The sequence below is a fragment of the Magnolia sinica genome, chromosome 3 (genome assembly GCF_029962835.1).
Source record: "Magnolia sinica isolate HGM2019 chromosome 3, MsV1, whole genome shotgun sequence".
NCBI classification, from domain to species: domain Eukaryota; kingdom Viridiplantae; phylum Streptophyta; class Magnoliopsida; order Magnoliales; family Magnoliaceae; genus Magnolia; species Magnolia sinica.
In genome coordinates this window covers 110,666,257-110,738,345 of record NC_080575.1, presented here as the reverse complement: position 1 = coordinate 110,738,345, position 72,089 = coordinate 110,666,257, and the positions used below count along the sequence as shown (strand labels likewise).

Genomic DNA, 72,089 nt, shown 5'->3' with positions numbered 1-72,089 from the left:
AAAATTAAAACTTAAACCAGACCCTACCCGTCCGTCCCTTTCTTACCATTTTCCTTCCTTACCTAACTTATTGTGCTTGAACTCCTCTCTCTCTCTCTCTCTCTCTCTCTCTCTCTCTCTCTCTCTCTCTCTCTCTTGTCCAGCTTAACTCAGTGTCTACTCGACTTCTCTCTCTCTCTCTCTTGTCCGAGCTTAACTCAGTGTCCGCTCGACTTATCTCAGTCATACAACCTACACTCGCCTGAGGTCCTCTCTCTCTCTCTCTCTCTCTCTCTCTCTCTCTCTCTCTATACCAACAACAAGGTACCACTATGGCTCTATCTAATATTACACACACACACACACACACACACACACACACACACACACACACACACACACACATTATTAATTGAATATTTGATTTGGGGGTTGGGTGGGTTGGGTTGGGTCGGGTCGGGTCGGGTTGGGAGCAGACTCGACTCGACTCAATGTAAGCTCGCCTTGAGGTCGACTCAAAAGGTTTGGCAAACAAGCCAAGCTCCAATGGTAAGCTCGAGGCCGAGGTTGAGATTGAGCTCGAGCTCTAACACGATGAGAGCACGGACAAGCCATGCCAAGCTTAACCCACTTCGACTCGGCTCGGCTCAGCTCAATGTACAACCCTAAATCTAATGAAGAAGGAAGAGGATAGGAGTAATTTAATCACATTCATACGAGGAGTTTCAACACGAGGTCTTGGGTTCGAGACCCATATATAGGTGGTGAAATCCCACTAAAGCATACGTGGGTGTGTGTGTAAAAAATAAAATAAAAATAAAAAATAAAAAAATAAAAAAAATAAAAATAAAATTAGAGTTTTGTTGATTTTATTTTTTATTAATAATGTCAAGTTGTGCCAAGTCGAGTTTTGTTGAAACTCCTCAGATGATTGTGATGAAATTACTCCTATCATCTTCCTTCTTCATTAGATTAGCATTTTGGGCACCGACACATGTATATAATAGAGTTGCATGAGCCATGTATATAATATGGGCTAGGGTTAGGGTTATTAATGAGGAACGACACATGTATATATATAATAGAGTTGCAAGACCCATGTATATATATAATATGGGCTAGGGTTATTAATGAGGATGCCTTACTAACAATCTTCGAATCTTGCATGAGCTATTGCTTATAACCCAATGCTTATCCATGGAATGCAGTTATCCCATTGTTGTATTTAAATAATTTTGTAAACAAGTTAAACAAAATCATGAATTTGTAAAAATATTTAATATTTAAAATATAAACTTTTGAAAAACAGTTTTCAATCTGCATCGAATAAAGCACTCGATGTTAATTCAAGGTATAAGCTTCACTAATTTGTGATTATCAAGGGACCTTTCTTTAACATATGTATGAACTTGGCTTTGGATTGGCTGCTTTCAATTGTCCTTTTAACTTGGTTGAATTGATTTGCATGACTTTTACAATATACGCTAAAGTATAGTAACCATATCTTAGCTTTGTACATGATGAAAAGTACTATGGGCATCTTGGTTTTCTACAATACCTTTGTAGTGAAAAGTATACTTAAATAATTCTATCTTGTATTCCTTAAAAAGGTCATGAAATCCATTTTCTAATTCATGGACATAAAATGACCATTTTGATTGTTGACTTTCTTCATATCTTACATGAATCCATGAAAATTTGAATTGCAAGCCAGGCACATAATTTTCACTTTTGTTGATGCTCAAATCGATCTGGTCGATTATGTCTCACCTCTTACTAGCCATTGCAGGTAGTACCTGCAATTTAATGGAGAACAAGAGAATAAACTGAGATGTCAGTTAAGGCCGAGAACCTCTAATGGTTAAATCAGGCATATGGACTCACAGTAGGCATAGTGGAATTGAAATCGGATTGCCTATTGAGTTACTTAGTATGCTCTTATCGTATTGAGTAAACTCAATTGGGTCCACCTTGAATGTATGTGGTCCATCCACACTGTCCATCCATTTTTCCATCTAATTTAAGGGGTATAGGCCAAAATTGATGCATATCTGAAGATCACGTGAATCATACCACAGAAACAGAGGGGATAATGATTTCTACCGTTGAAACCTTGCTAGGCCCCACAGTGATGTTTATTTGTCATCTAACTTGTTCATAAAATCATACAGACATGGATGAAGGGAAAACATAAGTATAAGCTTGACCCAAAACTTTTGTGGTCCCTAAGAAATTTTCAATGATAAAATTTTAATTCAACTATTTCCTATGGTGTGGTCCATTTGAACATTGCATATGCTTCATTTTTGGGCCCAATCCCTAAAAGCATCTGGTAAAATGGATGGACGGAGCGGATAAAATATATAAATCATGGTAGACCTCATAGAGTTTACATAGTACGCTAAGCGCAGTGAGTTACTCACTACGCAATCTGCTTCCAATAGAATTGGGATAATTGTTTATACCTTTTACCGATGGTATGGGGTATATTTATAGGCTTTATAGGCAGTCTACGTATATGAGTTGATTTGTGGGATATGCTAAAGGGGCCTATATTGGATTTAGAATCTAATTTCAAGAATATATCCGACTTTACCTTGATCAGCATGATTTTCGGTAGAGATCTCAGGAGGTAATCTCATCCGTATACAGTGAGAATTCTTCTTTCTATTCCGAGGTTGAGGTCAGGTTGGGGGTCAAAGTGACAACTGAGGTCAATGTAAAAAGTAGCCGACACCAAAGATCAGGGTGATTTTCTGGCTCTCAAGCAATATATAAAGTCACCGAGTCTTGCTGCTCGGCCCATCTATCTCATACATTTGTTTAACTCCACTTTACCTAGTACAACTTTCATGTGAATTCCATGTTTATCTTTCATGCCAGCAAAATTGTAAAAATCAAAAGAAACACACACCAAAGGCATTGCAATCACTTACACATCAACAAAAGTCATGATCAATTGTCATTATTAGTAGATGGAGACGTGAATTCAAGTTTGGATTGGTGGAGCCAGAATATGGATATATAAAACCAAACATCACATCTACGTAAGGGAAATATGGAAAAAAGAATTCAAGTTAACCTGATTGTTTTAGCATGCATGATTTCCATGAAAATGGTAAAACATTAACAATAAAGAAAACAAAAGAAAAAAAAAAAAAAAAAAAAAAGCGTTGTCTATAATAATCATGAAAATCTAAATTTAACAAGCTTTAAAAAAAAAAATTTATTGTTTTTCCTAAGAAAAATAGTTAATGGAAATTGATTTCCACATTGTGAATGCCCTCCTGTGCGTATAGATGACAGCAGTGAAATGATGCCCATACTTTCTTGGCTTTTTTCGTCTATCAGTTTTGGCTTTGGTTTGATTGAACGTGAGGTTGACTCAGAAGTAAAAATATATTTGACTTATAATCACCACTAGCTATATAATAATGCTTCAAAATTTATGGTTGGCTAGGACGCATAAAATTACCTAGAGAGCGAAAAATTCTCAACTTAAGTGACTCACATGTCGATCTGCACCGTAAATTTTGGGTAAGGTCATTGGTTATGGAAAAAGAAGGGGTTGGGCACCATTTTTCTACCCGTGCAACACACGGTTTATATTTTACGAAATTATACCATCTTTTGAAGGATTCAGAGTAACTTCCAATATAATAGAGTTGAATCATACTATGCTAAGTCATAAGCCCAGGATAGACAAAGTAAAGTAAAAAAAGGAAGCAGTAGCAGCATATACACAGTATTAAGTCATACTACATGGGTTTTTTAAGACTCAAGCAGGTGAAATGAGGAAAATAAAGAAGTAGTAGTAAAGTAAAGAGAGTGCATAGTATTAAGCCATACTATGCAGGTATTTTAGGACTTAGGTAAGTGAAATATTAAATAAAATGAAAGTATAAAATAATAATAATAAATTAATTAATTACAAAAAAAAAAAAAAAAGATGTGAGTAGGTGGAGATGTTGTTGGTTTGAAGGGCACGTGTAGAGTGAAATATGATTTGATTTTAAGATGTGATAGGGAAAATATGAAATAAGACACCCTTCTGACTTCCCAACCAACATAATGGTAACGTTCTCGACTAACCGATTGGACGTAAAAAATTGTTTCCCAGGTGACAAAGGATTGCATGCATTTGATTATCTTATAGCTCTGCGAAAAGAGAAAAGCTGTCATTCCCGAATACTTCTCGGGAGAATATTTAGGCAGGGCTTCGATGGCTTCCCGCTCTTTTTCATCTCTTTCTAACATTTTCTCATCAGGCATCACCTTTTGCTCTCCTCTACTTCGAATAGCTGTTTAAATATGCTGACGCATCCCATGCATCGCAACTGTAAGAGTTTGTTGGTGCATCACCAGGCTAGCTTAGCATCGTCTGATCGGTCATTGTCATGATTAGACATGATATTATTCATAAGATTAGAGAAGCTTGAATGAATAGAAAGCATAAATATTAATTTGATTTAAAACTTCTTCTAAATTTTCAATGGTAGGCATTCCATCCTTATTAAGGTGGGCCCCACATCATCTGATTAGTCATTGTCATGATTATTGTCATGGTGAGACATGGTACCATTCATAAGGTTAGATAGACTTCCATAAAAAGAAAGCATAAATATTAATTTGATTTAAAACTTCCTCTAGGTTTTCAATGGTAGGCATTCCACCCCTATCATTTTATACGGTGTGGTCCACTTCAATCTTTGATCTGCCTCATTTTTGAGCTCGTGACTTAAAATGATGGGTCAAAATGGATGGACAATGTAAGAAAAAACACATAAATCAAGGTGAGCCCCACGTAGCCTCTACCAAGACCGTCCATCTCTCCGTATGTCCTGGTGGGGATGGTACCCAATCCGCGCCCGCATTTGTTTGGAAATTGCATGACAAGCTGTCAAGTATGCAAGCTAAGCTCATGACAAGCTGTATCGAATCGGCAGCGGATTAGCTGCTACTCGGGTAACACCCGGCAACACCTTAATAGGTGTTATCCTTACCATGTGGGGCCCACCTTAATAAATGTGTTGTATATCCACTCCGCCAGCCGTTTCTTCGGATCATTTTTGACGTTATTCCAAAAATTAAGGGGATTCGAATCTCATGCGGACCACTCCATATCAAAAAGTGGTAAATGATCATTGAAAATTGTTCGTAAGCCATGAAAGTTTTGGATCAAGATGATATTTGTATTTTTTTTTCTTCCTCCAGATACGTTTGACATTATCAACGGGTTGGATGGCAAATAAACATTACAGATCTGCTTACAGTTGGACCTGGGTAGTTTTTAACAGTAGGCGTTCAATCATCATTGTTTCTTGTGGTGTGGTCCACCTGATATTTGGATCTTATTAATTTTTGGGAACACATGCTAAAATGGGCTTGAAAAACGGATGGACGGCATGGAATATAACACATCATCAAGGTGGACCCCACGGTAAGGGTATCACCCACGGGTAACACCTAATCCGCTCCCCAGCTCTTCCCCGAATCGTATGATCCTCGACCGAGTACCATTGGGGGACCGACCGCTCCTTCGAATCTCGGAGATTCTTCCGTCACGATCCATACATGGTATGCTTCAATAGGAGTTCATGGGTCAGGGATTCTGGATCACTTAACAACGTGCCCCACTTGTACAAACTGAAAACCCGAGTATACTATGGATTTTGTGGGTCGAGGATTATATAATCCCAATGCGGGACTTTGGCCTTTCGATATGGCCATCATTCAATGATCTGAACCGTTTATTTAAAGGGCCTCACCTTCGATGGGAAATTACTAGAAAATAACACTCTTAGATTTGAAGATTTCGGCCATTTGATCATTTGACCATCTTCCATTGCATATAGACGGTCTCATTAATCTTTGGGGTTTGAAAATATTTCAATCTGACCATTATATGAACGGTTTCATTCATTGAAAAAGATCCTAATCAAGCGCTAAAGCCCCGATGCATCCAGTGCCCTGCGTTGAAATCGTACCATAGCATACCTCGTCCCAGAATTCCTACGCACGTTAGAAATTTCCAAAGCTACTCGCAATGCGGAGATTAGATTCCCTCTCCCGCGCGCAGCCTTTGACCAATGTATGTTCTTCATCGGGCAGGCTTCATCGTTGCATGTCTCCGGCCTAAAGAACAGCCGGTTAGGTTCATCAGGTGGGACCGTTTTACACCAAAGGATCGGATCATCCTGATTTTTTAATCCAAGCACAGGCAGAGAGGAGCACTGAGGGGCCGTTAGATTTTACAATTCCAAAGGTAAATAGTTATAAATGGGTATGTAATCTTGTAATTGTGTGGTAACTTTACTTCAGTGCATTTTTTGTTTCACACAAAAATTCACGGCAGCTCTACGTGCCGTGCAAGTAACTCATTCTCATATGTGAGTGAACTCTGTTGGGGCCCACCGTGAATGCATGTGGTGTATCCACGCCGTCCATTTGTTTTTTCAGATTATTTTAGTTGTTGAACCCAAAATTGATGAATATTCAAAGCTCAAGTGGACCACACCGTAAGAAAAAGTAAAAATATTGATTTTTACTCCGGTTCTGGCCGGATCGAAATGGTCCGGATCTATTCGGATCGGGTTTTTGGATCGAAACGGTCCGGATTAACCACTATCCGATCTCGATCCGAAAACTAGTCGGATCTAAATGATCTTACCCGATCCTACTAAATAGTTATAAATGGGTATGTAATCTTGTAATTGTGTGGTAACTTTACTTCAGTGCATTTTTTGTTTCACACAAAAATTCACGGTAAAAATGTACTTTGCATTGTAATAAGTTTACGGCGTGGAAATGTAATAATTATAATTCATTTTACCTACTTTTCAAGCATTATTTTTCTTTAAATAAACACTTAAGAAAGAAAGAGGACAACTCATTTACTATGCATTTCATAAAAAATTAAAAAACAGTTATGTTATGGGAAAATCCAAACCGAACCCGACAAAGGTCAGCATAAGGAACCCGACAAGTAGGGCCTCAGAATGGTAGCAGTGCGTCTGAACCGACTCGCCTCCAAGTTCTTTTCTAGGGCTTTCACGTCAACTCGTAACACGGAAGAAGCCGTTACACACCCGACCAGATCACCTCCGACCCAATCCTCCTTACCTAGTATGTCAGGGATCAAATCACTGAGTAAGATCCGAACCACGAGGTTGGCTCGGATGAGAGCTTGGTCAGCCATAGCATTAAGGGGCCAAATCCAATAATGCACGACAAGAGTAACGCCCGACACAAGATCATAGGGTAACCGGCCGTGCTCATCCCGCTTAATGGCTGAGATCGTGCCGAGAATGACGGGCACGGTTATCCCCATTGACAGGTATAAATAAAGGATAAATCCATTTGAGGAGGTACGCAAGATCTGGCACCCTATTCCTACTCTACACAACTTAGACCCAGTTTCCTAGCCTAACTTTAGCATCGGAGGGTCCCCTGCCCTAGCTAAGGTCTCTTTTGTCTTCCTTTTGTGTAGGACTCAGGGTTCGCTCCAAGTACTAGGTGCTCAGTGGAAGGTGGTCTAGATTTCAACATCAACATTTTGGCGCCATCTGTGCGAATTCTGACAAAAAGATTTGGTAGCTTTACCAAAAATGGTCAGAGGAAGAAAGAAAGTACTCCCAATAGCGACCATGGAACCTGAGCCGAACGGGCAACCACGCTCGTCTTCATTACTTCATACCGAGTCGAATCTGACGGGGCCGTCTCAACGGACCTAAAGCCGAGGAGGTAAGTATAGGGTCTTACAGAACCAGGTACAAATGTTAATGGACGAGATCAACCGGATGAAACAACAACAAGGGCAGCAACCGCCTCTCAACCCAGAAGAGGTCGCCCCAGCAGTAAAGGAAGAGTCATCGCTCGTGAGCTCCCTAGTCGGAGCATCCTAAAACTTGTCCGCTCGAGCCCCAGATCCTACATGAAATGCAACGACTCGAGCACCGTCCTATGTATCTGCAACTTCAGCGTTAGACCCAACTAACCTTCGCCACGAGTTGGAGAAGAGGAGAATGGGCAAAACGCCTGAGGTTGAGGCTCCTAGAGAAAATGTTGTGAAAAACCAAAATCCATGGGAAGCTCAGCTTGACGAGCTTCGAAACCAAATCAAGACTCTGCAGCAGAATCAGCAAACCCGTGCTCCAACTGTTGTAAAAGCGATGATGGAAGAAACTAAACCTCCCTTCACCGGTGATATTATGAGCGCGACAATGCCTCCTAGGTTTAGGATGCCCCCAATCGTTCAGTATTCGGGGTCCGGGGACCCAATAGAGCACGTGGAATCTTACCGCTCGTGGATGCAGATTTAGTCATCATCGGAGGTGATGATGTGCAGAGCTTTCTCGATAACCCTGACTAAGGCCGCCAAGAATTGGTTTCGACAACTAAAACCAATGTCGATCAGCGCCTTCACCGAGCTCAATAGATCGTTTCTTACGCAATTCATCGTCGGAAAGAAGAGTCGGAAGCCATCAACCCACTTGCTTACCCTCAAGCAAAAGAGCGGAGAGTTGTTGAAAGACTACATCTCTCACTTCAATGAGGAGACCTTGCAGGTAGATGACTACTCCGACAATATGGCACTATCTGCAATGATCAGCAGGCTCAAGGAAGGGAGATTCCTATTCTCGATAAGGAAGAACCCACTGTCTACTCTTGGCGAACTCATCAATCGCGCACATAAATATACAAATGCGAAAGAATTCTTCAGCTCGGGCAAGAGTTACCAAACCTCGGAGCACTCGTCTAAAGAGAAGAGGCATAAGGATGAAGTGTCACAATAAGCAAACAAAAGGAGGTCGGACGATAATGCCTCATGAGAAAAGAGGCTGAGTAAGAGACCCGAGAGCAAGTTCAGCTCATACACTCCTCTCAACACATCTCCGAAGCAAATGCTACTGGATATCCAAGACCAGAGGCTACTGCATTAGCCAAGTTGCATGAAGACAGAGGCCGGCCAGCAGGATAAACGCAAGTATTGTCGCTTCCATCATGACCATGGTCACAATGCCAACGATTGCGTCGACTTAAAAGAAGAAATCGAGACCCTCATTCGCAAGAGTCATCTGCGCCAATATGTGAAGGAAGAGAAACAAGTCCGAAAGGATGACCAGCCACGCAAAGCTACAGATGAGGCTATGGAGATCCGAACAATCTATGGTAGTCCATCTAGTGGTGGTGATTTGAATCGAGCTTGTAAAGCCCATTCCCGAAGTACCGACCCCGAGTACTACATCTACTCAGCCGACAAGCCGAGGAAAGAACTCCGAGTAAGCCCACGCAGCCTTACATTTACAGAGGACGACGCAGCCTTACATTTACAGAGAACGACACACGGGGAATTCAACATCCCCATGACGATGCCTTGGTGGTCGTAATGACAATAGCCGACACCGGAAGCTCGGCTGATATATTGTATTCAGAGGCGTTCGATAAGATGGGGATAGATAGGTCACGCCTCCGACCTATGAAAACTCCACTATACGGATTCATGGGTGATAAAGTGATCTCCGAAGGTACTATTTCTCTCCCAGTCATAGCAGGAGAAGGGCAATTAGCTAGCGGACTTCCTGATGGTAAATGTACCATCAACTCACAATGTCATCATAGGGCGACCATCCCTTAATGCCATGAGGGTGGTCGTGTCCACGTACCACTTGATGATGCAGTTCCCTGCTATGTTTGAGGAGATCAACGAGAGGCACAAAGGTGCGATTCAATAGCAGTAAGAAATGGCTCTGCGAAGCAGGCCCTCACAATAAGCATACTCGACCCCAGAGGAGACACTTCTGCGGAAGGCTCCCTCACTGATGATCTTGTGACTGTCCTGCTCAAGGACTTCGATCTGAGTAAAACAGTTCAGCTCGGATCGTCAAAGAATTCCGAGCATCAAGCCAGATGTTGACTTTCCTGCGACAGCACAGAGATGTCTTCACATGGTCCCATCAAGACATGCCGGGTATCTCTCCAAAGGTTATGGTCCATAAGCTAAATGTAGACCCAAAGCACAAGCCAGTGAAGTAGAAGAGGAGAGCTTTCGAGCCTAAGAGGTACACGGCAATAGCCGACGAGGTTTCAAAACTCCTCAGCACGGGCTTCATCAAAGAAGTCCATTACCCGGACTGGATCGCGAACGTGGTCCTTGTAAAGAAGGCCAACGAAAAATGGCGGGTTTGCGTGGATTACTCAGATCTAAACAAGGCATGCCCCAAAGACAACTTCCCCCAACCTCAGATCGACCAGTTGGTCGACAGCAGCGCCGGACACGAGCTACTCACTTTCCTAGATAGTGATGTACCCTCCAGGCAGGCAGAAGACGACCTTTGTCACCGACAAGGGACTCTATTGTTATCAGGTCATGGCCTTTGGCTTGAAGAACGTTGGTGCAACATACCAGAGGCTGGTCAACCAAATGTTTTCCCAACAGATTGGTCGGACCATGGAGGTCTACATTGACGACATGCTCGTAAAAAGCGTCAAAGCATCCGACCACATCACTGTAACAACTCGTAATTTAAAATGCATACATATATTTCACGTAAAGAATGATAATAATAATAACAATAATAATATGCAGCAGCTAAAAACACTAAACCATAAATTCAAACCACCTAACGACATAAATCTGACAAACCCTTCATGATAAACATACTTGAACTAGCCCTGCTAGAGATCTAATGGTGTAGATCTCTTAGATCATCAAGTGGGCCCCACTTTTTAATCATGCATGTGCACAAAACCATGTACAGTCATTGTGCTTGGGAACGAGTTTTGGGTTAAACAGGGTTTGACCAGATAAAACCCAAGAAAAGCTCGTTTTTTCCCACTTTTTCCCACCGCACTCGGAATTCAAAAGAATTCGTCCGTCAACCTTAAAATGGATCGCCATTAGGGACCATCAGAGTTGTTCTCAATAGATCCAAACAATTCATTGTGCTTAGCAAGGACTTTCGACCATAACCTTGATCGAATGAAGGACTATAAAGGTCGTATGTGTTTCGACAAGAAAACAAATGCATTTGATTTGGGGAATTTATTCAATGATAACAAAGAAAGAATGAGAGAACAATGATCACATTTATTCTGAGTTCATTTACATCCTCGGATTCCCTTGATTCTGAAAACAAAGTACAATCAATCAAAGTAACGAATGCAATAAAAGACAATCTAATGGCAATTTCGATAGCATTTCGACGCTTTTTTGATCACATCTTTAGGGGAGATGGGTTATGTGGGCTTGAAACCCTTAATCTGACCATTGAGATCATTCCGATCATCTTTCCATTCATTCTTCCTTGATCTGACCATTGAGATTAATTTCGATCATCATTCAATTCATTCTTCCTTAATCTAACTATTGAGATCAATTTCGATAATCATTCGGTTCATTCTTCCTTAATCTGACTGTTAAGATCAATTCCGATCATCATTCGGTTCATTCTTCCTTGATCTAACCGTTGAGATCAATTCCGATCATCATTCGGTTCATTCTTCGAGTCGCATAGACAGATTCTTCTCTTTTCTGGAATTCTCTTCAGTACCCCACATTTCCTTGAAATGTGGAGCGTGCAACCCTTGAAATATGAGGCGCACTTCCTTGAAATGTGACGCAGAGACAACCTTCTGGACATGTTCCCATGAGAAATGGCGCATGAGGTTGTCTTCGGGACAAAGTCCCATGAGGAATGGCGCATGAGGTTTCCTTTGCATCAATGATTATGCAATTTTTGCAAACATGGTTGTGCAATATTTGCAAACATGGTTATGCACAAGAAATGACATAAAGGCCATCTGTTTGGACAAAACTCCACATGGAGTGCCGTTGGAGGGTTGACATTAAGACATGCTCCACATGAAATGGTGTTGGAGGCCTTGTATTTGGACAACCATCCATGCAAAGTGGTGTTGAAAGCTTTACTTCAAGGAGTTTGCGTGGTGTCGTACAAACATCTCCCCCCTTTCTCCCCATTGCGCGCAACTGCGCAAATGGGCTTTCTCAAAACTCCACAAAAGGTGGCGCAGACAACATCCCTTGGAATGTGGTGAGAATTCTCCCCAAACTGATTGCGCGGGCTGGCACAAGGGACTCCACAAAAAGTGGCGCATTTGGACTCTTCCGCGCAATGGACTTCCTGTTGCGCGGGCTGGCGCAACGACATCTTCCCCTCCTCTTACCTTGCTTCTCTCTCACTTTCTGGCCCACCAACTGATCAACCCCTCAAATAAAGCATGGGGAGAGGTATTTATAGGCCTCACTCTCTTACATAGTGATGATCACCACCACCTTTCCCTTCACATAATGTCCATCATCCTCTCTTAAGCAACGGTGTCCACCAAGCTCTCCTTTAAATGGTGGTGTATAACCACTTCTTCGTTAAAATGACACCTGTGCACTCTTTTTACCAAAACACCCTTTTTATTGCCTTTTACTGAAATACCTAAACTACCCCCGAACATTGATTTTTACCAAAATATCTAAACTACCCCTGAACACTAATTTTTACCAAAATACCTAAATTAACCCCGGAGACTGATTTTTACCAAAATACCCAAAATACCGATTTTTACCAAAATACAGAGTGCACAACCCTGGAAAAGATCCGCTCCATGGAATTCTCTGACCAATGCAATGGAATATTTTTTTGGGCCTCAACAGCGATCCTTCTTTGATTGATTCATGAAATCAAATGGAGGATCGATCTTCTTATGACCAAAGAACTGAATGAACTGCAACTGAATAGTGACTAGATGATCATGCTTGCAAGGAAGACTAGATGATCGCACTCAAACGGAAGAGTGAATGATTGCGTTTGAACGAAAGACTTGAATGATCACGTTCAAACAGAAGACTTGAATGCTCATGTTCGAATGGAAGGTTTGAATAATTGTGCTCGAACAGAAGATTTGAATGCCCCTGCCAACAGCGTCGAGCAAATGCTTCATTGGAGGGGATAAAATTCTCTTTCATCCAAACTTGCCACTGTAATAGTTGTGGCGACTTTGTCTCTAAGTATCTTGGTTAAAGAACTATCTTTCAATGTTGTTGCTGCTGCAATAGTCACTTTGATCAACTCCTTTGATTCTTTCTTTGAATTCCGTGTCTAGGGAGTTGTTCCTTAATGCTGCTCCTGCCGCAATAACTTTTTTGATTATTTCCTTTATTTATGATCTGCATAACCCAAGCTTTTGAATAATAGTCTTTCCTGCCAAATTAATCGGAATTAGTATCTCAATACATTATAATTTTTCAATTTAGCTTTATGAAGCATTGATAATTTTGAAATAGATTGAAAGTTTCTTCTCTTTTTAGGCTGATTGTCATATTCATAATATGATAATAATTTAATCATTTCATCTTTGTGCTTGTCATTGTGCTTTGCATTGTATTCTTTGTATTCTTTATATTGCGCTCTTGGGAATGTCATCTTCAACTCCAAAGGTTTAATCGCTGAGTCTTTTCTAGCTTGTGCTCCTTGACATTTCTTCATAGACTTTTCCTTGGATCTATGCTGATTCTGAAAAATAAACAAGACTTTTTTCAATTTCTCTTTAATAATTTTATAAAGGTCATAGAAGTTACTGATGATGATTCTGTTTGTTCTTTGTCTCCGTCAGATATGGTACTTGGAGTCTTGTGATATCATTATTAGGATAGCGAGGAGTTACGACATCGGCATATGAATTTCTCCACCGTGCATAAGAGATTATCAGAAAGACCAAGGCATAGACTACTTTGAAGACATAGATCATGCCCCCTTTCCAGGACAACTTTGCATAATGATTTCTTCAGAAGATAATATTTCTGAAGTGACGCCTGCAAATACCCTTGAAGGATGGATAATCTTTGCTTCTCCTTTTAAAGAATCTCAATCCTTGTTAGAAGAATACATATATTGCAATTGAAGTCTTGAAGATTTGAACTTTCGAATGGAGAACTGCCAATATTTTAAAGGCATTCACTGTAATTTGAACCTGGTTCAAGAGAAACATATTTCGCATATTGTTTACTCAATGTTTAAAATTTTCATCAGGCAATTGCATATTTGAGCACATCTAAAGTGAAATATGTATCTGCAGTATTTTGAATGATACACTTATTTTATGCTTTTTGAGTAGTAGTGCTAGCGTACTTTTGACTGACCATACTTTGACTGGACAAGACTGAACTTGACTCAACCAAACTTGACTGAACTGGACGACTAGACTTGACTGAACTGGACGACCAGATTTGACTGAACTGGACTTGACACTGGGCTCAAAGAGCAAGATAGTTTATCGCTAATTTTGGGCATGGGCTCAAGGAGCAATTCTAGTTTACCGCCAATTTCGGGCTGGCCAATTTTAGACTTTTTAAATCGTTGAAACTTTGTAGGTCTTATGCGTAGTTGGACATATAGGCTTTGGCTAGGCTATCATAAGATTTGTGTGGTTGGCCATATAGGCTTATTCCACTGCTTATTTCACTGCCATTAATGGTGAATCAATAATCGATACATCGCCACTACTGATATGTTCTGACAATGCTTATAGTTAGGATAGTGTATCGGCTTGACAATGATAATAATTTCAATAAGGTGAGATAATTAAGATAATTTTGTATCAGTGATTGATGACGACAGTGATAGTTACTAATTTTGGGGATAATCATTGACGCTTTTCATTTAGTGATTTTCATTTAGCGCTTTTCATTTGGAGATTGTCATTGGTGCTTCGCATTTGGTGATGACTTGATATGCTTAAAAGCCTGCATTTATTCATATACACAAAAGAAATACATTCTATGGTGAGAAATACATTTCACAACATTTCACAGTTTCTTACTCATCTGTCTTACCCCCTTTTGATTTTGGAAGTATCATACCGATACCTTTCGAAATCAAAATTGTGGCCATCTCCTGAACTGGCAGGTATTGCAATGCATATCTGCAACGAATATGCTTTACATTGTGGCTTTATATCTTTTGCCTCACTTGCTTCTTTTCATTCGAGTATTTAGGCTATGACAGCTTGATCTTGTTAATTACTGACAGTTCACCATATGAAGCATGTTATCGTCTTTTAACACGGATGCCCCCAAAATTTTCTTTATCGAGTTTCTGTCATTTTTTCTCCATTTTCCCTTTGTCATGCTCTTTCATCACAATTTCTCCCTTATTGATAATCTTTTGTAGCTTTTTCCTGAGGGGATTACAATTTTCCATATGATGTCCAAAATTACGGTGATAATGGTAATAATCCATTCCTCTTGTATTTTCAATTTCTTCGATGTGTCTTAGCCAAGATAATTCAATACTCTTCATAGCCAACAATTAATTCAGCATAGGAAGTATATCTTTTCTTACAAACGAATACTTCATATGATCTTTATTTTACTTGGACTTTGTATATGTTATTATAACCGCATGACCATTTCTATCTTCTTCATCGCTGTCTTTTTCCACATCCTGATAATCTTCTTTAGTTTCTTCTTTCCAAGTGATGTGGGCTGATTTTGACTGAAAAGTAGACACTCTTCCCATCATCTTTTCAAGAGCATAAGCCTTCGTAGCAAAATTACAAATGGTTCTCCAATCTTTACTAATTAGGTAGCATACCAATTCTGGTCTCATGCCTTCTAAACATAGTTCTACTTGTTCTGACTCCCACAGAGGATGTTGACATGATGCTGCCAAGTCCTTCCATCGACTGATAAATTCCTCAACTGATTCATTTTCTTCTTGGCGAATAAAGGCCAATTCGGTCAAACTAACTTCTCGGTTCGAAGAGAAAAAATTTGACATAAAAGCATCCTGCATCTGTTCCCAGGTATGAATAAATCCTAGGAGTAAACCTGAATACCATCTGAAAGCTCTTCCTATCAGAGAAGATCTGAATAATCGTAGACAAGATTGAGGAATTCTAGAGAAATTTCCCATCTTTGTTATGAAATGCATCATATGCTCTTCTGGTGATCTATTCCCATTAAATTTATGAAAGTCTGGGTGTTTGAAATCGGCAGGAAATGGCATATCTTCTATTTCAGGAGCATACAGTGTCTGATATCGAAACCTTTTATTCGACTTCATTCATTCTCTAGATGAATAGATTCGATAACCATCTGCCGGATTTCTTCCTGCGTGATATTCTAAGTAATATTAGGCATCGGCTCTTGAAATCTAACTACTTGTGGTTGTGGCCTTTCTACTTATGGTTCAATGTTGTTTACAGTAGTCGCTGTCGGAAAATTAGGGATTTCTTCAGCCATATGCTCATCTAGCAAAAATTGATCAGGCTGATTAATATCTGTCGACGAACTTTATGTTTCTTTATACTTCGATTGTCTTAATATTAAAGGAGGAGGTGAGCGCCGCGCTGCTAACGCTGTTGAAGAAGATGAACTATTATTGGATTTGAAATCAGCGTACTGTTGCTTCGAAGGACTAGCTAACTCAAATCGTGGCATTCTTAATGCATGAGTTTGCTTGAATTCTTTTGCAGGAGGTGCTGTGAGTGAACATTCACTGGTCACGATCGCCTTCCCTTTATTTTTCTTAACTCGCAATGATTCTGTGGAAGATGTCTTTACGGTTATAGTTAACGGTATCGGAAGACCTTTTGGAGTGACAGGCCTTTCTGTTTGTCTCAAATGAGATGATTGTATAACTGAAGCAGGACTGTGTCTTATGACACTTTGCATAATCGACCCAGCACTTGGTGAGATGATGCTTCTTGCGGAAGTAAATCGAACTTTCCAACTTTTGGATGTTACTATCCTCCATCCTCCCTCATCTTCTTGAGCTACTGGTGAAACAAAGATTATTCCGTCCATTACACGAAATCCACTACTCTTGATCACAGCATACTTTGCTTTCTCTGATGCTTTTTACTTACCTGAAGACAAAATATAAAATCATCATTAGCATGTAAGTGATAAAATATTCTATCTCAGAGATGAAGGGGAGGATGTTCCCACTGAGAGTTGCCATTTTGGTGTCTATACAGACGCCAAAAAGTAATAACTATTCTCTGAATATTTTCTAAGTTACCATTAAATAATAAGATTCCCCAGTAGAGTCGTCATTTTGTTTCGACAAGAAAACAAATGCGTTTGATTTGGAGGATTTATTCACTAATAACAAAGAAAGAATGAGAGAACAATGATCACATTTATTCTGAGTTCATTTACATCCTCGGATTCCCTTGATTCTAAAAATAAAGTACAATCAATCAAAGTAACGAATGTAATAAAAGACAATCTAATGACAATTTTGGCAGCATTTCGATGCTTTTTTTTTATCACATCTCTAGGGGAGATGGGTTATGTGGGCTTGAAACCCTTAATCTGACTATTGAAATCAGTTCTAATCATCTTTCCATTCAAACTTCCTTAATCTAATCGTTGAGATCAATTCCGATCATCATTCAGTTCATTCTTCCTTGATCTGATCGTTGAGATCAATTCTGATCATCATTCGGTTCATTCTTCCTTGATCTAACCGTTAAGATCAATTCTGATCATCTTTCGGTCCATTGTTCCTTGATCTGACCATTGAGATCAATTCCGATCATCATTCGATTCATTCTTCCAGTCGCAGAAACAGATCCTTCTCTTTTCTGGAATTCTCTTCAGTACCCCACATTTCCTTGAAATATGGAGCATGCGACCCTTGAAATATGGAGCGCACTTGCTTGAAATGTGACGCAGAGACAACCTTTAAGACATGTTCCCATGAGAAATGGCGCATGTGGTTGTCTTCAGGACAAATTCCCATGAGGAATGGCGCATGAGGTTTCCTTTGCATCAATGATTATGCAATTTCTGCAAACATGGTTGCGCAATATTTGCAAACATAGTTATGCAATATTTGCAAACATGACTATGCACAAAAAATGGCGCAACGACCATTTGTTTGGACAAAACTCCACATGGAGTGGCATTGGAAGGCTGACATTAAGACATGCTCCACATGAAATGGCGTTGGAGGCCTTGTATTTGGACAACCATCCATGCAAAGTGGCATTGAAAGATTTACTTCGAGGAGTTTGCGCGGTGTCGCACAAACATCTCCCCCCTTTCTCCTTGTTGCATGCAACCGCACAAAGGGGCTTTCTTCAAAGTGCTTGTGCGCAACCACGTAAAGGGGCTTTCTCAAAACTCCACAAAAAGTGGTGCAGACAACATCCCTTAGAATGTGGTGCAGGAGAATTCTCCCCAAACTAATTGCACGGGCAAATGCAAGGGACTCCACAAAAAGTGGCGCATTTGGACTTATCCATTTCCATTGCGCGGGTCCGCACAATGGACTTCCTGTTGCGCGGGCTAGCGCAACGACTTCTTCCCCTCCTTCTCTTACCTTGCTTCTCTCTCACTTTTTGGCCCACCAACTGATTAACCCCTCAAATGAGGCTTGGGGAGGGGTATTTATAGGCCCCACTCTCTTACATAGTGGTGATCACCACCACCTTTCCTTTCACATAATGTCCATCCTCCTCTCTTAAACAACAGTGTCCACCAAGCTCTCCTTTAAATGGTGGTGTACAACCACTTCTTCATTAAAATGACACCTGTGCACTCTTTTTACTAAAACACCCTTTTTACTGCCTTTTACTGAAAACCTAAACTACTCTTGGACACTGATTTTTACCAAAATACCTAAACTACCCCCAGAGACTGATTTTTACCAAAATACCTAAAATACCCCCGGAGACTGATTTTTACCAAAATACCCAAAATACCCCCAAAGACTAATTTTTACCAAAATACAGAGTACACAACCCTAGAAAATATCCACTCTATGAAATTCTCTGACCAATGCAATGAAATATTCTTTTGTGCCTCAACAGTATGCAAGCTTGAACTGGGGAACTGCGTGCGTGACTCGGCGCGCGACTTGGATGATAAAGCCTTCTCGATCTCGGCATCTAGCTGGCAATCAGGACGACCATATAAGCTTAAGATCATGCTCACTTACATCGTGTAAATTCCAGTCACTGCCCTATTTTCGGTAATGCCACGACGATGGCAAGAGGCGGAAGGAATCTTTCCACTTATAGGAAAGAACCATCTCAACCGATCGTTGGTCTCTGGAAGCTTCTCTCGAGTTGATCTAGGGCATTGAGATTAGGGTTGTCCGAAAAATCTCGTAAGGAAGCTGAGATTTTGACGAGTCACAGTTATAACTCGAACTGACTCCACTTTAGTAAGAAATATAATCAACGGCTCATCAGTCACCATGTAATGGACCCCACAAGCCCCTTGGGTATAATCTAGACCATTTAAATGTCTCTGATCGTGTTATTAGTGGACCATTGCAAAATCGCCATTAACCATGGGTCATCTTCTCCAATCTGACCAACGGATCGACCTTCTATAGACCTGACCCATTCTCACATCTAAGCTGCTCATCGTGTGGCCCACCCCATTTAAAGTCCATCAGGAAAAATTGTATGGGCCCATGCACAAGATCTAATGCATATGGAGACCCGAACGACAAGCCATTCTTGGCTAACTCATGTTATCTCCGCGCTAATCTTCGTGATTAGCTATGGAACAATCTGAAATAGCAAGGCTATAAATAGTCATGTGTTAGGGCAAATCCCAAGGAAGAAAAGAAAGGAAATAGTAAGAGAGAGAGAGTGTGTGTCTGGGCACCGCTGGAGCGAGTTGCAGGCCTGGTAGAAACTCGATTCAGCTCGAGTCGTTCAATTACTGAGAGAAAGCTGAGAGAGAGGAAGGAGATAGTGAGAGAGAAAGAAGAAGGGAGAATGGAAGAAGAAAGGGGAGAGAGAGAGAGAATGGCCAATGGTGCGAGTTGCATGCTCTATTACAACTCGTCTCGACCCTTCTAACAAGCGAGTCAGCATCGACCTGACTCACTCTTTCACAGAGAAAGAGAGAGAGAGAAGGAGAGTGAGGATTAGTGAGCCACCTCGACCGTGACAGCTAGCTCGGACTGAGATTCAACCTAGCTCAGTTGTAAACCTGACGACTCCACAACGACCCAATCTGCCAGAAAAAGAACAAGCCAAGCTCACCGCGGATCACGACCATCTCTTCATGATCAGCCATCTTCGAACAACTCGGATCGGCCATGAATTAGCAGGATCTAATAGAAGCACCCATCTGATTCACATTCAGGTAACAGACCGCTAATCCAACTGAGTTAGTGACTGAGTCATTGTTGAATCCTCAATTTTCTTACCCAGCCAAACTCTATATTGCCATTTTGATGTAGTAATATCCGACTGAATTTGCTCCACCCCACCATCTCGATCGAACCATAATCAAGTATGGATCCCGACATTGCTGCATGTGTATAAAAACAATCACAACTCGATGGCGAGTTGACTCACCCATTTACTTTATAGTTGCTTAACTCGTTAGTGAGATAATGAGACTCATTCTTGTCTGAGTTAGGCCTGCTTCACTCCAAACTTGCTGGAACACGTCCCGATCAACTGGACCGAGTCTGGAAACAAGTTCCTTGACTGGGAAGAACTCAGATCAAGTTACAAATCATCCCACCTCCTTCGACAGCCACGAACAACCGCCATTCAGGTATAGAATCAGCACTTGCTATCTAATTTTCAAACCTCTCTCAACTCGGTGGTGAGTTAACTCATCCAAATTTCCAACTGAGTCAGATCTATAACAATCCTCAAAATAATGGCAGATATCACCTCAGGAGAGCTTGAGAAGCCTCACCAATCCTAGAACCCGACAGCTATTGCAACAATAAGTGGTTTCCCTAAACCCTATATTCAACTAGTTGATTAGTTGAGAATCCCAACCGAGTCAACTCAGTAGTGACTCATTGAAATCTTATAATGTCTCACTCAGGTGCTACTTACAACTATGCACTTCAAAGGACACTTCCCTTCAATCATTTACAAGAACAAGTGAGTGATTCATTAAAGCTATGTGGTTAATGACTCTTGTACAACTTCTAACTAGGAACCTAAACTTCATTTCATTGAATTCTAAAATAGTTGTATAAAGATATTATAATTGTGCAAATAGTAGTTGTGTTCCTTTAATTTTGAATTGACATGAATAATCATGTGGGAATGCCTTAAAATTACGTTACTCTAATCCATCTCATAAGAGTTATAGCACATTCATTATGCCTCATTTGAAATTACTTAAATACATGTATACTTCTACTAGTTGCATTAAATTTAAGAATTCTTGTTTCCATTCCAATGATAAGTTTGCTCCATATCTCCTTATATGGATTAGATTTGTTATAATTTGATACTAATGAAGTTTTAGAATAACACCAATTGTAAGTTAGCTCTTTAGTTTCCCACATGGATGTGATGAACATGAGTTAGTATATTAAATTCCATTACTCAAGCCCTACAGTTGATAACTATGTATTTGGAATTTAGCCTTACATTCTCTATGATATTTTAGTAATGGCTTGATTTTAGGCATAGTCGTACCAGCGATGACAAGTGTCATGATATTTCATTTCATCCTATTTTACAAATTAAGGTTATGTGTGAGATGTTATCTTTCATGAGAAATGTTGAATAAACTTGTTACTAATTTAACATGCTTGCAATGTCATAATTGTGGGCCCTCATTTGGACCCAGAGAAAGTGAATGGACTTATATTGAGCTCATGTGTGGATGTTTAATATCCTATTAAAAGACCGTGAACTTTAACAACGTTTATGAAAACAATCTTGTTAATCATATGGAGTGTACATGAATATCATGGTGCATGACATCCACACATGACATATGAGCTTTTTCGAGTACTCAATGTAAGCCACAATATGTTCGATTTGTTGCAAGTCCTACCACTTCAGTCAAAGTCTCAGAGCATGTGCATTTGTGCCACTTTGGGCACTCTTTCTTTACATAGTCTTTTTCAGGTGGCTAGTTCACCTTAGGCGTACCTTTGTGTACTTTTTTGGGTGGTTAGTTCTCCTTGGGAGATATTTATTTCATGGTCTTTTACCGGTGGCTAGTTCTCCTTAGACATACCTTTATGTACTTTTCTAAGTGGCTAGTTCTCTTTGGGCGACCCTTTATTTTGACAACTAGATGTGCATCCCCAGATCTGTGACTTGAGCATACATTCATACATCCATACATTTACATTTAAGTCCATATTATCCTCAATATGATTGATTATATTTCGTTTGAACTATTTTGGAATGATATGGTATGCATGAATCCTTGCGGGAAATTTCCACTGAGTTTTCACTCACCCAATCGTGCGGTTGCATCAAATAGATACAGGTATGATGGAGGAAAGTAGCGCCTATGATGGGACTCCTGGCGCAGTTGAGGAGGAGTATGGAGAGGAGGAACTGTATGCTGATACGGTTGAGCCGTTGGAGCTCAACTGATAACATAAGATCTATTTACTTTAATGTTTCAGACATTATCTTCATTTTGCTTTAGTTTGAGAATTGTAATTAAAAATCCCCTGCTGTAAGATCTCGCTTTACTTCCTTACTTCTACTCACGTATGATGAAATCTTTTTAATAGTTTACACAGTAGTTATATTTCGATAATATGAAATGTGTTAATAATTAGATGAATGGTAGTTTTATTTTATGATGTAACCATTGGGTTCTCGTACTCGAGCGATCGTCCTCGAGTTATGAGAATCAGGGTGTTACAATCATAGACTTCGGAGAGACCTTCTCAATCCTGCGAGAGTATCGTATGAAGCTGAACCCAGCCAAGTGTGCCTTTGGTGTGGGATCAGGCAAGTTTCTTAGTTTTCAGGTCAGTTAGAGGGGTATTGAGGCAAATCCTGACAAAATTAGAGCTCTGCTTTATATGAGCTCGCCTTGAACGATGAAGGAAATCTAGTGCCTCACTGGGAGAGTCGCCGCACTCGGTCAGTTCATATCCTAAGCCACTGAAAAGTGTCTCCCCTTTTTCCAGCAGCTGAAGGGCCACAAGAAGGTAGAATAGACCTCAGACTGCGAGCAGGCTTTTCAGTAGTTGAAGCAATACTTGGGGTCACCGCCGTTGCTGTCCAAGCCTGAAGAGGGGGAGCCCTTGTTTCTCTACTTGGTGGTTTCCACCTCAACTGTCAGCTTGGCACTCATCCGAGAAGCTGAGGGCAAACGACGCCCTGTTTACTATACTAGCAAGGCTATGGTTCCAGCCGAGACTAGAACTCGAGTATGGAGAAATTGGCCTTGAGTCTAATCATCTCCACTTAGAGGTTGTGCCCATACTTCCAAGTACATTCCATCATTGTCGTCATAGATTCACCTCTCCGACAAGTGCTCCAGAGCCAGAAGTATCCAGACGTCTGACCAAGTGGACTGTAGAACTCAGAGAATTTGATATTCAATATCAGCCGAGGACTGCGATCAAAGGTCAAGCTGTGGCTGACTTCATAGCTGAATTCACTGCTCTGAGTTGCAGGATCAGAGACACCAGTCCAGAGGACTTACCAAGTCTGGAGGTGGCCCTCGTTATTTCCCTAGCACTTCCTCTCCTCAAGAGCATCGAGACAAAGTAAGATGTGGTAGATGGACCATATTCGTGGATGGGTCATCCAATTCGAAACAAGGGGGGGCGAGGATCATCCTGGTCATGCCCGACACAACCACCATTTAGTACGCAATCGGGCTCGGTTTCAAGGCATCCAATAACGAGGCAGAGTATGAATCCTTATTGGCTGGACTCAGATTAGCTGCTAGCCTGGGAGTCCAGCTCCTTGACATGCGGTGCGATTCTCAGCTCGTTGTGAACCAATATTAACAGAATATGAGGCCAAGGAAGCAAGGATGATAGCTTACTTGGCCGAAGCCCGGAAGTTATCAGGGAAATTTAGAGACTGCATTATCAGCCAAATACTGAGGGCTGAAAACTCTTGGGCCAACGCCCTTACAAAGCTGGCCTGAGCAACTTAGGGGAAGATCCCGAGAATTATTCCCGTAGAGTTCCTGGATAGTCTAAGTATTGACTGAGCCTGTAACGGCCCGAGATTTCACAGCAAGAGTTTATACTCGTGCTCGAGAAAACTCGGTGTTAATAATGTACAAACTGGATGCTCTGAAATCACACCCTATTTATTTTTCATTTGGTTTATATCTAGATACATTCATGAAGGTAACATTCACAAGAATAAAACTAATTGTATTGATTATATTTCATCAGAGTAAAAAGAATAATCAACGGCCTTCCCAATGGAAGCTTATTACATTTATCGAGTTCGCGGCGGAAGTATAAAATTAAATCATAAATCTATCTTCTCATTCTTTCGTTTAATCTTCTATAAGGAAGTAGTTCTCTAAGTCTTCAATCTGTACGTCACCTGCATCAATTGTACGGTTGGAAGAGGGTCAATGTCATACTCATAGTGATGGTTATCCTTTAAGATTAATAGTAATTCAAGAGATTTATAAAGCACTGTAAAGGTTTTGATACGTCAAGTACTCCACACTACAAGAAGTATCAATGCGCAATCAATCCATATGAGATACATGCCCAGCAAAGTATATGCGGTGTATCACAGTTAGCAACCGCCATAATGTGGAATATGATTAAAGTTATCCGACTCGCCCCACATCCCATACTGCGAAGATTCGTCAGCATGTCCCACGCTTAATATGGTTTTACGCGGTTATCCTAAGACGGCCACAACACATGAACCAGGAGAATACGCCCCCAGAGATTGGAGTGACTATTTGCGACAACCAACCCCCCCATAACTCAGAATTGATGTACTGTGTATTTAGAACGTCTCACGTACACCAACTAGGACACCATCAACCCGAGAAACATGGACTTACGTGTCACCCCAGGGCTGCTACCGAAAACGCATTACGTCCATGATATTTAATCGATCGCCAAGAGAGGGATTCCAACATAGTACTTGCATCAAGAGAGAATTCCTTTATCCATGGTCAGTTAAGAATATCAAGAAACCTGTCAAGCCCTTAAGGAAAAAGGAGCGAGTGACAATAACTAACTCGAATAAGAGAGGAGTGACTAAGGTCAACTCGAAGATGAGGAGAAAGGTAAAAGCCAACTAAATAAATAGAAGAGTGGCAACGGCCGATTCTTTAATAAGGGTGGCAACGACCAATTCTATAATTAGAAGAGCGACCACCATCGATTCTTAGTAATGGAGAGTGATAGAGCCAAATCAATGGTAAGGCAAGAGCAAGGCTTGTATCCATAGCCTCCCATGAATCCAAGAAAGCCTCTTACAATGGACGTCATGTAAAAATCTCAAAAGGGCCAATATTTGATGATAACAATTTAAAATAAAAACTGGGGGAAAGTGATAGAAATCTGAGATCAGATAAAAGGTATGGAAAGGGCAAGTGCAAAGGCGAGATAAAATGCATCAACTCAATTAAGGCAAAAGACATGTAAAATGAGCGATAAAATAGCATGAACGCAAAAAAGGCAGGATAGGTGTATTGACTTAAATTAACGTAAGCTTAAAGGATAAAACCCTCACCTTAGTTTTATTGATCTTCATAGATGTTCCTTATGGTCAGATCTTAATCTAATTTACCTGTTGTAAGTTAAACTTTAATTAGGTTTAATACATCTAAAGGTTATAGATTTAGATTATACTAAGATGAGTTGTGGGAAAGAGGCTTTAATTTACTATGTTTAGGTCTATCTCACCACTGAGTCGACTCGGTCAGGTGTGATGGCCCCTATTGCATGGGATTTTTAGGAAGGAAAGAGAAAATAAAGAAAAGAAAAATAAGAAAGGAAAGAAGATTGGATCTAAACCGTGGTACTGGTGCTAATTTGAAATTGCACAGCTGAAAGCTTCTTCCTACACCTATCTCTCTTTCTCTTTCTCCTCTTCTCTCTTTTTCTTGTTGAGACTCTGTTGTACGCAACTGAAGGGTTGACAGATAGTAAACTGGAGCGAGGAATGCGAGGCAACCTTCCGGCAGCTCAAAATATACTTAGGATCGCCACCCTTACTCTCCAAACCTGAACCGGGAGAAACACTACTATTGTACTTAGCAGTATCCGATGTAGCAATAAGTTCGGCATTGATTCAGGAGCATGAGGGAAAGCATTTCCCAGTATACTACGTCAGTAAAGCACTCGTTCCAGCAGAAACTATATATCCGACCTTGGAAAAAGTAGCTCTAGCATTGGTTATTTCTTCTCAATGCCTGCGGTCATACTTCCAAGCCCATTCAATCGTTGTTCTGACCGGTGACAAGTACTATAGAAGCCGAAGGCCTCAGGTCGTCTCACCAAATGGGCAATCGAACTAAGCGAGTTTGACATCTAATATAAGCCGAGAGTCACGATCAAAGGCTACCGTAGCCGAGTTCATCGTCGAGGTCACACAACAATCTGAGCAATCCTCGACTGATGGTCGACCTCCTCTCAACCCAACTGAATCGGCGGAGGGGTCGAAAGATCGAAAAAACTTAGTGCAATCTGACTCCCATCCCGACCCTCCCTGTTGGAGGCTTTACGTCGATGGTTCCTCCAACTCTAAGGCAAGCGGGGCAGGGGTCGTCTTAGAAACTCCCGATCACACACACATGCAGTATACCTTAAGATTTAGATTCTAAGCCTCCAATAACACAGTAGAGTACAAGGCCTTGCTTGTCAGATTGCGGTTGATAGCTAACATGGGGGTTAGCCATCTCGACGTTTTCAGTGACTCGCAACTAGTCGTGAACCAAATATTCGATGTTTACTAGACCAAAAAAGAACGGCTGAAGGGATACCTTTGAAAGGCCAAAGAATTAATTGTTGGCTTCCGACACTGCAGTGTCGCCCTGATTCCTCAGGCCGAAAACTCCAAAGCCGATATTCTAGCGAAGCTCACCACAACAGACAAAGATGAGATCCCCAGATCTATCCCTATCGAGTATTTAGCGAAGCCAAGCATCAATGAGACAGACGTCCTGACTATGCTTCCGATTAGCTCGGAACCAACCTGGGTCGACCCAATTATACGTTATCTCGAGACCAGCGAATTGCCCGACGATCGAGTAGAGGCACGATGAATGAAGGTTAAAGCTGCTCGATACACCATGCTTAGTGGCACACTGTATAAGAAAGGTTTTTTTCTTACCTTTCTTAAGATGCCTATGACCCGACGAGGTTGAATACGTTCTGAGGGAGATTCATGAAGGCATCTGTAGAAACTACTCTGGAGGACGATCGTTAGGCCATAAGGTCATCCGACAAGGATACTATTGGTCAACCATCCAACATGATGCACAGAAGCTCGTCCAGAGTTGTGATAAATGCCAAAGGTTCCCGACGGTCCTACAACAACCTCCAAAGGAACTTACCCCCATGGTCGGGCCATAGTCGTTCGTTCAATAGGGAATCGACATCATCAGACCATTCCTCATGGGGAAAGGTCAGACTAAGTTCACCGTTATCGTCGTGGACTATTTCACCAAGTGGGCAGAGGCTGAGCCATTAGTCAAGATAACCGAGTAAAAAATTACAGATTTTGTTTGAAAAATTATTATATGCCGTTTTGGAATCCCCCGAATTATCATCCCCGATAACGGAAAGCAGTTTGATAACAAGTAGTATCAGGAGATGTGCAAGAATCTCAGAATTTGAAATGTAAACTCGTCTCCGCGCGCATTCGCAAGTGAACGGGCAGGTTGAAGCTATCAACAAGATCATCAAGCAGCATCTCCGAACCAAACTCGAGAAGGCCAAGGGAGCGTGGGCCGAGGAACTTCCCAAGGTCCTATGGGCTTATCGGACTACGGCTTGGACGACCACAAGGGAAACTCCATTTTCCTTAACATATGGGTCAGAAGCCGTTACCCCTGTAGAAATCGAGCTACCTACCGCCCGAGTAAGCTCGTTCAATGAACAAGACAATGAGGAGCTTATGGCCTCAACCTCGACTTTCTAGAAGAATGAAGAGAGCAAGCTTGGCTTCGAACCATGGTCCGTCAACAGCAACTGTCCCAGTTCTATAATACTCGGGTTAGGGTCAGAAGGTTCTGAGTGGGAGACCTAGTCCTCTGAGAATTGTTCTAGAACACCAAGGAGGCTGGTACAGGTACATTCAGACCCAATTGGGAAGGACCCTACGTGATTTCAAGCACAGTCCGACCTGACACATATCGATTGGAGGATCTGACTGGCCAATTACTCCCTCATCCCTGGAATGGTGAGCACTTCAAGATCTACTATCCTTGAGTCGGCGAACAGACAATCTTTGTCCGACCAAATTTCGAGTAATACTCAACGGACATGCACGAGCCTACAACCGCTATGTAATCCGACAAATGAAGAGAATGAATACAAAATTTCGATGAAAAGACATTTTCATTAATCAAAATTGTGTGGTTACATCGGTGTTGCATCGGCATATACATCAAGAAGTAAGTAAAAATAATAATACAATATGCTGAAGAAGACGACGCTCGTGATATTTGAGGCATTTGAGGCTCGGGTGCTTGGCATGCTTGAAATGCCTGAAGCTAAAAAAGGGAAGCAGAACAAAGGAAATCCTGCTATGCAAAATTAACTTCAAAGCTTAGCCGCTGCTTCAGGAGCTGCCTCAAGAGCCACATTGGGTGTCTCTTCGTCGCTCGACCCATCGGATCCCGACTCACCCTCGTCGAAGGCTGAAAGGTCGAGCTTGGGAAAGCTCTCCTTCATCACCCTCACGCACTCAGCATAACCTTAGCGATAGAGGGTATCCCTCTCGTCTAAGAACGCTTGGGATGACTGAAATTCCTTCACAGCGTCTCTTCATGTGACGACAAGGGCAGCCTTGGTCTCCGTCCTCAGCCGATTCAGTGTGGCGCACGTCTCGGCAAGCTCGGCGTGGCATTTTTCATATACCACCTTGGCCTCCTACAATCCCGAGGCCAACACAACCTTCATCGCCTCTAGCTCGGCCTCTGTGGACGATGCACGAGTCTTGGCCTCCATCGCCCACCTATAAGTCTGGGCAGGCTCGACACAGGCTCTCAACACGCATGGCGTGAACTGCGAAGAAAGGGAGAAAGTTAGAACGAAAAATACAAAAGCCGAACAGACGAAGAGCGGCGTCAACTAGAAGATCTTACTTCAAGGCGGGTGGTCATCATGTTGGCGAGTGTCTGCTCCGTGGGGGATTCGAACAGGCCAACGAATTCTTCCTCGGCTCCTTGACGATATGCCCATGGGAGAATCCCCTCAACGTTTCTATGGAAACTCCCCCTCTCTTCCTCAGCCTCCTCCCTCCTCAGAGGTTGTACCTCTAAAGGAGGCTCGGCGGTCTCCTAAGGCTCGGAAGGAGTAGCCTCCGCCACTTCCATGCCTTCATCCACGACCTCTATGACGATCGGGCAAGAAGGGGCAGCTTTCCCCTTGCTCTTGGAGGACGTCTTCTGCTTCTTCTTCTTCAAAGCATGACTGTCGTCCCGAGGGGGGGCTCGCACTTTGGAGGGGGTTGAAGAATAGGCCAAGCCTCATACATCTCTGCATCAAAGCGAAGCACAACAGTATGTCAAAAAGTCTATCGCTTGTAAAATCTCAAGTCAGAAGCCTCAATTGAAAGTCTTACCACAAGTCGTACCTGTCAGAGCTATGTCCAAGCTCGACTGAAGGAGACGCTCTGGTTGGAGAAGCATTCTCCAAGATCTCCTCTCCTGACTCAGGGCTCGCAGGTCCCTGATCCGAGTTACTGAGCCACAGTCGAGCAACGGCGAATGCCTGGGGACGACTGAAGAAATGACATGCAAATAGAGTCAAAAGATAAAAAAGAAGACCAATCGAGAAAAAGAAGAGTTAATACCGATCTCACCTGGCTTGGAAAAGGCTTGGGGAACAAGAGGCTGGATCGGTCTTGGGTCGGCCGTCTCCCAGCGTCCGTAAACCCAAAACCATTTGTCTCTCCAGTGTTTGTTGAAAGGAGGATCGATTATCAAAGCCCCGCTACTATTCCGCCATGCATAAAAATAGTACCAGTCGAGTTGAAGGGGATTCGACCTCACTTGATACATGTGGAGGAACTCATTCACTGATAGCTTGGGTTGCTCCATCTCGGCCTACAAGATGGCGTAACCAAATAAGTCCCTCCATCCATTCGAAGTCATTTGCCTTGGGGCCAAATGGAGGCAAGCCAAGAGATGTCGAGCGATCCCCTAGAGCGAGAGTCGCAGGTCGCATTGCAAAGCGACTCGAAAAATCGCAACTGCTTAGGGGGGAGGTTAGTCTGACAGTTCATCCGCCAAAGGAAGTCGCAAGATTACAAATTCGAGGATATGGTACCCGAATCTGATCTAAACAAGTTCTTCCTCGGACAGGGTAGAGGGCACTGGCCCCCTCAGATCCTCCTCACCCTCGGCCTCCTATGCTACATCCTCAGCAGGAGTATCACCTGCCTTGGCCGCCTATTCAGCCACTGTCTCCCGCCTGGGAGACAGGTTCAATGCCCTTGCAGCGGGTGCCGAAGACCTCTCCAACACTCTCCTCGACAACGAATATCGGAATGCGGCATCCGCCATCACCACCAGTGGCGAAGGTGGGTTTGATGTAACCTGAAGGCGACTACTCGCCCCACTTTCGCCACCGAAAACCCCCTCCCGGGAACTCATGGAGCTAGACATGGATTGAAAAAATGAAAGGATGGGAGAGAGCTCACCGAAGTTTATGCCGGTGACCCCTTAAGCAAGCTGCGGCGGAAACTGTTCCACCCAAGAGAACAGAAAAGGGAAGGAGAAAGGGAGATTGGACGCAAATGGAAATGATCTCAGGGTTAGGGCATTCCTTATATAAGAATGTCATGTGCCTCTCGTGTGGCGGGGTAATTAATGGCGAGCCGAACGGACGCCCCTTCTGTAACATCCCGAGATTTCACGGCCAGAGTTCATACTCGTGCCCGAGAAAATCGGGTGTTAATAATGTATAAACTTAGATGATTTTGAAAATCGCAACTTATTTTTTTTCCATTTGGATCGCATCCAGATACATTTAAGAAGGTAACATTCACAAGAATAAAATTAACTGTATTGATCATATTTCATCAAAGTAAAAAAAAATAATCAATGCCTTCTCAAGGAAAGTTTAGTACATTCATCGAGTTCGCAGCGGAAGTACAAGGCTAAAGAAATAAACTATCTTCGCATTCTTTTGTATAATCTTCTATAGGGAAGTAGTTCTCTAAGTCTTCAATCTATACATCACTTGCACTGACTGTACGGTTGGGAGAGGGCCAATGCCCTACTCATAGTGAAGGTTATCCTTTAAGATTAAGAGTAATTCAAGAGATTTATGAAAGCAAAATAAATGTTATGATACGTGAAGTAATCCACACTACAAGAGATATCAATGCGCAAACAATCTATATGAGATGCATGCCTAGCAAAGTATATGCGGTGTATCACATTTAGCGATCGCCACAATATGGAATATGATTAAAACTATCCGACTCAGCCCGCATCCCATACTACGGATATTTGTCGGCGTGTCCCACGCTTAACATGGCTTTACGCAGTTGTCCTAAGACGGCCACAACACATAAACCAGGAGAATACGCCCCTAGAGATTGGAGCGACTATTTGTGACAACCAACCCCCCCATAACTTGAAATTGCTGTACTGCGTATATAGAATGTCTCACGTACACCAACCAGGCCACTATCAACCTGAGAAACATGGAAATTACGTGTCGCCCCAGGGCCGCTACCGAAAATGCATTATGTCCATGATATTTATCGATCACTAGAAGAGGGATTCCAACATAGTACTTGCATCAAGAGAGAATTCCTTTATCCATGGTTAGTTAAGAATATCAAGACACCTGCCAAGCCTTTAAAGAAAAAGGGTGAGTGACAATAATTAACTCGAATAAAAGGCGAGTGATGAAGGTCAACTCGATACGTGAGGAGAGTGGTTAAAGCCAACTTAATAAATAGAAGAGCGGCAACGGCCGATTCTTTAATAAGGGTGGCAACAGCCAACTCCATAATTAGAAGAGCGACTATCGTCAATTCTTGGTAATGGAGAGTAGTAGAGCTAATCAATGGTAAGGTAGAGCAAGGCTTGTATCCATAGCCTCCCATGAATCCAGGAAAGCCTTTTACAATGGATATCATGTAAAAATCCCAAAAGGGCAAATAATTGATGAAAACAATTAAAATGAAAATGGGGAGAAAGTAATAGGAATATGAGAATAGATAAAGGACATGTAAAGATCAAGTGTAAAGGCACGATAAAATGTATCAAGTCAATTAAGACAAAAGCAATGTAAGAGGAGCAATAAAATAGCATGAAGGCATAAAAGGCGAAACAACCATATCATCTTAAATCCATGTAAGCTTAAAGAATGAAACCCTCACCTCAGCGGTGTCGAGAAAATGTGACTCGAACCCAAACTCGTTTGTTAACTCAGTGAGTCGCCGATCAACAAACACACACCCCCACTCTCTCTTTCTTTTTCTTCTTCCTTTCTTTTCTTCTATTCTTTTTCTCTTTCTTTTTCTTTCCTTTCCCTTACTTTCTATTATATCTTTCTCTCTTTTCTTTCTTTCCCTTTTCTTTTCTTTCTTTCTTCTTCTCTTTTCCTTTCTTGCTGTTACCACGTCTAGCAAGGCTAGTCTTCTCTCTCTCTCTCTCTCTCTGTCTGTCTGTCTCTCTTTATTTATTTATTATTTTTTTCCTCTCACTCGGATGGGGGTCTTTTTATAGTAGAAAGGATTTCTAGATCCTTCTTGCGTAAGTACTGTTGTGCATAAGAAAGGAGTCGTGCGGGTGCCCTTACGAAGAGAAAATCGGAGTCGTGTCGGCTTCATTCTTGCGGACGAATTTCGAAAGAGGATTCATTCCGTTTTCTTGGTTGGGTCGGGGAAGAAAAGACCAGGGTTTGGTCGTATTGTCCCTGTGGTTACAATGGATGGCTCGGATCATCTTAGATGATCGCGAAGGTGGCCCACCATAGCTCCCAACACGAACATTGTCCGTCCATTGTGGGCAGATTCAAACCTCCCAGCGCAGAAGCATGAAAAGTGGGAGAGATCGGGAGTGGTTGGATTCGGGGGCCACATGTGATGGTCTCTCGATAGATCCATTGCATTCATCTGTTTTTTAGGCTAATTTTAGGCCATAGGCGAAAATATGGGGTAGGTCCGAGTTTTGGATGGACCACACGATCAGGTAGGGTGTGGAGGGTGCTCACGGCTAACGGTTTTCACTCCCATTTACGTGGATTATTCAAGATAGGTGGGTCCACTTGTGATAATCCACCAGGGGATCTATTCCCTTCACCTTCTTCACAGGGTCATGTTGGGCCATGGGCCAAAATATTGGACAAATTCACATCTTTGGTGGGCCACAACACATGTGACAAGTTAGTGCTTCCCATCAGTTAAACATCTCTGGAACCACATAACAAAAGTCACGTGATTGATTGTGGCATTAAGTTGGGCCCACGTAAACATTTCTTTCCGGATCTGATCTGTCTATCTAGTTTGTTGCGCAATTTTAGGACATGAGGTCAAAAAATAAAGTAATTCCATTAATCGAGTGGACCGCATAATCAGATAACACTTATCCAAATGCCTTGAGATTTGGCGAGTATTCTTTATTTTTCATGTTCTTTCTATGGTTCAAGTTTGGGCCCGATCTCCAAAGGATGCCCAAGATGCTCTTTTAGATAGCTAATATGCGCCGTACTTTGGAACAGTAGTTGTATACATCTAATTGAAATATTACCCAGTGGTTTAAACACATGACTTAAGATCTTCATAATGACTGGATTATCCTACATTTTTGATTGCCCATTTGGGGGATCCAAATATGATGGACAGTCAGATGACATGCTAAAAACAAGAAGACTTGATTGTCGGTATTCTAATCACGTATCTAGGTGATTGTACTATCAGTTTTGTAAATTGATGGTCATAAAGTAGGTTTCTGAAGTGATTAGGGGTAGAACATGTACACCGTTAAATTTAAGTGACTTGTTCACATGTGTAAATTCCTCATATTGCAGTTCTAATGGTGGATTAAGCATATTCATACGAGGTGAACAAGGTGAACGGATCAGAATCTTGATCTGATAAGTGTACGGACGGATGTAGAGGTCAAGTAGCTAGTTTACTATGATATAAGGGCTGAAATTTGACATATACAGTTAATTTATGATAATTAGGCATGATATAAAATTTCTCATGAAACGGATCATGAGAATCATGTGATCTAGTGTTTAGGGTCTAGGTTAATGACATTCTCGTAATTATTGTTGATTTATGGGTTTTGTGAAATCTAATGGTTATACTTGGTTCTATGTCCATTTCTAAACATTTCTTACAAAAGAACTTGCCTCTAGATCATTATGGTTAAAGAGTTATTCACCGATTTAGTCAAGAAAAGGTACGTGTATCTCATCACATGATCAACGGTCGGATGATTTGATTTATAGATGGAGATCATTCCCAGTAGTCAGATTCGTGTTCAAGCGTAGACGCAAGGTGAGGATAGCTAGATTGGTATCGTACCCATCTACGTGTTACGTTAAATCTCACGGTAACGCTCAAGAACTTTCAATACTCGGGCATTGAAAAGTTCGGGGCGTTACACCTTTGCCTGCACCAGAGCGACACGTGGCACTACCCCATGTGCTACTTGAGTTCAACATCAAGTACAGTGCCACGCGTCGCCCCCTCATTGCTCCACCACTAAAACGACGGCTTAACAGCCCACATGACATCGGGTATTGAACCGACACGTCATGATATGCACTGACATGCTCCGATCTCCGCGCTGGCTACCATACCTGCAATAAATGACTACACAACTCGCCCGATCCAATCATAACTCGACCTAACTCCGATCTACTCCTTGACCTCCATAGGTCGGTACGAGAAGTAGGGGGCTCACTGTTGGGGGAAAAATTGGACAAGTCGATAAGTCAGCTTATGGAATGGACCAATTCTACCGACATAGCTCGGGCCCATCGAGCGTCGAGCCCAATGAGACCCTTGTCGAGAGAGCGAAGCCTCCAAGGAGGTCGATGCAACCTTAAGGACACTCAAAGAGCCATTCTTAGGCCATGTACTGCTGACCTAGCCCATAGGTCAACAATAGGTCGATTATGGATCGGCCGGACCTAGCCCAGAGGTCGACAGTGGGTCGATTATGGATCGACCATACCTCAGTCAGAGGTCGGTATTAGGTCGATTATGGATCGACCACATCTTAGCCAATAGTCGGTTATGGATCGGCTTTAGAATGGCCATAGGTCGATTAAGGATCGACCATAGGTCGGGAGGCGCGCGACCATAGATCGGGTACCGATCGGTCGTAACACGATCATAGATCGGCAATACCCCTGACAAAGTCAAAAGGCTCTAGATTAAGGGAACATGATCCTTCTGACTCGACCAATGGTCGACTATGGAAAACGTTGATCTATTAGGCGAGGCAACACCAGTTGTTTCCAACTGGGCACCCGCCTCGAGATCCCACTTACACCCGAGCTACGGACTCGAGCGATGTTCTTAAATCCCGAAGATTTCTTCCAGGATCTTCAGAAGACAATACCAAATCCTGAGAATCACGGAGACCTACAATCTTTTTTCTTTTTCTTTTTGGTTAGCTAGCTAGTACACCCCGCTGTCAATTCACACTCACTGTTAGCCAACCCCACTAGGGATTGATACCAAGACTTCAGTGGAGACCTATAATCTCAGGATAACTTTGGATCACGATAAATCCCCAAGATATTAGGAGAGAATCCCCATGCTATGGGATCCTCTCTCTCTCTTATAAAGGGAAGCAACTCTAACGGTGCAAGGTATGTAAATTCTCTCACCTAAAATTCCCCGATACTATTAGTCCCAGATTCTAGGCCTGACTTTGGCATTCGAGAGTCCCAGGCTTTAGCTAGTGTCTCATTTATACAATATATAATAGCCCAGAGAAGATGGAAGACATGATAAATTATTACATGATGATAGCCCAAGAAAGGTCTTTGCAAGTTCGCCCGTCTCGAACTAGATCCTGGTGGGATGGTATCGATTCTACTCACCGACATGACGCAACGAATTTTAGCATCCCACTACGATGTAGCAGAAGAAAGATGCGACGCAACATGATTTGGTTGGCGGATTTGGTAGTATCCCACCACCACGACGTACTAGAAGAAAGATGCACCGCAACATGGTTCGGTTGACTTGCAGACCTCCGTGAGACCTAGGGCAACTATATCCCACCATGTCGCATCGGTCTCCTGCTGTATCCTGGTGGAAAGTACTCGATCTGCCTCCTTCACGAAAATATACATCTGGATGTATTGCAACTGGATACGTTGGGTTTTTTAGACCTTGGTTAGGATCTTTTCCAAAGGACATGGATTTGGGTAACACGGCTACCAAGACACGGCAGGTGACGAACACAGCGTGGCTGGATTTAGTTGGTCACAGGCCTCAGTTAGAGATGGGGCCCACACAAAGTATATTGGAAAGTTGTTGGGTAGAGTACTTCACTGGTCTCCCTCTCTGATTGAGGTATGTAGGCTAATCAAATCTTGCTGCGGCCGGTCTGTCTCCCCTACACCTCGGTGGGGGTGGTACCTTGTCGACATCCTATAGCGTGCCTATGGGGGTGGTACCTGGTCTACATCCCATGGCGTGCCTCTTTTGAAAGCCGACTGCGCACCGAGTAACTCGGTAAGCTTACTGACTAAATGCTGTGAGGCCAACTGTGATTTATGTATTTTGTCTCCTACTTACGTTCATTTTAACCTATAATTTCAGGACTTAAGCTAAAAAATGAAGCATAACCAAAGCTTAGGTGGACCACACCATAAGAAATAATGTGAATAGAATTCTACTGTTGAAAAATTCTTATGATCTACAGAAGTTTTAGATCAAGCTTATGTTTGTGTTTTCCCTTTGTACATGTCCAGGTGATCTCATGAACAAGTTAGATGATAAATAAATATCACTGTAAATCCTAGGAGAGTATCAATTATGGAAATCATTATTCCTACTGTTTCTGGTGGTAGTCCACCTGAGCTTTGGATATGATTCAATTTTGGGTACAACACTAAAATGAAATGGAAAAACAGATGGATGGCATGGATAGACCACATAAAATCACAGTGGGCCCAACATAGTTTAATGTATAATAAAAGCATAATGAGTAACTCAATATGCAATACAATTTTGTATCTTTTTGGGCTTCGTATGAACGTTATCACAGTAAAAAAATAAAATAATCCAAGCTATGCAGAATTTACAAAATCTTGGCCATTCATCAGGCAGGCCTCATTGGTTCACGTCTTCTGCCCAAAAAATAGACCAGTACGCTCATCAGGTGGGAATGCCTTGCCCTTGACACTAGGGTCATCCTGATTATTTTTTTTTTCCAGGCACAAGCAGAGCGGAGCACCGAGATGAAAAAGCCCGAATCATGTGACAACGTGCCACAGTTGTGCAGGTCAGAGCCATTATAGAGGTCGTTATGGGGTGGGGAGCAGAGCAGACGGCAGCCCTGATCGCACCCAAGATGGTGTGGTCCTTACTGTGGGGCCCACCTTGATGAATGTATTCTATAAGCACATTGTTCATCCATTTTTTCAGATCCTTTTCTGAAATGAACCCAAAATTGAAGTAGATCAAAATCTCAAATGGACAAGGAAAAAATGGTGATTGAGGCCTCTACTGATAAAATCTTCATAGGACTGACCATGATGTTTATTTGCCATTTGCCATCTGTCTTGTTGGGAAGGTCTAATAAACCTGGATGTAGGGAAAACAAATCAAATACCAGCTTAATCCAAAAAGCACATAAAAAGCTTTTAATGGTCAATCATCATTATTTCCTGTGGTACAGTCCACTCGAGATTTGGACATATTTCATGTTTGAGCTCATGCCTTTAGATGATTTGAAAAATGGATAGACAACATGGATATAGAATAAATACATCAAGATGGGTCCCACAGTAAGGCCTGCACAATCTCCCTCTAGGGTAGGGCCAACATGAATATTCTCCCATCCAAAATCATGCAATCATGCATCAGGTGAGCTGTATGATGTGAGAAAAATGAATGGTTGAGAATAATAATAATAATAATGGTGGCAACCTCTGGATGAGTGGCCCAAATCTTGCAAATGTGCACAATGTTAAGCGTGTGTGCATTCACTCTCCTTCCAATGTTACATCACATATGATTATCAGTTGAGAGACGCTTGCTAATTCCACACACATGAAGGGCCTGGTTTGCACCACCCAGCCAACACTTAAGCCCCAGGGCCCAAACCTGGCTCACGAGTCTACATTCAAAATGCATGATTTGCAACTCTGAGGATTAGAATGATATATTTGTGCCATATAAGACATTATACATGTAAAGAGTTCGGTAGGCTTCAGCTAAACTGACTTGGGACCAATATGGAATAAAAATCAGGCCATGCATACCAGGGCTATGCTAATAGTCCAAGGCCAGTCCAAAGCTAGCTCGGCTTGGTCAGGCCTGGTGAGCTTGGGCATACGTGCAAATATGAAACCAGTGTTTCAGATATTAGCTTTTCATAATGTTGGAAACAATGCTTAAATAATTTCTTCCTACGTTGTTCTTGTTAGTTATGGGCATGCCCTGCAGGACAAACAGGGATTCGGCGCTACCTCACCTGCATAATACGGATGTGATCTGGTAAGATCTGATTAGCCTGTAGGCCTTGTGCTTGGGCATGCTCGAACAACTTTTCAACATGCACCCCATCTTAGACGGGCTTACATGCCAATCAAATCTAACCATATTGCGTCCGTGTCCTGGTGCAGCGGGCCGGGGTAATACTCAATCTGCAACCACGTGAGACTAGGGGGTGGTCGGATGCAGATTAGGTACTACAACTTATCCTAAGGGCAGCACATGCAGATGCTATGAGGGACTAATGTGTTATGTGAGTTTTATCCACACGGTTCATCCATTTTTTTTATATCATTTTAAGGTACAAGACAAAAAATGTGGTAGATCTAAGGTTCAGGTGAAGCACACCACAGGAGGCATCAATGGTGATGATGCCACTGATGAAACCTTTCTAGGCCCCACTATGATGTTTTTTGGCCATCCAATTTGTTAATAATGTCAACAGACATGGATAAAGGGAAAACACAAATATCAGCTTGATTCAAAACTTCTGCAAGTTTTTAATGGTGGGCATTCAATCCTTACTGTGTGGTTCACTTGAGTCTTGGATCTGGCTCTGTTTTGGGCTTATACCCTAAAATGATATGCTTAAATGGATGGACGGTGTGGATAAAACCATACACTCAGGTGTTCCTTCAGAGCTACTGCCTGTGCGGAGCTCGGGAGAGGCGGGCTAGGTGCCCAAAAGGCGTCCTGGCTCGTCAGGGTAGTGCGGTTTTACCGAACCTAGCAGCGGAAATGAAAATAGCGCAGCGCGTGTTTGTCGCTTCTGCTGCCTGCCGTTACACAACTTACAAACTCCTCCGTCTTTTGCTGTTTTACTACTCGCTATATAATAATCGAATAAAATAAAACTAAAAAAGAAAAGGAGAAGGACGCGAATCTTACCAAAAACCCCTCACTGTCCTCTCTCTGTCAAGAAAATGCGATTCTAGGGTTGGAAAACCGAAGAGCTCCTGAAGTTTATCTCCATGGCGACAGAAAGAGGAGAGAAAGATGTTTCCGATCTGGATCTGAAAAAGACCAGAGAAAGCGATGGAGAATCCAGTAGCAGTTCTTCAGATTCGTCGTCGTCGTCGGAGGATCGGAAGAGGTCTCACCGCGGCGGGGATACGCCTACTGTCGTGTTGGAAGCGGGAATTCCGGAGGCTGGCGTCGGTTCCAGTGTCGAACTGGAGAGTAGCGCTGTGCCTGGAGCGGAAACAGAAGCAAGGATTTTATCTGAATTAGCCGAGGCAGTGAGCGATGGCAAGAACTCTGGCGAGATTGTAGTGTCTGGCCCTGAAACAGAGGCAAGAATTTTACCTGAATCGGCCGGTGCAGCAACTGATGGGATGGATTCTGGTGAGATTGCTCCTCATCGACATGACGGAATTGCTTCAGGTACTTTGTGGTTTGGAAATCATTTCGGCAGTGAAAATTATTAGTATCTGTAATTTCCATGCTGAACATAGTTTCTTTTCCTTTTTCCTGTTTTGGTTTTGGATTGTTTGTTCATGCACAAAGGTAGGGTACATCTGATGACAACACACTTAAATATAAAAGCATCAAAATGTAAAATTTATAACATCTCAACACTCAACCTCAAGCTAGAGCATAGATGTGGACCATCACTGGCTTGCCTATCATATTGCATAACCTATTTTTACCAATTGCTCTGGTAAGAGTATCGGCCATGCGAATTTCTTACTGAACATGTGGCATAGGAATGAGCTCTGTGACAACCTTTTCCCTAATGAAGTGATAGTCCACTTCTATGTGTTTAATTCTCTCATGATAATCTGGTTTATTTACATATGAATCACATCTTCATTATCATAGCATAGAGAAACAGAACTAACTTCGATTTCCCAATTCAGTTAGAAGCATACTTAGTCACGTCAATATGCATGCGTAGTGTACGATGGCCTAATATTCTGCTTTAGCACTTGATCTTGTCACTATGTATTGCTTCTTGCTCTTCCAAAAGTTTCGTATCAACAAAGGTGCAATACCTTGTAGTTGATCGGTTATCAGACTTTTGACCTTGCCTAGCATGCATAAGGGTATCCTTCCATGTTAATATGTCTGTTAATATGCCCATGATTTGAATACAAAATACCTTTTCTAGGAGATGACTTTAGGTATCTTAGAATAATGCTAACAACTGCCATATGAGATGAACTAGGAGCATGCATGAATTGATTAACAACACTAACTGCATAAGAAATATCTGGTCTAGTTGTTTTCTGGTTTAAGAATCGAAAATTGGACTTTTGTCATCAAGAATAGGGGCTGGGAGCCTATCTATTATGTATGAAGCTGTTAGGACAATTGCATCCCAATATATTTTGAAACATTAATTTCGAGAGGTAAATTTCTGTTAACTTCAAGTAGAAGATAACTCATTTTCCCCAAAACCTCAATCTTCTTTATTCCTTGTTAGAGTATATTATGCATTTGTCTTATATTTCAGTGCTACCGGCACCAAATAATTTTGTATAGGGTTGTTTAATAAAATAAGATAACTCAGTTTCCCCAAAATCTCAATCTTCTTTCTCCTCCCTATGGTATCAGAGCTAGGTTTTATCAACCCCAGTTCCTACCTTCCTCTCCCTTTTTCCCTTTTCTCATTTCTTCCCCATCATCTTCTTTTGCTTTAGCTGCTGGTGCAAGTGCAAGCAACACTACCACCAACCAACGTCAGTGTTGCCGCTAGTGGAGGGTGGTATCTTTTCCTTGAGAAAGTGAACCTTACGACTACCACTAATCACTTTCCTCATTTTCAGGTCCTGTAACATAGTGAGAAGGAAAGATAGTTATGCTACAATTTTATTGTTGAGTGAAACTACTGATCTGAAAGAAGATCCGATGAAAGTGATGGAACGTAAAGGATTGACGGCGAAGATAATACAAGAGTGACTTGGAGGGTCCCTTTGCCTGAGGTAGGTGTTGTGAATCGTCAGCAATTTGAACTATCTCAAATCTAGAACTTGCAGAAAAGAATGCAAATCTATGTTCTTTACAGTCATGTGATCTGATGTACCTAAATTGATTGTTTAGGAGGTACTTGGTTTAGAGATTGAGGCATGATGAGCAACACATGTTATCAGGATGGCAATTAAAGTAGGAGAGGGCAAGTTGAGTGAGCTGCTTCCAAAAGTTCTCAATGATTGTATCTCTAGGATCATCACGAGTACTCCGTAAAGGTGTCAGGTAGTGGTTATTAGCAGTGTCATTAATCACAATGTTGTCCACCATGACTTGAGGATTTGGATGAAACTCTATGGTTAGAACTCTAGATGAACGAGCCAACATATGTTGCTGGTGTGTTTCTTTTTGCCACAGTGCTTGCTTTTCGGTTTTGTGATTCTTCTGTTCCACCTGGTGTTCCCCTGAGATACTTCAAGAATTTGCTGCCGAAGCCGAGTGCTCAGGGACAAGATTGGTGACTTGCTGCATGCTAGATCTTTTGCCAGCTTCCCCACAAAGGTAGTCTATACATCGAGTCAACATACGGAAGTGGATTATTTCTAACAATTTGAATCTGTTGTTGCATCTCATATGCTGGATTCAAACCAGCCAAGAAATTGAAGATTCTTTATTTTTCTGTTCGCTTCATGTTTTCTACTGTAAGAATGGGAGGCTGGTAGTGATTTAACTCATCCCATTTCTTACATAGATAACTATAGTACTCTTCCATAATTATCTCCCCTCGTACATGGTTGCAATTTCTTGGTGCAACTGCTATGTCCTTCCAATATCATCTTTTCGTGAATATGCTTTTGCAACCTCATCTCATATTTCTTTTGTTGTCATCAAGAAAAGAAAACTACTACTACTGTTTGGTTGCATAAGGGGGCAGCACCGAAGACATTATCATTGAGTTTTAAGCTTCCTACTTAGTCATATCATATGAAGGATCTGCAGAACTGGGTTCAACAAATTTTCCAGTAATGTAGCACATTTTCATTTGCAATCGTGTGGATTGGGACCATTCAAGGTAGTTTGCCCCATTCAATTTTACTCTCATGATTTGTAACCTTGGATCCTCCATCTGAGGTATTCCCAAACTAGTTGCATAATTGGACTACTTAATGTAGTCAAGGATGATGCATCCATGGCAATATTCCAAACTCAAGTGATATTCATCTCTAATTGGATCTATGGAAAAATACCAAGAAAAACTGGGCTTACCAGCTGTACTGGCTGATCCGATTGGGCTGGCTGGTGAATTTGGTTGGCTCTGCTGGTTAGTCTGGCAGAACCGGCCAGCAACAAGAATGATGAGAAAAATTAAGGGAAATGAGAAGAAAAGAGTAGAAGAAAATGGACAAAAAAAAGAAAGGAAAAAAGGACCAAAAAAAAAAAAGGAAAGAAAGAAGGAAAGAAAGGGAAAGGAGAAGAGAATGGGAAAAGGATGGTCCTAGAATGAAAGCTTTGTTACCATTATCAAATCATGGTGAGATGAGAGAGAAGAGAAGATGGGAGAAGAAGAGGAAAAGAGAGATTAAGCAAACCCTCATACAAAAATGTATGGTCTATAGTAGGACCATAGAGATAAACACTCATAAAAATATAAAAATGTAGAATATCTCAACACAAACAAGCCCATGATTGAGCAATCATGATGCTAATTTGACGTAGGTTGGATGAGAGAGAAGAAAGAATAGGAGAAGAACAGATTTTTGCACAGCACTCACAATTCAAAGAAGTTGATTTTTTAGGGTATTCTCCCTCTGCAAGAGAATATTTTATGCAAATGGTCACTTCTTTTTGGTCCCAATCATTCATCATTATCCCATCTCGTGTTTTCATGGAAACAAATATGTTTAAAAAGACAAATTGCATTTCCTATTATTTTCCACACATAAAACTGTTTATATTATAGCAATGGATTATGGAATTCCTTCAAAAAAATAAAAATTTATGAAATATGGAATCTCATGATTTTTCTAAATTAAGCAAACTGAGAAAATATGGTGGCTATGTTAATTTCTTGTAGGATAACTAGATGAGAAAATGTATTTCCCACCATACGAGAAACCGAAGAAGGGAAGATATCTAGTCTCATTGGGTAGTGATGGGATTGATCTCGAGCAGTTTTTCCCAAAGAAGAGAGCATGCACAAGTTCTTTTTTCTAAGGGGACTTGGTTTACAAGCTTGGTCTTTCGAGTTATAGTGACAATGGAACTAGCTAGGTTTCTCTCTTCTATAAATACTTTCCTAGGGTCACACTTCTAACACAAATTATCAATTGGATTTTCTCCCACTGTAGAGAATATGGGAGGGACAACAGTGTGTTGATGTGGAGTCCTCATAGGAACTGCAGCCCGATAACTGCAGCTGTCTAACACAACTGTCAAATTCCTCCAGAATTCAAGATAACCCTAAACTAGTCTGGTGGTTTTGATTGTTCCATAAAACGATTGAAAACCAATTGATCCAAGATTTCACCGCGCAATTCATAAATAAAATATCCAAAGGTACCTTCATCAGTATTCACATCGAGTGAACAGGCTCCAATTGAAAGGAACATAATTGTGATTTGAGGGTAGTTGCTCATCACATATTATGTGAAACATTATTACAATTTTATCAATTTCTCATGATTAAACTAATTTGTTGCAATTCAATTCATAATGCATAGAGAAAAGACACAACTTTAGATAGGTAATAGGTTCAATCTAAAGTTGGGCACTGCTAGAAGTGAAAAAAAAATAAAATCTTCTCCTTGAGTGTTTTATATTTATGGCTCTTCCAATTCCCTTTCAAAATATGCTGTATTTATATACTAGGTAGTTGGCAATCACTTATCTGCAATGCACGCAAAGGAGGACACTTCTAAAATGTGGATAACTATTCTTAATGGATCAAAAAGGTGTGTAAAACTGGCATATTGCAAATTGATGGTATTCTTTGCAGTCATAATATCATTAAATAAGTTTCCTGACATGGTTGAGATTTGCCACTTCTTATCTTTTTATTCAGGAACGGTTGATAGGAGCTTGCCCAGAGCGAATACTCTTCCTGGAGAGAAAGCAAATGCTGACAAAGCAGAGTCATCAGTGAGCCAGTTTAATTTGGAAAGATCCAAAACTGAGAGGCGGAGGCATAATAATATCCGCAGTGATGCAGCAGCACAAATTTTTGATGACAAGATTTCTGCTCGAAAGAAGGTTTAAACCATTGGAAATGTTTTCTGTAATTATTTCTCATGTGATACTCTTTTCCCTCAGATTGACAAATAAGGGGATTTATTATTACTTTTTTCCTTTATATTCTTCTGTTTCTATGGTTGAACTTCTCATTTAATGCTTGGTAATGTTATACTAAACTATCCAAATTCTGCAGCTTAAAATGTTGAATCGGATTGCTACGGTGAAAGGTGATGGAACTGTAGAATTTGACCTTCCGGGCAGTGTAGAACCGGGAACTCTTAATTTTGGATCTGAAGACGTTTGTAATGAGGTTGTTGATGAAGAACCTCTAGACTCAACAGACATTCAGTATATACCACCGCTGCAAATTGTGATGATTATTGTTGGAACTCGAGGAGATGTCCAGCCATTTATTGCCATTGGTAAACGCTTACAGGTTGTCAAGCTATTCACATTATTTTTGAGCTTATTGGCTTTATTTAATTTGTATATATTTGCTTTGTTAATTTTTTATCCCAACTATCATTCTAGTTGGCAAGTCAAGTCTAGAACTGATGTAGGGCCACGACCCTCCATGGATCCCACTGTCTGATGAATTTTTGACTATTTGTTGCTATTGGGTGCTAAATGTCAGACTAATATTTATTATTTTTAGAAGATATGGGGCTGCTTTTGAAGATATGGTTGTGGATTCTCTGAAGATTTTGGGGATTATTTACTAGATCATCATCATCAACATTTAAGCCTTATCCCAACTAATTGGGTCAACTACACGAATCCTGTTTTGCCATTTCACTATCACGGATCACATCCTCAGTCAGAGCATCGGTCCTATTCTTGAGTCTTTTCTTACTACCTCCACCCATGTCCTCTTGGGTCTTCCCCTTGTGCTTTTAAAACCTTCAACTTGAATCAACTCACTCCTAACCATTGTTCCGAGTATCCCCGATATATTAATAATATCCCCAATATTATCCGTGTCTCTAATTCGGCGATATTGATAATATTGGCAGCGATACCGATAATACTAGTAGCATAAGAAATTCCAGGTATCGGCGATATATCGCTAAGTATCGCCAATTTATTGATATCGCCAATATTTTCGGCCTTGTAAATTTCAGGTGTCGCTTGTATCACTAGTGTATTGGAGATATTTTGATAATATCGCCAATGTTTTGCCAATGTATCGACACTGCCAAAATATGTTTATTAAAAAAATTTCCACTTTAAAATTTTTAATTTTTTTTATGGTTGCATGGTTGTATGATCAAATGCATGTTTGTAGGTGTATATATGTATGCATGCATGGTTAGATTGTTGGTTGGATGGATGGATATGTATAATATGTGTGTGTGTGTGTGTGTGTGTGTGTGTGCATGGATGGATGAATCATGCATGTGTGTTTGTATATATGTATGTGCATTGATTGATGGTTGGGGATGGATCTACAATTTTCCCCATGTTTCCCCGAGTCAACAATACATGCTTAGAGGTAGCGGTGTACACCGAGTCGAGTTGGCCTCAGCTCGGCCACTAGCTGACCCCAGCTCGAACTCGGCTCAGCTCAGTCCTCGAGCCTGACTGGCCAGCTCGGCTCGGTTCGGTCAGTAGCTTGGGCCAGTTCGAGCCAAGATCGAGCCGAGTTCGCCTGTGCAGCATTTTCACAAACACATGGACTGTACCTTCAAAATCCCATTTTATGTAAAATAGTAGCAGTGGTTTTACAAGTATTTTATCAAACACCTTCCAAGCAACATAAAAATCAAGAAAAAAAATGGTATTTGTTTTATATACATACCTTCCTTGCCACCAACCACACTTTGTTGAGTCATTTCATCAAACACTTGGTGAGCAACATCAATATCAAAGTAACGAGTCACCGAATTGGTTCGATCCGAGTTCGATTCAAGTTGGGTTCGATCTGAGTCGAGTCGAGCCGGGGCCAGCTCGAACTCATTTTCGAGCTCAAAAAATCAGATCGAACTCAGCTTCAAACCGAGTCGAATCGAGCTTTTTCGAGTTGAGTTGAGCGAGCTAACCGAGCTAGCTCGATTCGTGTACACCCCTACTTAGAGGCTCCATTAAAGAGAGACTTATTATTTGATTCCTAAATATGCAAATATGCATCTTTTTCGCTATTATTTAATTCTTAAATATGCAAATATGCTATTTTAGTATCTCCCGAAATATCATTTAAAAAATTCCACCATTTCCCCTGTGTTTCTCTAGTATTTCCCTGAGTCAGCGTTACGTGCATTTTTTTATTTTTATTTTTGAATGATACGCCATAAAGAGAAACTTATTATGTATGCATCTCTTTTGCAATTATTTGTTTCCTAAATATGCAAATATGTGTATTTTAGCATCTCCTAAAGTGTTATTGAGAAATTCCACTATTCCCAATGTTTCCCTCAATTAGTGATACATTTTCGGTTATCAGTGATAACGATATTGTTTCCGTATCCCCTACCAGTGAAACTTGTAGCGATACTGATAACTCGAACACTGCTCCTAACTAGTGTAGTTCTTGGTCTTTGTTGCACATGGCCAAACCATCTAAATCTACTGCCTGTCTGCCCCCCATCTTATTACCTATTGATGCTACTCCTAAGTTCCCTCGAATGCATTCATTTCTAAATCTATCCTTCCTTTTCTTGCCTCCTATCCATCACAACATCCTCATTTCATCTATGTTCAACCTATGATCATGCGATTCCTTAACTGCCAGGCATTCTGTCCCATAAAGCATGCTTGTCTTATAGCCATCCTATAAAATTTCCCATTCAGTTTGATTGATATGGGACGATGACATAAAACTCCATGGGCATATCTCCACGTCTTCCAACATTCTGTCACATAAAGCATAGTAGATCTTATAGCTCAGTTTGATTGGTATGCGATGATCACATAAAACTCTAGAGGAACATCTCCACCTTTTCCATGCAGCTTGAATTCTATGAGCAGCATCATTCTCAATCTCTCCTCCCTCAGTAATTATTGCCTCACAATATCTAAAATGGTAAATTTTGGGGGTACTTCTTGGTCAACAATCTTAACTAACTAATTCATTGTTTCTAGTCCTATTGGAAGCAAATTTCAACCACTAGGACCATACTTAGCTTAGAAGCAAATTTCCTAAGCTATATTGCATCCTTGGTAGCCTACATCCACATTTTCTGCTTCCATTTTGGACTCTGCAATGCACTTTTGTTTCATGAATCACCAATTGACAGCACAACCCAACATGAAGATGTATCCACTTGTTGATTTCTTGGCATCTCGATTGGATTGAATATCCAAGTGCGTATATCCTATCTTTGATTGGTTGCCATTCACATAGACGAACACTAGATGCGTAGTCCTCAAGTATTTCATTATATGTTTGACGACGTCCAGTGCTCCATTCCAGGGTTGCTTCGGTGTGGGCTTACCACTCCCACCGCAAAGTAGATCTCTGACCTTGTGCCTAATATTGCATATGTTAAACTCTCAACTTTAGAGACATAGGGGATCCTTTACATGGCTTTCTTGTCCTAAGGGGTCCTAAGGGATCCTTTCCATGGCTTTCTTCTCCTTGCATGCTTTGATCTGTTGATCTGGGCTTCAATCTATGTATTTTGCACTCGAACAATCTTGGGAGTTAAAAAATTGATTTTCCATTAGTTTCCACATGCAAAACACGAGAACAAGAGGTATTTCATAATCAAAATACTAATCTTTTGTTTTAAAGGTGTCATGTGTTTGAATTTTTTTAATATAGCATTTTGGTTGGGTTTAGTAACTAAAACGGCCCATGTTTGGCCCAAAGATGCCAAGACATGGCCCCCCTTGGTTTTGTGCCTATGCTCAAGCTTGATATACAGCCTATGTTTTGTCTACAAGCATTTGTAAGAATACTTAATCGTTCAGGAGTGACCTACCTTGCTATAATATTAACTAAAAATGAGAATATATCTTGCATAATATGATGTTTACACATCCTCAATTTTAAGCCTCTTTCACGTTTTTTTTTTTTTTCCTTATAAAAATAACACTATCCTTTTCCACTAGTATTGTTTATATTCCCTACGTTATTCTCCTAAACTTTTAGATTTTCCGAAGCACTTAGAATGGTATTCACTCTTCCCAAAAGTGAAGACAATTAACAGTGTTACCTTGTTCTTGTTTCATTCTTTGCTACATTGAAGCTAAAATTCTGTAGTTTAGCTAAAGCAAGAAAATTAAATTTATTGCTATTGCCAATTTACTTATGTAAGTGTGTGCTTTATTCACTACTGTGTACTTTATTACTGATATTGATTATATGGCTTCTCCATAGTTCATTATAAATTTTGTATTGTTTGGACTTCTTCTTGTTGGATTCTATCCCCTTACTGGCACTGCCAAATTTGTTAACTTCAAAATGGCATATACATTCCAGAGTATGTAGGGCATTTTAAAGTTGATTTATTGCTCCATCTGTTTGTTACCACCAATGTTGCTATTGACATGGATTCATGGGAGTCATTTAAGAGTTTTGGTTCATTCGTGAATGTGAAGAAAGCATTTTCGTTCTGTGTTCATACCACTGAAAATATTACTCTGGTGAACTTGAGCTCACATGGGTGTTCATCTGCAGGATTACGGACATCGTGTTAGGTTAGCAACTCATTCGAATTTCAAAGAGTTTGTGTTGACTGCTGGGTTGGAGTTCTTTCCTATTGGTGGAGATCCGAAAATTCTTGCCGAGTGTATGTGACCTAAACATATTTTATGTTCTTGTTTGGTACACTTTCCGAATGTCCTGGATTGGGCTTTTCTCTTGTTTTTCAGAGATTGTAAATGATTGAGGCTGTAAACAAAGCATACAGTTAACTTCCAGAACAACTGAAGAATACCTTCTCTGCTATTTATTAATGCCTGGATTAACCTTTTTTCGAGACACCAATTTGCCTAGTATGTGGAACAATAACTGAAACCATTAAGCGTCCTTGTTCATTCCTTTTATGCTATATCGAATATCTTTCTTTTCCTTTGACCACCTATTGCAACTCTTCAGTGTGTCGAAGATTGTTTGCCTCCAATAGCTTTGAACACAACATCTCGCATTTGTTTGACTTGCCGATGGGGTTTTTGTATATCAGTACCTTATTAATTGGGTTTTTGCATCGTGGTTCCTACATAAATTGGATTTACGTTTACATGCCTGGTTGATTCAAGTATGTTGCATTGTTGGCCAAACCACTTAAATAGTGGGTAGTACTACAAATGGATAGGTCGATTTTCCCAACAGCTGTTAGGTTGAGTTGCAAAAATTCTTAAAATGACATTAGTACTGTTGTTTGTAAGGTACCTTCCAACCTTCTGACGGGGTGTGATTCTCCATACCTGTGCAACACAAATTGTACGTGGCGTATGGTTATTAAATTAAACCACAAATAATAAGGTATTACGTAACAGTATTGGTGGCTGTATGGGCCATATCAATTGCCGGCTCCCATATTGGCTGACACAGGGCTGCGGTGGTTGAAAGATCTTGAAAATTTTGGTAAGATTCTAAAAACTGTGAGGATCCTAAACATGCAATTCTTTTTTTTTTTTGGGACGTGTTTGATGGTGTAACAGCTGTTCTTTGGTAAGAATGTTGTCTGTTGGGCAGTATCGACTTGCTAAAAATCAACCAAAATGGCCATAATTGAACAAAAATCAAGCATGATTGGGTGGATTAAGACCAGTTATATATACAGCAAAAAGAAGTTAGAAAAATGAAAAGAAGTGATGGTTTACCCCTTCTTTTGATATTTCTAAAATGGTCCACTCCACTTTGATTCATTGAATCCCACATTTTGTGTCATGATCTTCAAAATAGGCCTAGATCTAATCTAAAATTAGTTTCTAAGTTCATGTTTGGATGAAGAAAGAAGTGGACAATAAGAAAAAACCTTGAAAATAATTTATTTCAAAATGGGCCCTTATGGCTGCATTAGGCATTGGCTCTATAATGGTTGCTGATACATCTTTTCATGATGGACCGATTCACCCTTGTACGTATAGTAGGGTTGACTCTCTGTTATGTATCAACCAATAATCCTTTTTGAAAACCATGCCAAATGGTGGCATCCAATATATAGATGGGACATTATCTGAAAATCAAATTGAGCAGACAATCCTAAACACCAGATTGATTAACATACATTTATGTGTTGAATATGGAAGTTGGAACCGTCCATTGGATACCCATCAATCAACTAGCTAGAGTTGCAACTTTGTTGAAAAAGAAATTGGGTTATGATCCATTTGTAGTACTACCCACTATTTAAGCGGTTTGTATGACCCTCAAAAGAAAATCAGAACATGTATGCCATGCTTATGCCAGGTATGCCACAACTATGGTTCTACTGCATACGTGGCATCTACCACAAAACCAAATTTCCCAAATATCAGGATCCACTGTAGATCGGTTCTATTCCCAAGACTAAATTAATCAGACAAACCCACTATTTAAGCAGTTTGTATGACCCTCAAAAGAAAATCTGAACATGTATGCCATGCTTATGCCACGTATGCCACAACTATAGTGCCACTGCATACGTGGCATCTACCACAAAACCAAACTGCCCAAGTATCAGGATCCACTGTAGATCGGTTGTATTCCCAAGACTAAATTAATCAGACAAACCCACTATTTAAGCGGTTTGTATGACCCTCAAAAGAAAATCAGAACATGTATGCCATCCTTATGCCACGTATGCCACAACTACAGTGCTACTGCATACGTGGCATCTACCACAAAAGCAAACTGCCCAAATATCAGGATCCGCTGTAGATCTGTTGTATTCCCAATGGCCAAGAGCAAATTAATCATACAATTCATGGGCTTTGATTAATCGATAATTCGTGGTTTCTTATTGGCTGTATGCCTAAGATCAATCGATATTGGAAATTATTATTTTTTTGGGTGCTTGTAGTCATGAGGGTAGTTTCATCATTTTAACAATATAGTCACTTAACCTACAGATCAGGGTCAGGGATTTGGAAAGCGTGAATCTTTCTTTGCTTGACAAATGGTTGTGGAGGTTGGCAACAGAGGAGAGGAGTTTATGGAGAGAAGTAGTTGCAGGTAAGTATAGAGTTCAAGAAGGGGATTGTGGCGGGTTTAGGAATCTCCTTAGACTAATTGGTAATTTCAGGGAGGGGATTTGCTTCTATGTGAGGGATGGGAAGAGAATACGGTTTTGGGATGATGTGTGGCTTGGGAAAATGCACTTGAATCTGAGGTCCAAGATTAACTCGTCTTTCTCCAGAAAGAAATGTTCTGATTGCCTGTTGTTTCTCTCGATGTGGACATGCTACTGTTTGGTCACCTCCTTGCCAAAGGAACCTATTGGATGAGGAAATAGAGGAGTTTGTCAAGCTTTAGGATCGACTTCAAGGCTACCATCCATCTATGGGGGAGAGGGATTCCATGGTGTGGAGTAAGGATAAATCAGGTCGCTTCTCTGTCTGCTTTGTCTATAAGGTGTTACCTAGAGTCTACACGTCCAAGATTTGGTTCTATGGTGCTTTCTCCAAGGTAGCAAATTTTGTTTGGCTATTGGGAAGGAAGGTGCTAACAGTAGACAATCTTAAAAAAGATTGTTGGTGCTCCTTCCCCATCATTTGCGTCATGTGCATGGAAAATGCAGAGTCTTCATGGCTGTTCTATGGTTATTTGGGGGAAATTGTTTTCGAAATAGGAGCAGGTTGGATTGGAAGTGACTCGGAGGGCTAAGCTTGAGGTGTGGGTTGGATCTTTAGCATGAAGGTTGGTGATTTTGTAATCTATATATCTTGTTGGGTTGTAGCGCTTGTGCCTATTTCGTTCCCTTGTCCATGACCCCCACCCCCACCAAAAAAAAAAAAAAAAAAACACTGAAGGAAAGAAGGGATGACGATGCAACATACTTGAATGCAGGAGCTACCTAAATGTTAACACAATTTGAGTACCAAGCTGTAAATACCCAATTAATAAGGTATTGATATGCCAAAACACCTTTAGTAGTCTCCAACATGCAGTACTCAAAGAGGCCTATTGCAAATGTTTGCGATATCGATAATATTGTAATATTGGCCAATATTATCGATATTGAATCTCAATGTTATAAAACCTGCAGAAAGTTGGACTTTTGGATATAGACAATATTATCACAATGTATCTCATTGTATCGATGATGTATCGTCGATATATCGATACAAACAACAACAGTTGGATTTAAAAAAAAAAAAAATTGAAAAAAAGCTTACGAAATCCCTTTTTTGTCAAATCTTCCACTTCTAATTCATTTCTTAGATTTATAAATGATATGAATTGATTTTGAATATGGTTGCTTCAATTTTGTCAGACAGCGCATTGTTTAGGGCCTTATACAAAAGAAACTTATTATGCACACTTTTTTTGTGATCTTTTAATTTCTAATCATATAACAATGCCTTTTTTAACATCCCCTTGAGTTTCATTGAAAATTTTGACCAATTTCCCAATGTTTCCTAGAAACAGCGAAACATTATGCGATACATCAATCGATACTGATATTGGAAACATTGGCTGCACCACACTTGCTTTTCGACCTGTCACTTTTCGACCTTTTTACCCAATTAGATGAAAAAGTTTTCACCAAATATTTTTGGATTTGCATTTTTACGTCAATTTATTGTTCTTGATGCCTATAATTGACGCTCAATAATCTCCCATTGTTAATGTAGGGTGAGTGAAACTAGCCTAGGATGAATGATGCGAGATCAAACTACGTATCAATTTAAGCGTTCAACAAGTAAAATCAAGCACATAACATTACAAGTTATGAAAATTCAGATTAACCACTCAATGGACTTAGGCTATCACATACACAGTGCATGAAAGTATAAAATATCACAAGAGTGGCCCACTTGGAAGTTGGGACTTCCAATCTACAATAGGTAGGGCAACATTCACATGAAGAAACAATGACACTATAAAAATCAGATTTGGGGAAAATGGGTTTGTTTGAAAATCAGATTTTTTGAAGGGGTTTTTGGGAATCGAGGTTTGGGGATTTTGGGAATTGGGGACTTAGGGATTTAGGGCAAAATTGCCATTTGCTTAAGCATTATGGCTCAAAATCCAAAATAAGCACACTAAAACACCTAAGTGCAATCTCAATTGTATAATAAATCCTAAAATAACAAAAAAAAAAAAACATAAATAAAGCAAGATCAGGGTCTAAGGGGCCCTGATCTGGTGGCCAGATGGCTTGATCAACAAGATCTAATGGTTGGATCAACACGAAATAAAAAATATGACAAAAAATGTCTCCTAAGCAGCCCACTTGCATCATCCCAATGTGGGGTATTCAAAGTGGTCCGACGGGCCCCATCTGAAACTCGTCTCCCATCCATAGAGAGGGCTACGCTGATGTTGGTGGTTGCCTCCGCCTATGGTATACTCGAGTATGTCCTTTGATGACCCCTTCAATTGTCCTATGTATAAGGCCCTAGTATGCATTTAAAAGTCTTAATCATTTTTTAAATGAATAAATTTATTGAAAAATTAGAAAACTAAATGCAAAATAGAAGATTAGCAATTGGTAGAAACAAGAAAACATAGTCCCAAACAGTCAAGCGTAGCCTGCTAAACCCTTCCAATGATTGCAAGCTAGGATCTAGAGACTCCTTCCCCTAGATGTCTGCATGCGAGTTGGGCAAGTGGTGAATGTGCACCAATATGAACTGCCTTGTTGAGCACAAATCAGTAGCCTCTTCTATCAAATTTGCCACTTCCCATGGAAATCACCCACTTTCTGGCTAGCCATCAAACCACAACACTCGATTCTCCTTTAATACTGAAGCTTAATTTCAATGGGTGTTCACTGGGAAACCAGAGGCTAGCTGGGATCAATGGCTTAGTTGCAGGATCCTTCAACTACATGTCGCTTTTGCTTCAATCACGCTTCAAACTCTTACTCCTGTTGGGTTTTTGATGAATCACAGCGGAATAAAATTTTCTAAATCATATTTTAGGTCACTTAATCTACAAATCCCCGTCATGACTAAGCCATATTTTTAGAATCAAAATAACCATCCATCATGTGTCCATATCTGTCTAATGAACTGATCTGATTGTCATTGCGGATCTCCCAACCGAGGGAGTCTCTCTCATATCTATTTGAGGTTTAGGAAGATGTGAAACCACATCATGATCTCTAGTAGGGGCAGAGATCTTACACGAGCCATTTGATAAGTGGGCCCTACACCTGAGGGCCGTGCACACTTTTGATGGTGGATAAGAGTTGGTGTGGTTCATCTTCTCTCTCTTTGGGGGGATCTTATATGCCCTACTGTGAAGGGAACTTGTTTACCTTTCTAATTCATGTACCCCAACTGCCCAAATCCTTTTATGAGCCGTGGTCACCAACCTAAGGCCATCCCACGCTTCCTAATGCAGGGGCATTTTCACACCGGGATCAAGTGGGGTGGCCTGTGGGATGCAGGGGTACACTCGGGGTGGGTGGCCCGTGTGAGGCGGGCCCATCCGTGTGAAGCGGGTAGCTCATGTGAAGTGGGGCCCATGAGTGGGGTTCGACCGATGTCCTAACCCATGAGATGTGGGGCTTGGGCTATGAGATAAAAGGATTGATTCGTCATGTTCTATCATTTCGAGCTTTTAGAGCAAATGATTAATTGTCTTGCATCAAAGTGGTATCAAAGCGGGAGGTCTCGTGTTCGCGACTTCTCATTAAAGGTGATTAATGCAGGGGCATTTTCACACCGGGTTGGTGTGCGGTGGCTTGTGGGATGTAGGGGCACACTCGAGGTGGGCGGCTTGTGTGAGGCGGGTGGCTCGTGTAAAGTGGAACTCATGTGAAGTGGGGCCCACGAGGGGGGTTCGGCTGAGGTTCTAACCCATGAAATAGGGCCTAGGATATGAGATAAAGGGATTGATTCGCTATGCTCTATCAATTTGAGCTTTTAGAGCAAGTGATTAATTGTCCCGCATCACTTCCTCAAAGTTTGTTTCATCAAGTATTAGCCATTAGATATCCATCAAGTATGGTTTAAAATAAAGCAACAGTTACAACTCAAAGTTAACAATTGAAAATTCGTGATTAACCAATAGGAAATCATAGAAGTGCTAGCCAACCTTTAAAACACTTGATGGATGATCCATGCCCCCAGAGCAAGCCACATACTAATGTCTTAGGCGAACCAAGTGAATCCCTTACCGGGTCGTGAATTTTGATGACTTGATGAAACCTCTTAGCCACACCTACTTTTAGTGGCTTCTAGGTATCCTTGTAAAGGGAGTTAGAGAAGTATCAATCAGGATCCTTCCATCCATTCAACTTTATGTCTAAGGATTTGACGAAGCTAGTACAACTGCTGGTACACTCTAGCTTGGCCATGATGGGGCTTCTTGATTAGTACTTGCAAGCGATCCTGCCAATGTAAATGATCAAAGGTCCCAAGCCAAGACACCATCCATGACACATTCACACACTCATGTGGGGTAGGGCGAAGGAATGTTGACACCAAGTCAGGCTCAATGGTGGAGACTGTTCATCCTGACACCAAGTCAGTCCCCTCACGTGAGATGACCAATCTAATAGCATAAGTGTGTCCAAGCACTTACATGGTCATGGCCAAGGCACTGATATCCATGGATCATATCTCTTGCCAGTCATAGACTGATGTATACAATCCTTAAAAAAAAAAAAGGACCGACGTATACCATTTCAGAGTGCCCAAGGACAACAAACCCATAATCATAAACATGTTCCACACAATTAATTAGGCTAATCAGTGAATGATCATATAAATAGGTCAAGGAGCAACATAAACATTGGTTTTCAAGGGCACTACCCCAACAGCTCCAACTTCCTACTTGTTTATAGTTTGAAAGACACTTCCCCACTCCTACACCCAAATTTATTGCCACTTTGCTTCGTGCTTTGCGCAACTAAAATCTGTCGCCTGATAAGAGACCAGGGCATAATCTTATGCATTCTCTCCTTCAATGGGACCTCATGTTGAGTGTCCTGAAATTTTACTGCTCATGAAAATGTCTTTTTATTTGTATTTTGAGTTCTTATTGGCCTTTTTGTTGCATTTTCCTCCAATTCTGCTCCTGTACTAAGACTCCCATCTTGATAGGTATGTGGCCTTGTCACTTTTTAGATCAGACATACTTTCTTATCTGGCTCATTGAATATGTGCTCACTAATAATAGGAAAGTAGCTTCTTTATGTATTCATCTCAATTGACCTTACAATGATATGACTGTCTTTTTAAAAAAAAAAAAAAACTGAAGTTGTTTAGTTGCTGTTTTCGGCCCATTGGAAATACAGAATTAGAAAGATGGTTTTATTCACAATTTTCAGTTTGATTAACTAAAAATGAACACATAAATTTTCGTTAAGTTTTACTTTCTAATATCGGGTTTGCTTTGTGCAGATATGGTCAAGAATAAAGGCTTCTTGCCATCTGGGCCTTCAGAAATACCTACTCAACGAAAGCAAATGAAGGAAATTATTTATTCTTTACTCTCAGCGTGCAAAGATCCTGATATTGACTCTGGCATTCCTTTTAAAGCGGAAGCCATAATTGCCAATCCCCCAGCTTATGGTTAGATTCTCTTGTTTTTTTTTTTTTTCCTTCTTCTTCTGCGCGTCTTCCTAAGAACGTTCTTTTATTTTTCTTCACCATTTTTTTTTCATCCAAACATTGTTCCATTTTTTGCTTCCCACTTCTTTGGTGCCTTCTTGTAACTAAGATATATATATATATATATATATATATATAAAGCCATCTCTCCCTTCATTGCTCTTTCCTAATACATTATCTATTGATTCTTTTTTTTTTTTTTATAAAAAAATTCTGATTGTTTATCAGACTGGAATTATCTTTGTTTTGGTTTCAAGTAGTTTGAAGAATATAGCTAGGTTCTGCATGTACTTCTTTCAAACTTTCTTCCACGAAGTCACCTTCACATTCCATGCTACATGCTATTTTTTATTTCTGGATTTTTGTTATTTGATTGACTACAAGCATCAGGATCTTGGACTCCATCCTTTTCCATAACAATAGCATTGATGTCCTGTTTAGATTTTGATATATTTCTACTTTTCTTGGATCCAGGGATTAGTAATATTTCTGTTTTATGCACAATTGGAAGTCTTGAGTTCAACTGCTGACCCGGACGAATGCTTGTTCAGGACATACACATGTGGCAGAGGCACTAAAAGTACCGATTCACATTTTTTTCACAATGCCATGGACGTAAGTCTTGTTCTGAATAAGTGTTTTCATTATCTTAATATTATAAGAATCACCAGTTCACCATATGGTTCAGTTGCACTCTCTAGTGCATTGGTTATTCTTTCTTTGATATGGTCATTTATTGAAGAATCATGCTGAAGCAAGATAAATATATACATACTGCCGACAATATCTTCTTTTAATTTTGCATTTGTGATACATAATTCTGAAAGTTCAGTGTGATTGGATGTCTCATTCTGTTGACAGGCCAACTAGTGAATTTCCACATCCTCTTTCCCGTGTCAAACAATCAGCTGGATATAGAGTGAGCAAATTTTATACTTTTATCTGTCTTACTAGTTTCGAGGCCCCTTTTTAGGTTCGACTTGGTACTATGTCAGTGTTGTTGTTTTACTTAATCTTTACCTGAATTTATTTTGCAGCTATCCTATCAAATTGTTGACTCATTGATTTGGCTTGGAATACGGGACATGATAAATGATTTCAGGAAAAAGAAGCTGAAGTTACGACCTGTCACATATTTAAGTGGTGCCCAGGGTTCTGCTTCTGACATTCCTACTGGATATATCTGGAGCCCTCACCTTGTCCCCAAACCAAAAGGTCTTTAGGTTTTCATCTTGTGTCTTTGTAAAGCATGTCAATAACAATTCATCTTGAATGATTAGTTCTTAAAGCAAAAATGGAAATTACATCTGGATGCTAAAAGGCAAGATAACACAAGATTAGGTTCTTTAAGGTGGCTTCATTAACAAAAAGAGATGCATTTGTCCTAGAAGTATATATTTTTAATTCTTTTATCTAATAGAACCTTTAAAAATGGTGATGATTCTTCCTTTGTTAATTTGAAAAAAACAGAGTTTATCTGCCTAAAAATATTTCACGTTTAGTATGTGGTTTTGTGTTGATTTTTGCAAATGAGCAATATCATTATTTTACAGTAGGCCTGTTGCTGCATCTGAGGAATCTTTTTCCCCATTTTTCTTAGTGCAATTTTTAATTGTGTGACTTGCAGACTGGGGGCCAAGGGTTGATGTGGTTGGGTTTTGCTTTCTTGACCTTGCATCAAATTATGAACCTCCTGAATCACTCATTAAATGGCTTGAAGCTGGTAAAAAGCCTATTTATATTGGATTTGGTAGCCTTGTGAGTTTCTTTTCACTGCTCTCTCTCTCTCTCTCTCTCGCTCTCTTCCACTATTGAATATGTAATCCTCTTGTTTGTGATTTGTTTTCTTTCCGAAGATTTATTTATACCATATATAACGCGACTAGCTTTTGGACATTTTCTCCCCTGTAATAGTTTTCCTAGGGTAGAGAATTCCAAACATTTAAAGGCCATGGGAAGACATTTTAAATAAAGTTGGGGGTATTTTAGGAATTGGAAAATGTGGCTATTGTCTAACGGACTTTCAGACTTCACTTGCAATAAGTTTTTAAACGGCTTAGATTTTACCCACAAAGAAACTCTCATCTTCTTTGCATATAGTAGCTTGTGCCGACGGTGCTACTAGAGAGCAGTGTAACAAAGGCTGTGTGAGGCCAACCATGATGACTGTATGAAATACACGTTGTACATCTACTTTGCCACATTATGCCAGGATATCAGTTCGAAAACAAGGCATATCTAAAACTCGAGTGGGCCACAATACAAGAAAAAGTGGGAATGAGTCACCCACCATTGAAACATGCTTCTCTCTCTCTCTCTCTCTCTCTCTCTCTATGTAGCATGTAGCTACAACCTTTACCTCTATCTCTCTTCCCTTTTCTCTCCCCTATTCTCCCTCCACATGTTGCACATGCCATACCCCTAGTCTATTATATGTCAACAATGTAAATTTCACGTAATGTTAACTTTTGTTTATAGGGGATTGACTTTCACACAAAAACCTTGCTATCAAATTATTCATTTTGCTTTTTTGTTAGTCATTAGAGAAATAATGACAGCTTTGTATTAATGATTCATTGACATACATCCTATTGTTTCCTTCTCTTCCACATGACAAGATTCCCACAAAAAGGTACAATAGCTAAACTTAGAACGACGATCATAGACACTAACAGCGCAATCAGCATCAGAGTACCCATAAAGGTGAAGATGGCCATGGAACCGAAAGTGGAGCTCAAGACCAAGAGCCGATTTAAGATACCTGAGAATGCAGTAGACATCAATAAGATGCGAGGAATGAGGAGCATGCATGAATTGGCTACAAACACCAACCGGATAGGATAGATCTGACCGAGTAATAGTTAAGTAGATAAGCCAGCCAACAAGGTGCCGATACATCCCTGGATCAGATACAAGGGCACCATCATCCGATCAAAGTTTTTGAGAAGGATCCATGGGAGTAACTGTAGGTTTGCACCGCAACATACTGGTTTCCGCGAGAAGATCAAGGGCATATTTACATTGAGATAGAACCACCCTGATTTGGAGCGAGCTGCTTCAATGCCCAAGAAACAGTGAAGAGGGCCAAGATCCTTGATTTCAAAATGAGTCTTCAGGAAGGCTTTGACATCATCCATACCAACAATGTCACTCTCGGATAAGACAAATATCATCCACATACACAATGAGCACAATAATTCCCGTTGATCGGCGACATATGAAGTGTGAATGATCGGCATGACTATGCACAAAGCCAAACTCAAGGAGAGCATGATTAAATTTCTCAAACCATGCATGCGGAGACTATTTAAGGCCATAAATCACTTTCTTCAATTAGCATACAAGGTGAGGCTTGTCGGAGGCCACAAAACCAGGTGGTTGATGCATATAAACTTCTTCTGTGAGATCCCCATGAAGAAATGCATTCTTCACATAAAGCTGGAAAATGGGCCAAGATAAGTTGGCAGCCAAAGAGATCCCAAATGCATTCTTCACATAAAGCTGAAAAATGGGCCAAGATAAGTTGGCAGCCAAAGAAATGAGCACCCGAATGGAGTTAAGCTTGGCTACGGGAGAGAACGTCTCAAAAAAGTCCACGCTGTGTGTCTGAGTATAGCCTTTAACAACAAGTAGAGCTTTGTGACAATCAATGGAACCATCGTGAAGAAATTTGATTTTATAAACCCAACGATATCCAATAGGCTTGTGTCCCTCAGGAAGAGGGACCAACTTCCAGGTATGATTTTTTCAAGGGCAAACATTTCCATCTTTGCCTTTGTCCAATCAGGGCTCTTGAGAGCATGGGAAATAGAATGAGGATGTCCACTGAAGAAACTGAAGCTGCAAAAGATTGAAAAAAGGGTGAAAGGCGACCATATGAAACAAAACTGCTAATAGGGTGTTTAGTGCAAGATCGAGTCCCTTTGCGCAAGGCAATAGGGAGATCTTGACTGGGAAGGGATTGATCACCTGAACAATCATCCGAAGTGAGCGGAGTGGTGGATGGAAAAATAGTCGAAGGTTTAGCCTGTCGATGATAACACTTGGATAGGCTTGAGAGTACCCGACTCACTAGCAGATGGAAGAACAGAGGAGACAATAGACTCCCTTGAATCAGTAGAAATAGGAAGAGGAGGACAGGATGAATGCTCCCTCTGAGTCACAAGAGGGTCATCAAGAGACCTACCATGATTCGAGAAATAAGGAATGTCCTAAAAAAAGGTGACATTAGCCGATTTATACTTCTTGCAAGTCAAGGGGTCATAACACTTGTACCCTTTTTTTACTGTGAGAGTACTCAATAAAAACACATTTAGTGGCCTGGGGAGTAAGTTTATCATTACTACCATCCAAAATTTGAACAAAACATATGCAACCAAACACTTTAAGGGAGAGGTGAAATGGATTGTCAAGGGGATACAAAATACCAAAGGAAGATCTATAAGATATAGTGCGAGATTTTATGCAGTTAATGAGAAATGTGGCAGTAAGAAGATCATCACCCCAGAAATGTTTCGGTAGGTGCATACCAAGAAGGAGAGTTCGAGCTACTTCAAAAATTGACACGATGGTGCTTAAACAGTTCACATATCTTACAACACAGTTTTAAAACCAAGCAGATGGGAACAAGAAGCTCAATCCAACTGAAGATGGATGCCTAAACGGCAATGCTATCATGACATGAACTTGTGAATCGTGATGAGGGGAAAGAGTACCGGAAGGTGCAATAGGTGTATCATCAAGAAGGTAAGCGCCTCCTTGCTCATGAACCCCAACCAATCACCCTCTTCGTTTGAAGATCCTGGAAAACACAATGAGAGGGAAAGAAAGTCACAAAACAATTGAAGGTTTTAGTGAGAGAACTGGCAGACAATAAATTGAGTGGAAAACAAGGTACATGTAAGACAAGATAAGGTAGGAGAGAGAAATGGACCTAACTCCTGAGACAGGAGTTCGATTTCCATTGGCAACAATAACAAATTAAGATTGGCAAGAGGAGAAGAGTGAGAAGAAAAGAGTTGAGACTTACCATTCATGTGAGATGATGCCCTAGAGTCAATGACCCATGAGATAGGGGATGAAGACGCGAGAAGAGCAATACCTGATTGAGTGGAAGCTGCATGGGAAGGCTAAAAAATATCACAAATATGAAGTCGCATCAAGGCATCATAGGCAACTTGAGAAATAACAAGAGAATCTCCAGAATATGTTTGCTCAATAACAAGGAAAGAAGGTTGTCCCTCGGTAGTATCTGTAACAGTCAGTGTTTCAAATAGCGCTTGTAGCGTCATAAATAGCGTAAATCCCATGTAGCGTACGATACAGGGGTCGTAGCGTACGTTACAACTACATAGCGCGTAGCATACGCTATAATGTATTTTTTATTACTATTTTTTATTTTTATTTTTATTTTTTCATGTTTTCGTTGTATCTAATGTTGAGGAATGTTACACTTATATTATACTTGATACTTTTAACCTATGAGATTTTTGTTTCTTTTCATAATTGTGACTTGTGGTTTCAATTATACATTATTAATTAAACTAGGAAGTTGTTGATGTGATAATTATTTGATTTGGTTTATGTATGTGGATCGTCTTTTGATAAATGATAACTAATAACTTGTTTGAACATATGCTTATAATTAATAAAATGAATAATCTTTTAGGCATTTGTATATATATTTTTTCTTTTTTCCACTATTTATTATATTTGTCCTATTTTTAAATTAAAAACTAGAAGTATCGTGTATCTTACGCTACATACTATGTATTTACGCTACACGCTATAGAGGGTTGACGGTTGAGTGCTACGCATCACGATACCGCTGTTTAAAACACTGGTAGCAGTAATAGAGGTGGCGACATAAGGAGGACAGCCATGCAGCTGCCAACAGTAATCAGCAGTGTGACCGGTTCCACCGCAGTGAGAGCATGAGTGGGAACCATCACGACTTCGGCCACGCCCTTCACGACCATAGGGGGAACAACCACTACGACCACGGTCGCCATCTCAACCCTTGCTACAACCACCTAATCTAAACTCACGCTCCAAACTAGGAGATGGTTATCGGGGTCCATGAAGAGCAGGAGGGCGATCCACAACAACATGAGCTGACCGATCTGGAGGCACGAGGGAATAAGAGGAAAGCGCAGAAGTGGAAGCCTAGTGATACATGACATAGACAGTCATCAACGGTGGGAGATGCTTCATCACAACAACCTGACTCCGAACTCTGTGATAGTCGGAGTTTAGGCCAGTTAAGAATTGCATGATGCGAGTGTTGTCGCACTACTTCCGGGCATGTTCATGATTGTCTTTACACTTGGAGGGAAGAGGTTAGTAGATATCAAGTTCATCCCACATGCCTCGTAAAGTTGAATAATAATCATTCAACGTTTTGGACTCTTGTTGAAATCGGCCAATATCTAAGATAAGTTGGAACACTCTTGAGAAGTTTTGAGCCTCAAGAGAACATATCATGAAGAGTGTCCTAAATGCTCTTAACCGTAGATAGAAACATAATAGAGTTATTCACGGAAGGCTCCATACTATTCAACAACCAAGTGATAACTTGATAATTTTCCTTTGTCCATGTCTTGTAGCTGGCATCTGAAGCGCTTGGAGGGCCATCCAATATGTAAGATTACTTTTCACGGCCCTTCAAGAATACTTTGACAGATTGAGCCCCTTGAAGATAGTTGTTGCCATTCAACTTAACTGACTTAATCATCAGAGGGCTAGATTCAAGAGATGTGACAGAGGAAGACGATGCCCTTTTGTCTTCCAGAGACGACCCATAATAGAAACTCATGAAAAGAGAAGAAAAATGGTCCACACAGACCAAAAGAGGAAAATGGCAGCCTGAAGCTATAAGGCAACCACCAAATAACCAATAAGAGAAGAACAACAGCTAGAGATAAGATCGAACAGTCAAAAGGACCATGCACAACAACTAGGTGTATGTTCGGAATGGTAAATTCTCGAAAAAAAAAAAAGCACAACCGGCCACGTTTTTGGGTAAAGCATCACTCAAAAATGAATTTTTATTTTATTTTTTTTCGTATAAAACCCTCTATAGAGAGATTGAGTGAGGTATTTTGACCATTCATGTTGAGGGGATTTGAGAAAAAGCTTATTTGATTAAGAGAAATCAAGAAAATGGAGGATTGGGGCCTGTTTTCTGAAAAACCCTAATTTAGGAAAAATTCAAGGAAAGAGGGATAAAAAAATCCCGAAAAATCATCAAAAATCTTCTCATGTCATGTTCTCCCAGAATCCAAAAGAAATCTCTTCAAATCACATGTACATCCGTATGCTGCTGACGTCAGCAATTTACTGTTCACGGAGACAAGGTTTGACGCTGGAAATCCACTCTGATACCAAGTAGGAGATTAAAAGCAAGAAATAATGGTGAAGGGAAGAGAAGAAGAGTGGAAGAGTAGAGGAGGAGAGAATTTGGGAGCAACACTCTTATTATTATAAAGATACAGAGTTCTGCAGGAACATGAAGGTGCACATGCACTAATACAACAGGCAAACAAAACAAACACACACACACACACACACACACACCCACCAAATGCTAATATATAATCTCTACATTTTATGTATTGAATTTTGTTTGCTTTATGCAAGCCTGATTTTTCTGAGGAGAATGCTTTGCCTTGATTTTGTTTTGCACTCTTTTTTTTTTCCTGCAAGCTTGGTTGTTTTGATTAGTTTGATTTGGACTGCGTCATGCACCCTATCACTGAGATAATCTTCATAATCTTCTTTTTCTTTTTTTGGTTGCTAGACTTGGTCAATAGTAGGGCTAAATCACACTTTTTAATGATTTTTCTTGCCTATGACGTGTGCTGATAGTGCTTTGGTTTTCATTTGCTCCATTAACATGATAGCCTGTTCAAGAACCGGAAAAGATGACCCAGATAATTGTTGAAGCACTGGAAATTACTGGACAGAGAGGCATCATTAACAAAGGATGGGGTGGTCTTGGGAACTGTAAGTTTGTAGCTCCTGTTTTCTCCCATCTTGTCCCACATGGCACAATAGTCTGGGGACGTAGGCAATTCCTTGTATTTATTTACCTGAAACTTTGTTTTTTCCAGTGGCAGAACCAAAGGACTTTGTATATCTACTGGATAACTGCCCCCATGACTGGCTATTCTTGCAATGCATGGCTGTGGTAAGACTCAATTACGCATCTCCATTTCTGAAGTTGTGCGACTGGATTGAAAAACCCACATTCTATAGTACTATGTGCATGTTCCAATAAAAAACACAATCCATTGCATTTCAGTATTACATGACTCTGGTGTAACACTCAATTATGTGTCGTCATTGGCATAGATTTATGTGATATGGAAGTATTTGTATGGCAAAATCAGTATATCATTGTTCTATTATGTATATGCAGAACAATGTCTCCTTTTCTTGCGGCCATGTGGTTCACCATTATGTTTTGACCACTCAATTTCTTGGAAATTGATGAATTAGTCAAACTCATGGAAAGTTTGAACAATTGCAAGTTGTAGCCTGAGATTGGGAAGGAGAGAGAGAGATGAATGTTGCTGGAATCTAGATAGTATTAGCATTTATTCTGAAACTATTCCTTGCACATAAATGGGTTTTGGCTATGGATCAGGCAGTCAATCATGTGCAGGCCGTGAAATTCAGTCAAACCATCCAAATAAACATGTAAACAAACAAATGGTAGAGAGTTGCCTTGAGCCATAGGTGCAACGGATTTATCTCGCCTCTTTGTTTCACCCCGTGCTTGTCACCTTGGAGTGTTGAACGACCATGATATAAACTCCTTCACAATCAATATCTGGGATTTCCCTTGGCACACATTCTCTCCTATTTCTCTCTTAATCTGAAGGGGAAAAGATGGGAAAACACCGTACATCTTCTAGTATAGAAAAAGGTCAGATCCTCTTATTTATAGGGTTGGGTTCCATAACCCATCATGCATTTCAACTTCCACAAGCACCAATTTCCCAGTGTTAGCTCATACATGGATTCTTAATACAATTGGGATTTGTCAGACAGCTTTGGAACTCAAGTTTCACCAAAACACAAAACGATACACGTATTTGTGGGTGAGCGAGCTGCTTAATGTGGTGCATAATTTCTCCTAGTGGTGCATGGCTGGGATCTCCCTTGGTACACATTCTCTCCTATTTCTCTCTTAATGTGTAGGGAAAAAGATGAGAAAAACAACACATGTTTTTAGTATAGAGAGAGGGCGGGGTCCTCTTATTTATAGGATTGGGTTCCCTCACCCATCATGGAATTCAACTCCCACAAGGACACTAATTTCCTATTGTTAGCAGATACACAGACTCCTAATACAATCGGTATTTGAGAGAACTTAGGAACTGAAGTTTCACTAAAACACAAACGTTAAATGTGTGAGTGAGTGAGTGAGGAATTCAAGGGCATTTTCACACTGGGCTTGAGTGGGGTGGCCATGGGATGCAAGGGCACACTCGGGGTGAGTGGCCCATGTGAGGTGGGCAGCTCGCGTGAAGTGGAACCCATGTAAAGTAGGGCCCATTAGGGGGGTTCAGCGGAGATCCTAACCCATGAGATGTGAGGCCTAGGCTATGAGATAAAAAGACTAATTCGCCATGCTCTATTAGTTCGAGCTTTTAGAGCAAGTGGTTAATTGCCCTACATCAAAGTAGTATCAGAGTGTGAGGTCTTATGTTCGAGACTCCTCACTGAGGGTGATTAAAGCAGGGGCATTTTCACACCGGACTCGAGTGGGGTGGCCTATGGGATGTAAGGGTAGACTTAGGGTGAGCGGCCCGTGTGAGGCGGGTGGCTCGTGTGAAGCGGAACCCATGTGAAGTAGTGCCCACGAGGGGGGTTCGGCTGGGGTCCTAACCCATGGGATGTGAGGCCTAAGCTATGAGATAAAGGGATTAATTCACTATGCTCTATTAGTTCGAGCTTTTAGAGCAAGTGGTTAATTGTCCTACATCAAAGTGGCATCAGAGCAGGAGGTCTCGTGTTCGAGACTCCTCACCGGAGGTGATTAATACAGGGGGGCATTTTCACACCGGGCTCGAGTGGGGTGGCCCCTGGGATGTAGGGGCACACTCGGGGTGGGCGGCCCGTGTGAAGAGGGTGGCTCATGTGAGGCGGACCCCATCCATGTGAAACAGGTGGCTCGTGTGAAGCGGAACCCATGTGAAGCGGGGCCCACAAAAGGGGTTCGGCCGAGGTCCTAACCCATGAGATGTGGGGCCTGGGCTATGAGATAAAGGGATTGATTCACCATGCTCTATCATTTCGAGGTTTCAGAGCAAGCGGATAATTGTCCTGCATCAATGAGCCGCAACATGTGGTGCATAATTCTAACATTATCCTGATTCATATGCCAAACACCAAATAATTTCGTAGAACCATTTTATTCAAAATCATTTGAATTTCAAAATTACTTGTCTTGGATTTGACACTTGAAACACCTTATATGTGATAACAAATTTTCCCAATTTGAGTCCAAACCGGATAATCATCATAATATCTTGATTGAGTAAAACTACTAGTGTGAACCATGGTGGTCATACATCAATGGGCGACATGCTCCCTTCCATGTATGGCAACACTAGTGGCTCCAATCAACCTGGCCCTTAATTTAGGAAATATATAGGCTAATCAATCACATCATGTTTAATGTCAGATTATGCCCACAACAATATTTAGAAAAGATTTCCCATTGAACTTTTCATCCAAAGACATTCATGTGTACACATGGAAAACGAGAAATCATCTGTCAATGAGATCTCAAAAGTATCCATAATGAAAACTAATCACAAGCATCTCATAAGGCCTTCTTTTTTTTTTTTGTTAGCTTGTTAGTACATGCCACTGTCAGTTCACACTTCACTGATAGCCACCCCCACTAGGGAATCGATACCAAGACCTTAGTGTTGAAACGAGGTATCTTTCACTCAGTCTACCACTTGAGCTATGGATCAGGGTGTAGCATCTCATAAGGCTCAATTCTCTGTAGACGATGTTGAGAGCACTTTGGTGCATGGCCTTTTAATCAAGAGATCTGCAATCATGAGCTTTGTATTTATATAATCAGTGGACACTTGAATGATTCTAAACCTTCTCTGACGGGCCTGGCCAAGTCAGATTTCCAAATCAGGCTCATAATTGACCCTTGGGCCTCTATTACAGGCCGGAGCTAGACCCGAAACCTGACAGACTAGAACGGCTTGTTGCCACCCCTGAGTAATTCCATGTGTCAGTGCACTTGTGTTCTTATTGGGTTCCTTTCGAATCTGAATCATGAGATGGTGGTCTTCTGCAAATTTTCTTTCAGGTGCATCATGGGGGTGCTGGAACAACAGCTGCTGGCCTTAAAGCTGCGGTAATTGCCTCTGCATGTTTGCTTATTCGGGTTCCTATTTCATTGCATTGCTCTCCTAACTGCCCATTGACCCTCATTTTGTTATTGTGATGTCTAGTGCCCAACAACTGTTGTACCTTTCTTCGGAGACCAGCCCTTTTGGGGAGAGCAAGTGCATGCCAGAGGAGTAGGTCCCCCTCCTATCCCAGTCGATCAGTTCTCATTACAAAAGCTGGTCTATGCAATAAATTTCATGTTGGACCCAAAGGTAACTTTTTCAAATTTACATACCTTCTATGCAGTGCTCCCATGCTTGTTGCTTAGATCATGGTAGACACCTTTGTATCATGTTCCAAAGTTCATATTTAGTGAGGGATTTATTTGCCATTTTGCCTTGTTCTCCTTTTGAAATGTCTTATTTTTTTTCTCTGAATTTCATTTAAAAATAAAAAATAAAAATTTAAAGAAATTGATTAATAGGCATACAACATCTGCAATTTTGTACAATAAAAATGTACAAAAATACAAACGGAAATGATCAAAACAAACAGCTGGAAACTCATTTTACATTTCCGCCCACTCCTTTACATTGTGAACTGCCCTTCTAAAAACATGTACAGCTCCTCTCTTTTTATCCCTAAAGCATTGATCATTTCTTTCCCACCATAGAGCCCATAGAATCGCTAACAAGCTTAATCTCCATATCTTTTTCCCCGCTTTCCCTATCCCCCCACCATGCCAAGATAGCAGGAATTCGTCAACCGATTTGGAGAAGAACCATAGAACCCCAAACAACTGAAGCAGAACACCCCACACCTCCCTTGCAAAAGAACTGTGAATAAACAGGTGATCCACCATTTCCGCATCTTTGAAGCACATCAGACATGTTTGGAAGGACCATCTTCCTTTTGCATAGGTTGTCAATAATAAGAACTTTTTTCCTCCCAACTAACCATCCAAAAGCTGCCACCTTCAGATGAGCTCCATAGCGCCAAAGAGAGGTCGTTGCGTAAAACCCTTTGCTTCCCTTGTTTTCAGTCAAAAGCCGATAGAGAGATCTAACTGAGAAAGATCTAACTGGGAAAGAACCGGACTTATCTTTTAACCACTTTATGGAATCGGAATTTGATTAGACTGGGGAAACCTTTTCTAAAAGTTGAAGTAATTGTTCCAATTCTTCAATCTTTCTTCAATCTCCTCATGGCCAAGATTTCTTCTAAAGGTAGGAGCCCAAATCATTTCCTCACCCCTGAGTTCAAAATAATTGCTCACCTTCACCCCCTCTACCCTTTCTAACCCTCCTAAAGATGGAAACCTATCCCTCAACTTGGTATCTCCAACCCAAATCACAAATGTCTGCCTTCCCCTCAACTCTCTCTCCATCCACCAATAACAATGAGATCCTATTTGTTCGCGCTCTAGCACTGGCCATAGCATGTAAAAACTTGGTGTTTCAAATTTGTATACTTTGGCTTCGGCCTGTTAATGAAATATCATCATAGTTTCAAAAAAAAAATGTATAATAAAAATGTTAAACCCTCACCCAATGCTTTACATTGTTAAATCTAATTATAGTTTCTAATTTAGCTAAACCTCTAACCAAACCCAAGTACTAACCAGCCCAAATGCGTACAGTCTGGTATCATACGGTGTGTAGGTGTTGAGGGATCTAGTTTTGTTGGTTTTGAATCTGCCAAATTTTATTCAGCTTCTAACTAAACAGTTGCAAGAAAGTGTTGATCCCTGCTTTGAAGGTTTTACGGCTGTATACCTTTTTTTGAGAAGATAGTACTTTCTACAGGGACTCATCCGTGGGGTAGGCACAACGCCAAACCATGTAAATCCGCTGTGTTTTGCATTTTATCTTTATCGCATCGTTTCAGTTTTTACAGATCCCCAGCAAGATTGTTCCTGATAGCTCAATGGTAGACAATGTGTTTCAGCATTGAGGTCTCGGGTTAGCCCAACTCACCTACCCAGTTAAAAACGGAATCATTTTGAACTTCTCTGACTGCTATAACTGGGTATTAAAATAAGGGACTCTGCATGGATAGTGCCATCATGTTCTGGGTGTGATTTCAGTTAGAGGTCAGCTTGGGCAGAGGTCTGCTACAGTCTGGCCTTTTTCTTTGATTGGGCATGAACAGTTCAGCTCATTTATTTGTTAGGCTTGATAATCGGGCCTGAGCCTGGCCTTTGGGTAAAAAATAGAACCAAACCTGGCCCATGACAGTCCAAGCCCAGAAGCCCATCAACCTGGCCTGGATCCTTGACAGTCCTACTTTTGGTGATTAAATTAAAAACATCCTCTCTTCTTTTTTTTTTCCCCCAAACCACGCAAGATCCCTTGTTGTTGTAAAAGATTACTGGTTCCAACGAGCAGCCCAGATAGGCATATGGATCTGATTTTTTATTACAAAAACACAGGTAAAGGAACGGGCAGTTGAACTGGCCAGGGCCATGGAATCAGAGGACGGGGTGACTGGAGCAGTGAAAGCATTTTTTAAACATCTTCCGCGTAGATTCCCTCAGCCTTCTCCTTCACCAATGCCATCAGGATTATGTGAACCATGCTTCAGCTCTATAAGGAAATGCTTCGGCTGTACCTGATTTCTTGTTTCTCACCTCCACTTTTTCTATGCTTGCAGTCCTTGGCCAACTTCTGTTTGTAGCTATTTTTTATTTAAATATTTATATGTTACTGTAGATCCAATCGGCTTTTGAAAAGTTTGTTTGGCTTTGCACATGAGGTGCTGCTGGTGGTGGTGAAAACTTTCACCAATGGTGTCCCCTTTTGACTTGTTGAGCATGGATTTTCTAGAAGCAAGTGTTTCTCTTCCCTCAACCTTCATGGAGAAAATTTTTTGGATGTGACATGTTGGAGGCCCCAGTCATCAATTTGGACTGTAAACTTCTTCTATACCACTCTTGGCTGGCCTTGTTAGGAACAGTTTATCCCTTTGATTGCCATTATGCAATTGCCTTCGCTATTGATTGAATGGTTAAGAGTTGTCCAATGGAAGTGCTGATTTAGAATTGGAAGCAAAATCCGAGGGCTTTATTCAATAGATGTTTCCGAATGTTGATTAAGACTTTTTTTAATAAAAAAAACCTTGCTGCTCATGCTTCGAGTGTCTATTTTTCATGCTGTTGATCAGACGATTTGGATTATTCAATTGCTGCTATTTTTGCAAAACAGCTTGCCACCAGCAGAAATAAATGGATGCCCCTGGCTAACATGTCTGATGCATTGGGCATCTTTGAGCTAGCCATGCGAAAGCTTGGTCACATTAACGGGTACACTAGCTCGAATCTGTAATTATTGGATAATCATGTGGTACGATTGTAGAAA

The 72,089-nt window shown here is 40.9% G+C and overlaps 1 protein-coding gene across 1 annotated transcript; it reads left to right on the top strand.

Annotated features, from left to right (window-relative positions):
• Positions 1-39,348: 39,348 nt before the first annotated feature.
• On the top strand, positions 39,349-71,582 carry LOC131240698 (sterol 3-beta-glucosyltransferase UGT80A2-like). Its single transcript, XM_058239114.1, has 14 exons — positions 39,349-39,954; positions 44,543-44,730; positions 44,906-45,148; positions 49,331-49,442; positions 57,157-57,327; positions 57,918-57,981; positions 58,228-58,285; positions 58,404-58,581; positions 58,994-59,124; positions 65,268-65,370; positions 65,478-65,554; positions 68,711-68,758; positions 68,856-69,005; positions 71,165-71,582. Exons 1-14 carry the CDS (start codon positions 39,543-39,545, stop codon positions 71,345-71,347), a joined length of 2,118 nt encoding a protein of 705 aa, XP_058095097.1. The 5' UTR covers positions 39,349-39,542; the 3' UTR covers positions 71,348-71,582.
• Positions 71,583-72,089: the final 507 nt, after the last annotated feature.

Excerpts from the sequence above, each read along its gene's own strand:
- LOC131240698 (XM_058239114.1), top strand. The coding sequence starts at position 39,543 with ATGGCGACAGAAAGAGGAGAGAAAGATGTTTCCGATCTGGATCTGAAA. Across the intron at positions 45,149-49,330 it reads CCATTGGTAAACGCTTACAG|GATTACGGACATCGTGTTAG; the intron begins GTTGTCAAGCTA and ends GTTCATCTGCAG. Across the intron at positions 68,759-68,855 it reads CTGCTGGCCTTAAAGCTGCG|TGCCCAACAACTGTTGTACC; the intron begins GTAATTGCCTCT and ends TGTGATGTCTAG.